The 70,913-nt window shown below is 38.8% G+C and overlaps 5 protein-coding genes across 17 annotated transcripts in view; 3 read left to right on the top strand and 2 right to left on the bottom strand.

Annotated features, from left to right (window-relative positions):
• LOC121325039 (protein FAM171A2-like) overlaps positions 1–8,272 on the top strand; it is a 20,561-nt gene extending 12,289 nt beyond the window's left edge. For 2 of the 3 annotated variants that reach the window (XM_041267344.1, XM_041267342.1), the window contains 4 exons: positions 741–920; positions 3,280–3,387; positions 4,271–4,397; positions 4,728–8,272. In XM_041267344.1, the coding sequence (XP_041123278.1) occupies positions 741–920; positions 3,280–3,387; positions 4,271–4,397; positions 4,728–6,192 (1,880 nt within the window). In that variant the 3' untranslated portion in view covers positions 6,193–8,272. Of the gene's footprint in view, positions 1–740; positions 921–3,279; positions 3,388–4,270; positions 4,471–4,727 lie in introns of all 3 variants that reach the window. The other variant, XM_041267343.1, reaches the window with a different exon arrangement.
• Positions 8,273–8,381: 109 nt separating this feature from the next.
• LOC121324925 (solute carrier family 25 member 39-like) lies at positions 8,382–14,642 on the bottom strand (the record flags this gene model as incomplete). The annotated part of the gene is made up of 8 exons (XM_041267127.1): positions 8,382–11,270; positions 11,525–11,605; positions 11,829–11,910; positions 12,380–12,486; positions 12,961–13,134; positions 13,296–13,420; positions 14,205–14,272; positions 14,553–14,642. Coding segments are annotated over 8 exons (846 nt in total), but the record flags the coding sequence as incomplete, so codon positions are not given.
• A 3,898-nt stretch (positions 14,643–18,540) lies between these two features.
• Positions 18,541–33,980, top strand: LOC121324152 (progranulin-like). 3 transcript variants are annotated; one of them, XM_041265682.1, is made up of 19 exons: positions 18,542–18,647; positions 19,668–19,802; positions 20,273–20,410; positions 21,216–21,359; positions 22,012–22,096; positions 22,535–22,647; positions 23,664–23,811; positions 24,517–24,626; positions 24,906–25,035; positions 25,262–25,359; positions 25,823–26,065; positions 26,365–26,592; positions 26,880–27,021; positions 27,161–27,258; positions 27,478–27,705; positions 28,384–28,611; positions 29,056–29,289; positions 29,783–30,031; positions 32,249–33,980. In XM_041265682.1, exons 2-19 carry the CDS (start codon positions 19,668–19,670, stop codon positions 32,387–32,389), a joined length of 2,892 nt encoding a protein of 963 aa, XP_041121616.1. In that variant the 5' UTR covers positions 18,542–18,647; the 3' UTR covers positions 32,390–33,980. The 3 variants fall into 3 exon arrangements, with proteins under 3 accessions (XP_041121618.1, XP_041121616.1, XP_041121617.1); XM_041265683.1 differs by lacking the exon at positions 20,273–20,410; XM_041265684.1 differs by lacking the exons at positions 26,880–27,021; positions 27,161–27,258; positions 27,478–27,705 and having other exon boundaries at positions 18,541–18,647.
• A 1,740-nt stretch (positions 33,981–35,720) lies between these two features.
• LOC121324210 (histone acetyltransferase KAT7-like) lies at positions 35,721–53,291 on the top strand. 9 transcript variants are annotated; one of them, XM_041265834.1, is made up of 16 exons: positions 35,721–35,876; positions 37,346–37,402; positions 37,889–38,036; positions 38,956–39,132; positions 41,547–41,786; positions 42,291–42,373; positions 43,431–43,583; positions 44,027–44,125; positions 44,235–44,345; positions 46,736–46,927; positions 47,328–47,417; positions 47,548–47,688; positions 47,950–48,043; positions 48,473–48,619; positions 50,131–50,237; positions 50,594–53,291. In XM_041265834.1, exons 1-16 carry the CDS (start codon positions 35,862–35,864, stop codon positions 50,693–50,695), a joined length of 1,956 nt encoding a protein of 651 aa, XP_041121768.1. In that variant the 5' UTR covers positions 35,721–35,861; the 3' UTR covers positions 50,696–53,291. The 9 variants fall into 9 exon arrangements, with proteins under 9 accessions (XP_041121768.1, XP_041121772.1, XP_041121771.1 ...); XM_041265835.1 differs by lacking the exon at positions 35,721–35,876 and adding an exon at positions 36,546–36,599 and having other exon boundaries at positions 43,494–43,583; XM_041265833.1 differs by lacking the exon at positions 35,721–35,876 and adding an exon at positions 36,546–36,599 and having other exon boundaries at positions 44,235–44,324.
• A 1,966-nt stretch (positions 53,292–55,257) lies between these two features.
• On the bottom strand, positions 55,258–61,611 carry LOC121324924 (protachykinin-like). The gene is made up of 7 exons (XM_041267125.1): positions 61,605–61,611; positions 59,013–59,090; positions 58,794–58,912; positions 57,672–57,768; positions 57,314–57,346; positions 56,951–57,004; positions 55,258–56,496 (listed from the first exon to the last, which is right to left on the bottom strand). Exons 1-7 carry the CDS (start codon positions 61,609–61,611, stop codon positions 56,444–56,446), a joined length of 441 nt encoding a protein of 146 aa, XP_041123059.1. The 3' UTR covers positions 55,258–56,443.
• Positions 61,612–70,913: the final 9,302 nt, after the last annotated feature.

The following is a 70,913-nucleotide window of genomic DNA, read 5'->3' as shown; positions in this document are numbered from 1 at the left end:
GCATAGCACTTAGAAATATTTGCATATCTTGTATCAAAAGAGGAGATTTCCCAGAATTTTATACCTTGGCATTTATAATTAAGTGATCCAGTAGTCCTGTGCTGATCTGTTTTCTGTGGTGTTAGACTGGCTGCTGACAGGAAGTGCTGTGTTTTTTCAGAACAATGGATACTAAGGAAAGGCAGACTCTTCACATGTTATCCTTGGAGCTCTCCGGAGTTGCTTTGAAAGACAAAAACAATAAATAAATGTCCATTGATGTCACAGTCCATTAGAGAGCTAATTTTTGAGTTGATAACAAAATAAACAAATGCCATTTTAGAATGTTACCAGGATGTATATATTTTGATGTCCTTGTATGGGAGATCTGCCCACTGGATTTTCCTAAGAGAAAGTACATTTTTATTTTTTAATGAATATCTATAGTGCATTGAACTATGGAATTATGTTGGTTTAGTATATCCTTTAGGTATATGTAATATACTTAGAAATAAGTGTGTGTTTGTCAGATGTTGTATCTTGGGCCTGATTTGCTTAGTTTACAACTTTTGTCTGAAGGAGAACCTAAGAGTTATTTATTACAGACATTTTTATAGATGTTGAGGAAAGATAACCACTCAAAACTGCAGACCTTTGCAGTGTATGAATTAAAACTAATGTTCAAAATAGCAGCTTGTTTAACCTGGCCTAGTGCAATGTAATAAGCCTGACCCATGTGGTGCTACCCTCCCTGTGTTTAGGAGTGAACAGCAGCTGGTTGGAGCTGACCCCGGTCACAGCGGTCAGTACTCATCTCTTCACTAGGAATGGGACAAGGATCCAGGTGTCCGGCCCGATTCACATCTCCATTCCCCTGCCTGGGGACACTCCTGTGAGGGCTGCAACCAGCATTCCTGCCTGGAGGTTTGACGCCAAGACTGGTGAGTTAAGCAGGAAGACTGCAAACTGTATAACTCACAGGAGAGGCCTTCCATGACTTAACTCATATTCAGCTCAGACCATGAGTGAAATGCATTGACATTAACAATTTCAAAGTACCACACAGCAATTGAGGTGTCAGTCACTGTTTAGTTAATGAAGAACATATTTATTCATAGTACTGTCAATTACACTTGACTCCATTAGTACATTAAGGACAGTCACATAACTTGTGTTTTAAAAGTTATTTTCATTTTCATTTGCTGTGAACAGAAAGTAGTTAACCTATATGGTCAAAATTGTATTAATTTGAAATAGAAATGTTTGATGTATTTTAACTTATACAAGTTGACCATCGCAAAAGCATAGCAAAGGGTAATAAAGCACAGGTAATCAATGTCAAGTCCTGAGAGGTACGTTAAAGCATATTGAAAAAAACACGAGACGGTAACTGCATAGTATAACCATGGGAAACCACTACATTGTCGTGCAGAAATACCATGGCAAACATTTCTGAGGATTTTGTTTTGAATTTCCATTTTGAAATGCATCTTCTTCAGTTTGTCTAGATCTGCAGAGTTAACCTGAGGAAATAAAGCTGCATCTTGAAGGTTTGAAGCTGTCTTACAGCACTGGGGCTTTAAATTAGACTTTTCTGACAGGAAAAACAATTTGTTCTAAAGATTTGTATTACTCTCACCATCTGTGCATCTATTTACATAAATCTGCCTAACGAAAAAAAAAACATCTGATATTACTACAATATCTAAAGTCTTTGGGCTTCATCCGAGAGGAGTACAGCAGTCTGTCTTTGCTGATGGATCCCCATTCACAAGCTCCAGCTGGTGAAAACATGACATTTATCAAAGCAGAACACCATATCATTTTGCTGGGCACATGTATTGTACCAGACATAAGATACAAACTTGCACTCTTATGTGTCAGTTTATTTGTGTACAGGAGCTTTTCTGAAACAACAATTGCAATCCACAAATCTTAGCTGAGGAAGTGGCATACTTCACACAGCCATACAAGGCATTGTGGTTTCCCCCCAATGAAACTGCTGTAGGCGTACTATCAAGTGCAGTTGATTGATTCTACTGAGCATTTCAGGTATTTAATTTGAGAGTCGCCGAGGCTGTTGAAAGACTGAACTAAATATTTTCCTCCCAGGAAATGTTGAACAGACTTTTCAGCTAGGCTTCTGTTGCCATGACTACCAGTCCTGAGAGGACTGGTGCCATTGAATTGAGAAGGAGAGGGAGGGGGAGGTGGCATGGCCTGGTTTCCCTGTGATGTGTTGCATTGCCAGCCACATGCATTCTCAAAAAAAGCATAAGTAGTTTTGCCTATATCAGCAATATGCCTTTCTTAATGCTAACTGTTTGTGACACTCTGCAGCACAGGATCAACAAGGCAAAAATAGGGGGAGAGAATGGGAAAGGAAAAAGAGGATAACCAAAGAGAAAGGGGGGAAGAAAATGTGGAGAGAGTGCAGGATTACAACACACACACACACACACACACACACACACACACACACACACACACACACACACACTGACACTGAAAAGCACGACCAGAGGGAGCTTCAAAAACAAGCTAAGGTTATGAGAAGCAACCATTGTGAAAGAAAGCGCACACCTCTGAGCAACAGCTATTGTTTCCTGTTGATAACTATTTGATAGCAATAGTAATCTGACAGCAGGAAAGAAAGAGTATGAAACTTTGTGTAAATGGATTGTCCCTCTAGGATTGATTGGCCTCTCCAACGTATGTTCTGTGATTATATGCATCTCTCTGTTTAGGTCAGGTCTGGCAATTACCTGAATATTACCTGATTGTGTTAAATTAGCAGCCAGTTTTTTTTTTTTTTTTTTTTTTTTTTTTACCGAGATTCTATTATGAAGAAAAACAAAATATGCAATTCATGTTTTGTTTCATGGTCAGTCCCTTTTTTCATCTCTATTTTAACAGTCACTCAACAGCCTGCCGCTATGCATCGAGTCTGTCACCTAGATAGCTTTTTAAAAATAAAATTATTGGAAAGAGTTCCTCTTAGCAAATGGCAACTGTAAATAATTAGACCCATGCCTGAGATACTGGAGTCTGAGGAACAACTGCAGGAAAATATCAGGCTCCAGCCAAGTGGAGGGCTTTGTGCTCTATGATTCACAGCACACTCTAGTAGAACCTTTCTTAAACATCAGGATTTCTTTAATAGACAGTTCCTGAATCACAGGTGCAACCCTTGCTAGAGCGTACTTCTTTATTTGTGTACAAGCAGTATTTTGAGGACAGTAACAGTAGGAATGCACTATGCAATATATCTCATGGATTTTGATGGCTTGTGTCTTGCAGGGGTTTGGATTAGGAATGGAACAGGCTATGTAAAGAAGGAAGGAGTTCACTTAACATGGAATTTCATCGCCCCTCAACTTGGATACTGGGTGGCGGCCATATCTTCAGGTAGAGGAGGGGAGTAGGGGGGCAGGAGGAAGGGAAAGGTAGATCAAAATTGAATGATTTGTAAACACCATACAAAGACCAGGGAAAGGTAGAACAAATAAATAATGACATTTAAAATGACTTGTTCTTCAACGTGATAGACCCTGAGTGCTAGCAGGTCACACCAAGGATGACCCACTAAATGTGAATTAGCTGATTGTGTCCCTGAAAGCTGTAGTCCTCCCATGGGGCTTCCTCCAGTCTAAGTGAATTTAAATGAAAGCTCCTGCTCTCACTATACATATTAGACACACACCAGTGAAGTTTCTTGAGCATGGCTTAGTAGAATAGAAGAGAACTACACAAATGTTGAGAATTTTTAGGAATTATAATTGTCTCATTGGGCATTTAGTGGGGAAATAAATTCACCGGACCATAGAAAATGTACAAAATGGCTAACTCTCAAATTTAACTGTCCCTTTTTTGTTTATCTCTAACTAGCTAAATATTGGTTGCAAATGGGTTGCATTGCTTTTCAATGGTTCGTCATCTGAAAATGAACAGCGTTTGATAACATGTTAGTAAGGTGTTAACCATGCAATATGTGGCAGATATTAGAACTGTTAAAGGAAGTTCTGCAAGATAAAGAATATTATTGTCCTGGTCCCAGACAGGTGTCCAAGATGATTGAATTATTTTGGTGAAATGCATAATGTCATGTCGACTTTTAAATACTTAACAAACCAAATATATTTTCCCACCTGTATGGAAAACAAAGGGCTGCCTCCTATGAATAAAACATTGATTTCTGAAAAGCTCAAAGAAATATTGATCATTATTGCCTCAAATGCTGAGCTGTTAGGCTCAGTCAAAAGCTGATGCTGAGCCTGTGCTTGATTTACAGGGATGGCATTGAACCCTTCTGGACTGCGTGACATCACCACCTATCACACTATCTTCCTGCTCACTATCCTGGGGGCTCTGGCTCTCCTTGTCCTTATTCTACTCTGCTTACTGCTTTATTATTGCAGGTACTGAAGTGATACATTTGCATGGGAGAAAAAAGATGTATATACAGAGTGTCCCATTCCTCAAGCATCATAGGTAATATTGTGGGTGTGTATATATATATATCATATATATATATATATATATCTATATATATTATATATATATATATATATATATATACATACTGTTGACTGAATCAAGGTCTGTTAAATCAGGTAGCCACACCTTATTGACTATTTGCACTACACATCATAGTGATAGAAATTACTTTCACTTCCACTCATTTCACACCTACAGAAACTCTTGCTAAAGCTGGAAATGGGTTTCTCTTCACTGTGGTTATCTTTCAGGAGGAGGTGCCTGAAACCAAGGCAACAGCAGCACCGCAAAGTACACATCTCCTCCACACTCGACAGCTCCAAGAAGGACCAAGGAACATCCACCCCCCACCTCAACCTGATCAGCAGCAGCCACATTGAATCAGCCTCTTCCAATGGAGACATGGATGCCCACGCTCCCATCCTGAAATCTGCATTCTCGTCCTCGCAGGAATTTGAAAGTTCCCGTGAAAACTTCTTCAAGCAGAACCTCTCCCATAAGATGAGACACAGTAAAGTGAATATAGATAATATCACTCGCCAGGGGGGGGCGATGGAGAGCTTCCAAATGAAAGTTGCTCGTTCCATAGACGCCTCTAACACAGTGGATCCTTCCTTGTTGGACGACTACCGAAGAAGCTACAACTGCATGATGTCCCAGCAAACCATGGAAGATAAAAGCATCGAAACCAACAGAAGACACATCATCAGTGATAAGAAGGGCTACACTCAAGATCTTCCCTCTCCCCCGTCTCTGCCACCCCCTCATGATTTTATGACGTCTCAATCTGTCGACCATTTGGGCAGACCGACGTCTTTGTCCCAGCCTGGGCAGCTGATCTTCTGCAGATCCATAGACCAAATGAAGGACAATATGTATAGAAAAGTGATGCCGACTTTGGTCATACCAGCTCATTACGTGAGGCTGACTTCTGAATACCAGGAGATGGAGCAAGCCATGGGGATGACCCTGGAGCAGCAGCAGCAGCAAGAAATTGAAGGGATCCAGATGCAGGTTCAGATGCAAGTTCAGCAGCAGGCCAACCAGCAGACTGAAGACCCAGAAGGCAGAGGGTGGGCCCCCCATCCCTCCACAGGCCCGGTCCGCATACCTGTGCTGTTTAACGACTCCACTGTGGCTCAGATGAGCGGAGAACTGCAAGCACTGACTGAGAAAAAGCTACTAGAGCTGGGGGTCAAGCCACACCCACGGGCCTGGTTTGTATCTCTAGATGGGCGGTCCAACTCCCACATCAGGCATTCATACATTGACCTCCAAGGGAACGAGAGGAGACGTAGCAATGATGCCAGTTTGGATTCAGGAGTAGACGTGAATGAATCCAAGATTCCCAGGAGAATAAAGGAGGAACGGGAAAAGCACGGCCTTGGAACCATGGCGTATTCCAAGCTGGGGTACGTGGATGACATGGAGCAGAGCAGCAGCGAAAGCAGAACGGCCGTTTGCTCTCCAGAGGATAATTCCCTGACCCCGCTGCTGGATGAAAGTTTGGAAAACCAAGGGGCTACCATTCCCAGAAGAAGACAGAGCCGAGGTAATATTTCCAGGAGCAGTGTCGGTGAAATCCAAAGGGATTGTATGACCAGCCCTGAAGATGAAATGAATGACCCGTCAGAAGGGGGGGATGATCAGGGGGACAAGAAGAGCCCATGGCAAAAACGAGAAGAACGGCCCCTGATGGTCTTTAATGTCAATTAAATGTCACGGTAGAACATAATCACTTTTAATAGGGCTGTCATTCTGATGTCACATTTCTTCACTTGATCCTAAAATGCTGTTGCTCTACCTTCAAGAGGGACCAACACAAAAAAGCACAAGTACTACCAAGACCACATAAAACAGATCACAATTTGTACCCCCTTATGTTTATACTGCTTCAGCAGGTGTTGATCTTTGCAGTACTGGCGCCACCCTGACTTGTGGTCAGTACTGAAACTTTTTTTTTTTTTGTTTAATTAGGAGAAAACACACATGAGTGTTGCACAGGAGCCAAACAGGAATACCACAAAGAAACTGGAGATGATAATCCAAAACCATACTAATGAAAATGAGAGTGAGAAGGGAATTGCGACTGCTTGAAGCCAAATGACAAACGTGTCTTTTTTTGCTTTATTTAAACCTTCCCATGAGGGGTGACTCCTAGTCCGCAACAGATATAATGGTGTTTTATTATGTCACCCCTGTTACAAAAACTATCCATGGTGAGCCATTTTATATTGACTTTGGGGACAGTCCAGCAGGCTTTATTGAACTGCGTTCTTCCTATGGGGAAAAGCATGTGAACCACTTGAGGCAGGATAGGTGGATCACTTTATATGAACATACACATTATATATGGAGAATGGAGTTACCAGTTTGGAAATGTTTAATACATTGCACTTCATTACAAGGTTTTACTTGGCAAGATCAGATGAAAAATGCTTTTGCAATCAAATTAAATTCATTAAACCAACTCTAGAGTATTTGGATGACGTCTCACAGACAAATCCCTCTTAAGATGAAATGACCAGCTCTTGCCCTTCTGAAAGACTACACTTTCTAGCATCTGCTTCTCTTCCTGTAACTCTGTTTTGGAGCCACCGGACTGACCAAAAGTTATACAATTGAGGATGTTTTCAAACTTTTTTTCAAAGGGGTGGGGGGTGGTACGACTCAAATTTGTTTTTCGTCGTGCTGCTAAATTAAGTTTGTGGGTTTATTTAATTGTTATTTTTTTAACCTGTGGACTGGATTGAAACTGTATAGAGCTTACTTATCAGCCTTTTATTTTTTAAGAAAAAACAAAACCTAAAGGTTGATTTCATCGATGGCACAACCCTGGCCAAGCTAAACATCAAATGTTGTCCTTCAGTAAGTGGTGTTGAGAAGCATTTCAATAATATGACATGATATGTAAATTAGTGTTTGTCAAGCACACTTCAGAACAGAATCAGAATCTCAATATTGCAAAAAGAACCAGCCAAGTGCCTTCTTTGCATATGAAGGTCCTACGTATGGACAGTACTTCAAACAGAGAAATTCAAAGTGGCAGTTCCTGGGTACATATGAAGGAAATATGTGCCAAATCTGCAAACTGAAAACAAACTTAGTTTGTTTTTCTGTGAATGCTGGAAAACAGTTTAAAACCCCACAAAGAAAGTGGTAAACAATTGGAAAAGAAAGTGAAGGATATGCAATTAGGACTATTGTATATAATTAATATTTTGCATGAACTCGGTAGTGTAAATTTTAAACTTTTTAAAGAACAGAATACCATTCCCTTTGTTCTTTTTTATATTTTTTTGTTCATAGAGATAGGGACAAAGAGGTAGAAAGTCCTGCTTCTTTCATGGGTGAAAGACTGCCACTGATGTTTGGGGGGAGACATTAAACTCACAGCAATGCTCCTCCTTAAATTAAGTAGTGGGTGAGGATGCCTAAGGGACTTAAGCTACTTCTGCATTAAATCTACCACTTTTCCAAACGAGCCAATCTTGCCCAAGCGAGATAAAAACCCATGTAAGCAATGGATATGTGTCAACTGTAATGGATTTCTCAGAGAACCAGCTGCTCCTTTGAGAGGCCCTTATTCTTAGTAGGCCAACAACACACCCCAAATGAATACCAGCACACTGCCTTAGAGACCAACAACAAACCCCAAATGAATACCAGCACACACTGCCTTGGAGACCAACTATAAACTACACAATGCTGCCTTAAGAAGCAGCCACAATACAAACCATTCTATTTAAATAAGGTAGCCATTTGGATGCAAAGCTTGCAGATTTATATATATATATATATATATATATTATATATATATATATAAGCGATATATCTATATATATATTATATATTATTGTTCAAAAATTAGTTCAAGGTTTCACCGTTTTACATCAATAAACGCACCATTTTCTTAATAGATGTTTGTTTTATTAGGTTTAGTATGCCTCCAAGTTGAAGCCCAGTATTTGAAATCCAAGTTGAAATGGAAATTGGTGAATTTTCACAGTAGCAACCTAAAAAAAAACATACAAAATGACCTGCTAGAGAATAATTTCAGGGGCCAATCAAATCAATTGTATGGCCTATTGGACAGCACTCTGAGAAGCAAAAGTCTTTGGCACCACCATTGCATTGTATATGCATGCATAGTCCTCAGAGGGGGAGTTTATTTTCAAAGATTCTATTTTATATCCATTTACCTTCAAGTGCTGTGATGATTACAAAGCTGATTTGGGTAAATGACTTCTGAAGTAGTAACCTTTTGTTTATTATTATTATTATTATTATTATTATTATTATTATTATTGATAGCGTCTGATGTCAAAGAGCAGACGCTAATGTATTTGGACAATTAACGCAGGCCACTTGGGCATAAGATGATCTTCGAGTTTTAAGTGGTTGTCTGGGTAATAGCTTTAGTTTTAGACCACAGACACCAAAAAGGTTCTAGTGATCCATAGAAAACATACACCGATAAAAGTTGAACAGACGCTCTCTAAAACAGTGAAGTGTAATTTCACAAGATGCCAGCATTGTGTCAGGCAGTTAACTCAAACATGTTCTGCAAGCAGCAAAACGACAAGTATCGTGCTGGACTGATTGCTTTACTGTTCTGTGAAGGCTGTTTTTATATATTTTTTTTTATATTGAATGTGTGGCAAAACCATTGTTGTATAGTGAAAGTTTGATGTTTTTCTTTCATTGGTTTACACCAGTTTTACTCTCTTCTGATCCTTTTGGTCCAATCTTTACTGCTTGTTCTTATTAATAACATTAATATGCAAAGCTAATTAAATAATTTAACAAACAGGTATATGCATTGATTATTTTTTTAACATCTCATCTTTTTATGATTAAAACCAGCAAAAGGAAAAGTCTGTAACATGTTTTTTTTTTAAATAATAATCCACAAGTTTGGAGTGCATCGGCACAGTGTCTAATGGGAAATTTGTATCAACACTTTATGCTATTAACTCATACAGTACAGTACAGTACAGTATGATGCCATAGTAAGTGGCACCGTAGTCACAAGTTACATTTTCTGCATACCACAACAATACGGCCAAATGCATGCCTTCGGGGGCCCGTCGCTATTAAAAGTGTCTCTTATCTTTTTGCAACGAACATGCTTGTGTCTGTTTAAAATAAAGACCCTTTATAAAAAAAAAATGTATAGTAATATTGTATATACTTTTACAAATACACAAATAAAGATTTACATGCATGTACTCAAAAGGGACTGATTTCAGTCATCCATTAAGATAATTTTCCATTTAGACTAAATGGAAAATTCTACACATTTTTTTACAAAACTTACTTTAAACACCCTTGTTCATTAATCACTGGTCTGGAAATACTGTATTTTTCAAATTCTGATACCACTTTTCTCAGCCCTGCAAAAATGGTTTCACCTTGAAAATGCTATAGCATTCCGCAAAGATTACATACAGCAGGGCAGTGGAATGTGTGTTGTTGACAAAGCAACATTTGGCCACTATATTGTGGAAAAGGCAGCAACACCACCTAATGAACTAGATGTGAACTTCTAGTAAGGCTTCGTTTCTTTCACTGTATTAAATTCAATGTGGATATGTTTCAGTTTTAAAATGAAGGCAGTCAGTAACAGATTTGTATTTTTCAACAGTCACCTTTTAGTTTCTTCCAGCTGGCAAAGCGGCAGCCCTTTTCATGATTCCTTCCCAGGGTTTACTGCCCTGAGGTGGCCTCTGTTTATTATCCAGCAAAATCAATGGAAAAGGCACCAGCCAGGGAAGCGCAAGCTTGCATTGATAAGCTAGCGGGTCCATACAAAGCAGGCCAGTTCAAATACAGTTTCAAGCAGACAATGTGAAAGAAATATCAGTTTCTACAACATGCCTCAGAATTGAGAAGAAAAATTTGTTTGACGGAGCACTGCATTACACACTTGTCCTCAATAGGCTAGGGAGAGCAGCTGAAGAGACAGATGAAGCAGAACCAGGTTTAAGAGAGCCAAAATCTGGATTTAACTCATCCAGATTTTCCTTTACGCAATTGGGAAACCAAGTTTAAATAATACTACTAACTAATAGCTGCATCATGACTCCAGTTGAAGTTTGTACTTAAATTTGCAGTGGTCAATAATCCAGTTAAAAACTGAATTTGCTGATCGGAGCATTTAAAAAAAAAATAACAATGCCCTTGTAATATAGTAGCACTATATTATTTGAGCTTAAAAATAGATAATTGCATTGGCAATTTTAAACAAAAACACAACTGTAGCACAACATTAGAAAAACAGCTATACAACTGAAAGTATATTTAAGTTATTAAATATATTTAAAATAATAAATTACACAGGAATGGGTGAATTCCTACAACCAAAACATTAGAAAAGAGACACTCTCCTCTCAAGTAACACCAGTTGTGACTCAATAAAAAAAAAAAAAATCTTTTGAGAAACGAAAGAAAGTCAACTTATCTTAACCCTAGCTTTTCCTGAATTACTACCTGGTAGTTCCTACATGTGGCACTCTCAATATATATTCAGCTCAATTACAGACTCCTCCAGCCAAGTAGATGCCTCCTCACAGGAGGGTGCAGAACGGCACAGCTTGCTCAGTGTAAAGCTTTTGTATTTTTACACGATGGTGGTCTGCATGTTTCGTTGTCCTTGCTGTGGATACTCTTTGCTCACAGGCTCTGCAGCTCATGCTCATGGTTCAGTTTCTGGAAGAAAGTTTTCCCAAACTCGTAGCTGCTGATCATCACTGCACAGGCCGGGGCCACTTTGATCACTCGTGGGAGGGACCCTGAGAGAGAAACACAGACAGGTTCCACAGCGCCAATCAATCATAGCCTAAAATAAAATGACTTTAGGTTTTCAACGCAGTTTGGAGTTTTGACACTGTGGTTCCTATCCAAAATACCAAGTTGCATAACCCCTTACCTCTAACCTGATCCATCCCTGTGTGTTCAGTTTACAGATTGGTTTAATAGTGCAGATGGAAATGTGAACAATAAGGTTGGTTGCCTGGGAGAGATTTTTAAATTTAGCTGAGCTTACCTGCAAAGGGCCCCTGAAATCCGGACTCTGCCCGGATCTGCTTCATTATCAGCCAAGTCGATGAAGGCCTCTTAGTTAAAACTGTCCAGAGAGGGAAAAAAAGATTCAGTCACTTCATTTAACAATCATCCAGCCAAGGGAGAGGTCTAGAGAAACAAGAGGTGCCCAATCTTAGGAGTCCTCCTGTGTCGCAGAAAGGGAATATGTCAAGGATTTAGCTTTAAAGCATTGAAAATAAAGACAGCAGGTAATCAAGAAGCGGCAGGTAATCAAAAACCAGCAAGAACACAAACTGATCCCTTACCTTTCTGTGTCTGCATGTTGCCCAGTTCAATCTGCCAGCGGGTCGTCACTACGTCGAACGGGAGGGTCATCACAGCTGCGATCTGCAAGAAAAAAGGAAATTGAGATAAGCCCAAAACCAAAACAAAATCTGATAAATGTCTGATAAGAACGCAGTATTGAGCTAATTATAACCAGGCTCTTATACAAATACTTTTCATGTATGAATCGTACAGGATATAATTACAACAAGAAGGACAATCCTAACCAGTCATGTCTTTTTTTAAATATATTTTACTCCAACAAAAAGCCTGAGCATGGACCAAAAATAAACAAATTGTATATATATATATATATATATAATATATATAATATATATATATATATATATATATATATATATATAGTGTATAATTAAGTTTTTTGGTGTTTAAGGTATTTGTTTTGTGAATATTTACTCTAAAGCGAAAAAGGGAATTATTTCTTTATTTTTTAAATCAAACAGACTTTTGCAATTCATTTGTTTTGCATGTATTTTGAGCAGATTGTTAGTTGTGTAGTAGCTGTACTCACTGTGCCTGAGATTGCACTAGCATTGAAGCTCATCATGAAGGTGGCTTCATGGACACTGTACTCACAAAGATGGGCCTTCACCAGCACATAGTTGAACCAGTAAAGGGCTGCAAAGAGGACAGTCATTGGTTCCCCTCGATCACAAAAGCAATCCTTGGTTATTTTGAAAATTACAAGGTTCATTCTCAACCTCAGCAAGTTAACCGCCATGGTGTGCCAAACTAGCATTTGTTCTTGACACAGGAAAAACTTTTTCAATGTCACTTTTACAGTGGCAACGTATAATGGAAACATGTAAAAAAAAACTAGTCATACTAAAAACTACAAGGTTAAGAATTTCAAGCAGATTATTATTAGTAGTTGCTACTACCCTTAATCTGAAGTCCAGTAATTACACAAAGACAGTAGTACCAGATGCCCTCAAGATCTTGTGACAAGGTCCATAACAAGTTTAATCACAATTGGTTGTTCTCATAAATTTACTAAAACTATATCTCCATTACTGATAATGGGAACTGATAATGTGTCCAGTAGCAACAGAATTCTATAAGGGAGATGCTGAAATACATGGAGACAGAGACCTGAGAATGGAACATCCCAGAGTATGGTTGGTCCCCAGCCCCTCCAGAGGGATAGCCAGCAGTCCTGAGCCACAGAGGACTGGATACACACCCTGAGCTCGCGGTACGAGAGCTGCCTGGACTGCATCTTAGTGCGGATCAGCTCCAGAAGGCTGATTACCGTCACAGTACCCACTGCAACAACACAGAAGCACTCAGCTTCACTCCTTCATCCTGCTGATACCCTTCCAGAGCTGTTTGAAAGTGCTGAAATGTTACATTGCCATTAATAAAGTTTAACAGTAGACTTCTTACAAATAAGACTGCAACTGCCAAATGAAATCACTGTCACTTACATCTAGCAAGGGCACCAGCGACAAGCGGTACTTGGTTACCCTGATATCCCATTCCAGAGCAAAGGAAGTCCCGCAGTTGGTCATAGCAGGTGAAGTATATTACTGTCGCAGGAACTGCCATCACACTGTAAGAGAATAAATATTATTCAAGTGAACTGGTTAGGTTACTTCTATACATTTATAAGGGGGGGGTTATAATTTCAGTAATGTGTTACTTATTTTTATAGAAAAAAAAATTCTGCTTCATAACATGCAGCATTAAATCCCAGGGAAACAAATGTATTTTCTTTAATAAGAAAGGTTTATATAGTCAAGGACAAAGATCCTCGCAAAGACAACGCCAGGAAGTAAGGGTGGCTATATTTCATTCCTGTGACTAGTTTTATTGAAAGGCTTTCTATAGCAAACTACATTGCAAACAATGCCATTTATTCCAACCTAAATGGCTATTTAAACCATAAATAAATCTGTGTTATTCTTTTCCTTGGTTTCTGTATTTCTATAAAAAGGGACTCTGTGTCATTCCAACCAGGTATAAATGAATGGTAAAGTCCTTATTCAAAAGGAACCAAAAACAAACATACACACTGTTCAAAAATAAATCAGTTATGTACGACCAATAGTCAAACCTTTAGAGAAACAATACTATTTGAATACCAGATGAGCTGGACTGTCACATGAACTACAAGAAGCCAGAGCACCAAAGTTTTATACAAAGCAGTGGTTGGCAGAAATATTTAATAAGGATTGACTCATGCTTTGATGTGTTGAAAACTGATCTAAAATGCACTGGGTAAGCGACCACTGATCGAAACAGTACCACACAGTAACACAACATGCAGTACTGAGGAGCCAGCTATAACACACTGTGAGAATGTGGTACAAATCACAGAAGACTGACTAACTCACAGTGTCGGTGGAAGCCCACTCCAAAGAGACTGGACTTCTTCATAGCGAGTAATCTTTACAAAGGCATCCTAGAAAACAAGTCAGTAATCTCTATTAGTTATACTGTCACATGTAATATATATATTATATATATATATATATATATATATATATATATATCATATATATATATATCTAATACGAACGTCTTGTAGGATTATCGTCTTGTAACAAACACCCATGCAAAGTTTAATCAAATTCAGGCAAAAGCTTTAGAATAGTCCTAATAATTACCTATTTATTCTAAAGCTAGTTTTCTCTGGTGTGGATAACAGCATCCAGAAGTACTCACCACAGTACCTAACTCACCAAACAATCTGTCACCAAAGAGGGAGGTGACGAGAACCCTGCTGCCAGAAGCCAGCATCTGCTGCATTGGAGTGGTCCCGTTGGAGGGGTTCAGAACCTGCGTATCCCCCATCCTGTCCACCTGCAGGAGCAAGCACAGCCAATGCATCAGCACTAACAGCAAAACATGCTGCCTGTCCCTCAAAACCAAGACAGGAGCTTTAATGAAGCTCTCCTTCAGAACACTGTAGTTGGGAGACTTATTGAAGAGACTGGACTGCTTGCGATTCAGCTTGAATGGAGGGGAGGGGAGGGGAGGAGAGGGGAGGTGCTCACCATGAACACACTGTCTATATCTGCTTCCATGGTATGAACGGCTGCCTTATATGCAAAGTATAAACTACACTAGTATGGTATTGAATGTTAGGTTGCAGCAGCAGAATGACCAAAGTACAGTATTTTGAAAGATTAGTGACATGACAAACTGGACACAGTAACACACTGCTGTGTATTTCCTTTTGATGTGGCTTAAAAACAGAATGCTGTAGTGTGTTAAGTCATTCATGGTTGAAATTACATGTGAAAAGTCCTATTACCACATACCGTCTAGTACTGTACAATGGTACTACCCGTCATCTTGCGAGACCCCCTTCCCCAGACCACAATACAATACGTTCAGAACAATCGAGCAAATCCATGGTTCAGCCACTGGCAATTGCGTGATGCAGGCTCATAGGGGTCTGGTATTTGACAGAGAGGTAAGCTCTGTTTGAAACTTTGACAAAGCGATATGTAGTGTGCGACAGTCTCTACTTGGGCACCTACGCCCTTGAACACCTGAAATCCGTTACAGATACAGCTGCGTGGCCGCTGGGAGATAGCGTGTTGCAAAAAAGTAGTCTATTCGGGGGAAAAAAAAAAAAAAAAAATGTTTACAGCAGGGCTGGGCATCCACTCAAGCCAAGAACCAAGTTGTCAACCGTCTTAGTTAACCGATGACTAACTTAGCTTATCTCCAACGTGTAATATCACTGTCCATGAAAAAAAAGTCCATGAAATGTGTAGTACGTTTATGGTGTGCTTCATGTATGCAAGCAACATTGGAAATTACGCAGTTGGCTGTTCATCGTAAGACTTGGTCAGGCACAGCCGAGTACAATACATGTATTGTATTCTTTCTCAGATACTCAATTAACTATACAGTAAATAAAGTAGTTATACCGCATTTATAAAACGGCGGGTTTCCGGTCCCTGGCATTTTAAACTTATTTTAAAACGAAATGAATATCACATTGGAAACATATTTATCATGTGCCGCGTCCTTATACTTACTAACTCATTAAAAGACTAATTGTTTGTCAGTTTAAAAATATAGATTAAAAGGCATAATTAGCAGACACAAATGTCTAATATTGAGATGATGTGTTATAGAAATTGCAGTTAAGATTTTCTTTTTTTTTTTTTTTTTTTTTTTCAGAAACCAAACACTTCAGCAGCCAAAGCACGACGTGTTACATTACGTTACCAACACATGGCAAACTTAAAAATAAATAAATAAATAAAAATGATATTTCTTTATTTAAAATGATACATCTACATTCTCCACTTCCATATAGTTGTGTAGGTTGTAACTGTTAGGGAATAAACATATTGTGAAATATCTTGATTTACGACCCCACATAGCATAACTAAACCAGCGTACCCAAACAAAAATCTAACTGCAAATAACGTATTTGTGCGATCTATCTCCTTACCTTTCTTGGGCCAGTCTAAGCGGAGATGGTTGCTGTTTTGTAATTCTCACCCTTCATATTCTAAAAACGTAATGTCTTTGCTCCCGGATCCCAATGCTTGCTCCCCATGCTCCAAAATAGGTACCCTCTCTAACTGACTGCTGCAGTGACAGAACATGACGCGCGATCAAAGCCTTAACCAGGGTTTTATGTAAGGTAAACGCTAAGGCCCTGCTCTGGACTGGTTTATAAAACATCACATTCTGTGGCCACCTGGTGGGAGTAATGTGAAGCGCATTGCTGATCATACAAACCCAGGGACCCTTTATTTATTTTCCCTGAATTTTACTGGCATATGCGCGTTTTGACAACCATGGGTGTACCTTTACAAAGAGTAATGTGCTGTAGTAATATCTCTGAATCTTCAATGCAATAATTCTGCCGTTGTACTGTAGGGTAGTGTATTGTACGTTAGAAAGTACAGATTTCAGCTTTTGCCGACATGATGAACTCTATTATAGCACTATTATAACACCCCTTCTGTATTTTAAATATATGACGTTTTCCGTACAGTTGAAAAGCTCGACATTCTCTTTTAGAGAAATTGTGGTTGTACTACAACATGCCACAATTCTCCAATAATCACACAAGCCCTGGGTCCTGCCCACAAGCACAATGTGGTTATCTAAATCTTGTTACCAGGCAAACAGCGGGTTGGGGTTAAGCTCCACCTCCCAGACTGAGTCTGCTGAAATGACCTGCTTGTTAAGCGTTTATTATTAGAATTGGTTTCATATACTTTCATTTTTAATGTAGCTCACATGGTTTTATTAAACAATAATAAAACTGTTCCTATGAGATCACGGCCCACTTAGGAGATGTTGGGGTTAGGGACAGGAATTATAAACATGGAAAATAATACGCAGCAAAGATAACAGTCAGCCAGAGGGTTAGGAGATTCTGACATTTCAGTGGCGACAACGTTTCAAGCAAAATGGTAATCTTTCATTCGTTTTAACAAACCAAGGACTTTAAAAAAAACTAGATTTGTTCCAAAATGTAGTCCCCAAACAAAAACGTGTAACTTTTACAAGATATAACAGGAATAGATACATCGTTGAGCCACACTTCATTTACCCAGTCTTGAGTTTTAACGTAAGTTGCCACCGCTGAAAATATTAACGTGGCACAACAGACAGGTCGCGATCGCTTAAACTAACGTTGGCCTTCTTCATTGTTTTGAGTTTAACACGACTAGTCTTGTTCTGGTTGGCTCATGAATATTCATGAGACACAATTAAGCGTGGCCTGTGTTTGTCACGAATCTTGGTTATATTTTTATAGTGTGTGATTAAATTATTACAGTTACGTTTAACCGTATATATTTTTGGATATAGTTTAGATCAATGTTAAAGAGAACTCCAGTTCAAACGGGTCGAAGCTCTTCTTTCAGGCAGGTTCCGGTTTAATTCGTTGTTTTGTTTTCTGTGGTTATTTCAAAACTACCTGTTTTAAAATTTGACCAATAGTAAAACAAGTCTTCACTAGAAACACTAAAATATAATATCTTTAAAATACCGATGTGGACACAAGGACACTACAACATTATTTATTAAAAATAAAATACATTTTTAAACAGATCAGCACGATGAACAGCCATAGGGTCTAGGCAAATTAGGTATCGCGTTTCTATTTTTGATTCGCTGTGTTCCCCAATCAGGAGTCATGTACTTTCTGTAACTTGTTTAATCCAATCAGATTGTACAATTAATTTCCTCGCCACACGATGGCAGCATCTATATTCACTAAATTGCATAGTCTCAGAGTGTATGTATATTTAAATAATACAGTACGTTATTTTTAATTTTGACAGAGATCTTGTAGATTGGTTGTGAATTGGAAATGAAACAAAAAGAAAGACAGAAAATGAGTGTTATCTTGACTTCTGTTCATTGCTATATGAAAGTGGTCTATATATATATATATATATATATATATATATATATATATATATATATATATATATATATATATATATATATATATATATATATATATATATATATATATATAGATAGATAGATAGATAGATAGATATAGTGTGTGTATGTGTGCTGCAGTTGGTATTGGAATACTATTGGCCATTATGGGATCTATTCCACCCGCCCCGCTCTTCAGCGTGATTTACCATGCGAAATAAATGAGTTTACTGCAATCGTGTGATAACTTGATTGACAATCGGGTAGACCACTCAGAAAGTCAAAGTGAGCCTGAAAAATACGGAGGGCGGTGCTTCTGATAAACAGTTGTATGGAGTGGTGCAGCTGGTTGAATTACACAGCGTTTTGCAGTTCGGGATCGGAAGAAGGAGCGGATATTCGAGGTACGTGCTGTCCACAGTAATGTTATGAATGTTTATGTCTTTTATTTATTGAAGCGTCACATTCGTCAGCTTCTACACTTGTTACAGACTGTGCTGTTGATTCAACGGCAAATGTGTGATATTGTGTTCAAGTAATGCATACCCAGCACTACGACTGCCGTATGCGCTGTATACATTGTATGTCACCCGAGTTTGAGTTCTTCCCGTGCCAGTGCAGATAAACGCAGAAAGAAATATTTTATTAATACTACCTTGCATTGCAAATACAAGTAATAAACGATTGGTTCACGCGTCGGGAATGTTTTGTTGCCATGTTGCTTTCAGTTTATATATATATATATATATATATAGGAGAGAGAGAGAGATTCAAGGGTAAAGGACATTCAGAGTTCGCCAAGGCCCGGACAATGTGTGTTTTATTTGATGTCGCGCATATTTTATTTTGTCTTGTCATTAGTCAACAAAAAGGCCTGTGTATCTTGAGACTAACCCGCTGCATTTAGAATGGGAACACAGCAGCAGCGAATTCACGAATCATGTGTACAGTTACGCATGTGATACAATCTACTGAACCCGTGTAGGAGGGAGCAATGTCAGAGACTACTGTAGGCCGTGGCTTTTTAAAATAGAGGCAATTTCGACAAAAGGTTAACAGCAAATCTTGCTCCCTCTAGGAGCACTTAATGTTCTCCCTGTCTATCAAAGCTGGCCTTAGCTGTCTGCTCAAATGGCAAAGGTAAATGGTCCCAAACTCGCTTGCAATTGCTATTAGCGCCCCGAAGACATATTCAGAGCCTCACAACTCATACATTGCATCACTGGCACATGCATGCTTTCAGTTGTAATGTGGAGGCACTGCTGGAGTTTTATCTTGTATAATAGTTGGATTTGAAGTCTGTTGTGAAGATTCTGGTTTCTCATTTGTTCTCAAGCATCACATTTATTAGCTGTTTGATTAGGGAAATTCATGAGTGCAGCTGTAGCTGTTTACCTCTGTCTGTCTGTTTGTCTGTGCTCAAGATGTTGAAGGTTCTCTGTCTGTCTGTCCTGGCTCTGGCCTCCGCACTTCAATGCCCTGATGGAGGGATGTGCGCTGATGACAGTACCTGCTGCAAGACCCTGAGTGGAGGACACGGCTGCTGCCCTCTCCCGAGTGTAAGCAGAGCTCATGTATTTAATTTGTAGTTGTGTTGCTCTCATATGAACATGATTGTGTTAAATACAGTTTGTAGTAAATAGCTTTGAGAATCTAGCACAGTGGCTCACCTATTTGCTGGCTAATGTTTAATATGCTCAGGACTTTATGTGCTGTTTATACACCAACCAATATGCACAATAAACCACAACAATAAATAAGCTCACGCTGGAAACACATTTAACCGATATCTCTGCTCCTAACCTATATCTCTCTGTTCCTTTTTTTTTTTTTTTTCAAACTGATAATCTGTGGTGCTTCTAGTGTTTATTTGGTGTCGAAATAATTGCAAGTTTTTTGAGACCTCTCTGTTTGGGCGTGGATCCAGACTCTGAAGAATACATAAATATGTTTAAATAAACTTTGGTGGCTAGGCTATAGTGTCAGGTAAGATAACCTGTGTGTGTTGAGGTCCTCATTTTTATTCCAGGCTGTGTGCTGTTCAGACCACTTGCACTGCTGTTTTGAAGGCATGATCTGTGACCTTGTCCATTCAGAATGCCTCAATAGAACCGCTGTTCTACCCTGGCTGGAAAAAGTTCCTGTGCCCAGGCCAGAGTTCACCCAGGTGCAACTTATTGTACACCATTTTGCAACCTCTCTTACAGTGCATGTGTATAAAGCTTGTTTCTGTTATAATGCAGTGCATTGAAGGGCATTGCTAGTATTGCTGTATTCCTTCAAATTTGATGCGCTTTTGAGAATTTTTTGCTTCTCAAATAGCCTGTGTCTTAAATTCGAGTACAGTATAGTGATGCGTGCATTAAAATCTGCAGCAAAAGATGTGACTGAGTATACAAACAGCAATGTGACTGAATGACTGCACTGAAAAGACAATCAAGGTGTCTGCCCGAATACACAAGCAGCAACGTGACACTGCCGACAAAAAAACATTCTTCCTGAAGAATACCAAGAGAAAAGTTTACAGTTTCAGCAATTCTAACAAACAGCCCCAGCTTGGACTGATTGGAAATGCTGATCAGACCCCCATATTTTTCGACATGCCAAGCAATATTCAGTGCTGTTGTGGTTGCTGGGTTACATGTTGTCTGATGCTGCGGAGTGTCGTGCTTGCTGTTGCCAGGATGTGTGATGGCGTGAGTGACAGAGACAAAATCTTAAGTATTATACAGTGCAATAAGTGCGCTCCATGGTTAATCTACAACACTGTTTTGTGTCAGTTTTGTACGATACAACAGTGTAATTGAGTTTGTGTCTTTGTAAATGCATATTTATTTGATTTATTTTTTCCTCAAATTAAGGGTGGTAAATTTGGGCTGTGTCTTAAATTTGAAGGAATACAGTATTATTATTATCGGTATGTGTTTTCATATAAACCAATGTAGGTGAATGAAATTGAATTTGTTTTGCAGGGTATTCGTTCTTTCCCCATGGTTCAGACAGGCTCCCTGGATGGCATTTCTGAGACTGTGTGCCCAGACAACTCTCCATGCCCCTCTGAATACACCTGTCTACTCACCCCCACTGGAGTGTATGGCTGTTGCCCCCTTCCTCGGGTAAACCTCTCTAGAAGCATCCTTTTATTGGAGGTGCAGCCCAAGCTGAACTTAAACTGTTAAATACCTTGGTCAAAATTGTGCTTCTGTTGACTATTGTAGGTTACACGGTCAAAACATGCTAGCAGCGTAAAAGTCTGTGCAGTGTTTCTGTCTGGTTATGTAAGTTCTGCATGGGTGTTAACCCAATAACTAGTTGCGTAAGTGTGTGGCTTTTAAAAAAACCAAAAAAAAACAAAGGAAACAAGGTTGCTCTGGTTGTGCTTATTGCAGTTGCTCAAATGTTACAGCAAGACACCTACAAGTCACCTCTTATTTCCTTCCTGATAAATGTGTAACACAGGCTAGATCAGCCAAAGAGTGATCTGTCACTTTAAATCAAATGTCTGTGGTGTGTGGATTTTTTTTTTGTTTAGTTTTAGATTTGTTTAAAGTTAACCCTGTAAGGACACCGGCTGATCTCGCCTGCAAAACTATGGTGTGCAGCTATAGAGCGACACCTGAACTAAAAGGCTTATCAAAAAATAAAACAATGTTTGAGTAATGACATTAACTAAGACTCGATTGCATACATCTTCAAAAAGATACAGGAAGAGTAGAAAATAAAACCTTTGTTTGATGCCGTGTGGCTCGCCACTCCTGTCTTTCTCAGGGGCTGTCGTGTGCTGATGGGAAACGCTGTTGTCCAGAAGGTTATGAATGTAGCGGTGATGGAAGCTCCTGCACTCGACATGCAGGTCTGACAATATAAACATCTTCATTCTGTGCTAATGTAGGTCATTGGTTATGTGGTTTTGACAACATTGCATGATTTATGTGCTGAATGCAAGAGGGTAACAATCATAACAAATTCAACACCAACAACGACTGTACAAACCCTTAAAGGGATAATAATCCATGTGTGGGGACGTGTTCCTGTTTTCCAGAAGTACATGCTCATATCGCATAATGCAATGCAAAAATTACAAAATACATGCTTTTGCTTTTTTCTTTTTAGGCTGCTTAATTTTCCTTGCATTGCAGGTTGTCTTTAACTCAGTACTGTCCCATTTATTTATACTGCCTTAGTCTCCAGTTGCATGCAAGTGCTGCCTATCAGTCCCCTAGACCCAGATTGCTCTGTGTCCGTTCGCTGAGGTCTTGGTTCCTCAGTGTTGCTCTGTGTTCATTCGCAGAGGTCTCTGTTGTTGGTGCTGTGATTTGTCCGGATGAGGAATCGGAATGTCCTGATGAGACGACCTGCTGTGAGCTGCCAGGTGGGTCCTGGGGCTGCTGTCCAATGGTGAAGGTATGTGCTGAGTTCTTTCTTTCTTGATTTTGATATTATTGGATCAAAGCCCTGTGATCAATTGGCTACATAAGAACATAAGAAAGTTTACAAATGAGAGGAGGCCATTCGGCCCATCTTGCTCGTTTGGTTGTTAGTAGCTTATTGATCCCAAAATCTCATCAAGCAGCTTCTTGAAGGATCCCAGGCTGTCAGCTTCAACAACATTACTGGGGAGTTGATTCCAGACCCTCACAATTCTCTGTGTAAAAAAGTGCCTCCTATTTTCTGTTCTGAATGCCCCTTTGTCTAATCTCCATTTGTGACCCCTGGTCCTTGTTTCTTTTTTCAGGCTGAAAAAGTCCCTTGGGTCGACACTGTCAATACCTTTTAGAATTTTGAATGCTTGAATTAGGTCGCCATGTAGTCGTCTTTGTTCAAGACTGAACAGATTCAATTCTTTAAGCCTGTCTGCATATGACATGCCTTTTAAGCCCGGAATAATTCTGGTCGCTCTTCTTTGCACTCTTTCTAGAGCAGCAATATCTTTTTTATAGCGAGGTGACCAGAACTGCACACAATATTCAAGATGAGGTCTTACTAGTGCATTGTACAGTTTTAACATTACTTCTCAAAACCACGGCAGTAAAAACTTATAAAATGAACACAGAGCATTCTGACTTCAGATTTCTTTCTGTAGTATCCTGTTTGCTGTATTTTTCTGCAGATTGAGGCATTTATTTATTTTTTCCCGCTAGAAACCCATTTCCTGTTTTTGCTCATTATTGTAGAATTGATTTTAAAGCTCTTTTGTAGTCTTTGGGGTCGGGCAGGGTCAATTCCTATCCCACTGTCTACAGGAAGAAGAGTCCTTGCCAAGCAATATTTACTGAGCATACTGCGTGTTAGTCTTTACCTTTCTTTTAACGCCAGACATTAATGGGACAACAACAGAGTTGAATGGCAGTGTGCTTTGAGAGAGAAGGAAAGCTGATCTGTAAATGCAGGTTCCGTTTCAATCTATCGTCTGTCTTCAGGCTGTGTGTTGTGATGATAAATTGCACTGCTGTCCTGAGGGCACCAGATGTGACATTGCCCACTCCAAGTGTGTGGCGCACGAACGAGAGACCCCCATGTGGGGCAAACTGCCTGCGAGGAAGAGGGCGAACTGGGAGAACAATAAAGGTAAGGTAGTCCGAAAGAGCCAGGGAGGGGAGGGGAGGGGAGGTGGGGGGAGGGGGGGGGTTCAAGCAGTATTCTGAAAGGTGTGAGTGCGTGCATGTCAGGCAGGTGCCATGCTACAAGGACAGTCATGTTTGTAGACATTTCGAAGATGTTGTTCTTCAGAGTATCGCCAATGGCAAAACCAAAAAAGTGCTTGCCAAGTGAGACAGACAGTGATGGAAAAAGACATTTGAGAGGCTGATATATTAATAACTGTATGGATCTCCCAAGACGCCTTCCAGCATCTTCTGGAGTCTGTGATCAGGACCAATGCTGGTAGAGTAGGTACAGGTCGTATTAAAGTATTCAGGCAGTGTGTGTCTTGCACTGGGGATCCCCAGGTATTTAGGCCTCCCTCTCCCATTCTTGTGGGGTGTTAAATTCTCTCACCAGTTAAGTTCTGGCTTTCTTTGACCCTTTATTTGCCTTGTCAGATGGTCATCCTCTCCCCCTCTTAAATTATACTTCAAATATCATTCTATAAAAATAGATTTATTGCAGTTTAGTACCCTGCAGTATACTCTTGTCAAATGTGAATACTAAGCTGCACTGGATACTGAAAGTGGAAAGTTGACAAGGAAATCCTAACGTAATAACTTTGTTAAATGATGTGCTGTAACTTGGCCTGTTTGCCATCCTACATCCTATGTCTTGTTCTGTTCTCAGTGACGAAGGTAGAATCTGTTGCTTGTCCAGATGGAAAGAGCCAGTGCCCAGATGGCACCACCTGCTGTCGCATGCCAAGTGGCCAGTATGGCTGCTGCCCAATACCTAATGTGAGTGGGCTTGTAGCTAACAGAATCAGTGCAAAAATCTCCCTGCTGTGTACTTTTCATTCACTATATAGGCATGCAGTTTTGAAATAAATCCATGTTGCAGTAAGTGTTTTTTTTTTTTTTTTTTTTTTTTTTTAAACTTGATATCTGGTACTGAGCTAATGCCCCGTTTCCACTGCCTGTCATGACATTTATCTTTTTTGTTTTTCAACACGATCCTGATTGTTTTGTATGGGTACTGTTCCTCATTTTCTATGTTTTATTTATTTTTTCCCCTAGGCTGTATGCTGTACAGACCATGAACACTGCTGTCCTGCCGCCAGCACATGTGACCTGAAACGCGACACGTGTACATCTGCAAACGGAAAAACCCCGATGCTTAAAAAGTTTCCGGCAATCGTGAGAGATGGTAAATTTTCCCTTTGTGCTTTCAATAAATGGATTCAAGTTGACACCAGTTAAGTTTGTCTCTGACATATTGCATGTCTGAATGATATATTTCTTACTCCATTACTTCGATGTTAGACTTTATTCTGAGAGGATTCTGTGACAAACCAGGAAATTAGTGAATCTAATTGATGCAATGACTGAGGAGGATGTTTTGTAAGTAATTGCCACCGTGTTTTGTTTCATAGCCAGTGGTGTGCAGTGTGATGACACAAGTGCGTGTGCTGATGGCTCTACTTGCTGCATGACGCATGCCGGAGGCTGGGCTTGTTGTCCTTTACCGAAGGTAGAACACATTCACTGTGGACGGGTCTCTTGAATAGAGAGCTTTCTAATACTGATAACATCAGTAAGCCTATAGAATTGGAGATGTCATCTTGTGAAGTTTGGGCAGAGGTCCACAGAGCAAAGCCTAAACTTTGCAAAATGATACCTCTTGTAATAAGCAACACCTTGGATGCAGATTACCTTACTATAAATTGTATAGAGCAATTGCTATTGCAGTCAATGGTATTTTTAAGTCTGACTGCTCAAACAAGCAGATTCTAGATCTGCAGCAGTCTTTGAGTTATTCATAATTCAATGTTGGAGTGCTCGGAACAGGACTGTAAGCCACAAGGAAAGATGAAAGCTACTTCCCTTTTAACAGCGCCACACAAGGACATTTCTCACATTTTTTAGATATGTTTATGTAGGAATGTGTCTGTAAATAACCTGATCCCCTTCTTGGTTATCTGCTGCCCCTGCAGGCTGAGTGCTGCAATGACTCTATGCACTGCTGCCCCAATGGCTACACCTGTAACGTACCAGCAGCTTCTTGTCAGAAGGGGGAGCTATCTTTTTCCTGGGTCTCGAAGATTCCAGTAATGGAGAAGAAGGCTAGCAGAACAGGAGAGGGAGACGTCAAGTGTGATGACATCGCATCCTGTACAGACGGCACTACCTGCTGCAGGAACGAGGACTTGGGCTGGGGGTGCTGCCCCTACCCCAAGGCATGTGTTTAAATGCATTGGTGTGAAGTGAAATATTGTGTTTATCCTTCAGGTTTCCCCTTTTACTGCTCTTGTGTAATTATCACCTGCTGGGAGACGGACACACCTACAAGCTGTATGATTCGCACTGTGTAGTCTCACATATAAGAATTGCTTATCTAATTTTGATAAGACCGAAGCATTTTTTAGCACATGTTATTGAGTATCAGAATCTGGGGATATATGGATGTCTTTGTTGCATTTTCTCATAAACATAAAAATAGATGTGGGTCTGTTTTCACCCCCTCCCCACTCCCCAGGCTGTTTGCTGTGGTGACCACGAGCATTGCTGTCCAGAGGGCACCGTCTGTGACCTTGCCGCTGGCACCTGTAACCAGGGTGGATTCTCTGTGCCCTGGCTGGAGAAGATTCCTGTCCGCACAAGCGAGCCCAACGAAGAGAAGTGCGACGATCAGGCCAGCTGCCCTGGTGGGAGCACCTGCTGTAAACTGAGCACTGGAGACTGGGCCTGCTGTCCACTGCCACGGGTAAATACATGGCAGTACAAATCTATCGGAGGCGTCTATGTATGGGGTACTTTATTTTTAAAGATGATACTTCAAGTTCTTGAAACTAGTTCATGGTTTTGTTCTTTAAATGCAAGGTCTGGTATTTGATAGATTAGGCTGTTTTGATAAAACTGAAATCTGCTGCTTTAACTATTCAATTGTGCTATCTGAAATTGCTTGGCTGAGTTTTGATGAGACTACATATGGTGCGTTGTCATGGGATTCTATTGCTCTATGCCTTAAATGTTCTGTTTACTGTTCCACAGGCTGTGTGCTGTACAGACCACGAGCACTGCTGCCCCGAGGGAACCATGTGTGATACCGAACACAAGAAGTGTGTGTCTGCAGAGGGTGAAACAACGATGAGCAAGAAGTTTCCAGCTATGAAGAAAAACTCCAACACTAAAGGTAACAATCTGTTCTAGAAATTGAGGGTAGCATCCTGGGCAGTGGCATAACCAGTGTTTGTTCTCATCTAGATAAAACCGTTCTCGAAATGTGAATGTGTCGATTCTGTTGGCTAAGTTTGTTTAATTTTGTCTTTCAGCGGGCGATGTGGAGTGCGACAACACAACCGCGTGTCCTGATGGGACTACCTGCTGCAAGACCGCCAATGGAAGCTGGGCCTGCTGTCCTTTACTTAAGGTAGAGAACACAATAAGAATATATCTTGCATATGCTTCTGAAAAACTGCCTGATTTCTGTCGGTAAGAAACTGGTGGCTTTGGATGACCTGCGTCTTTACCTATAATTTGTTCTAATAGGCATATGGGGGAGTGCCCACGTGCAGTGTTTTAGTACTTGCTCTGTAATTCAAATAGATAAAGAAACCCCTGTTCTGTTGATTTTACCTCTTCTCCCCAGGCCGTTTGCTGTGGTGACCATGAGCATTGCTGTCCAGAGGGCACCGTCTGTGACCTTGCTGCTGGCACCTGTGACCAGGGTGGATTCTCTGTGCCCTGGCTGGAGAAGATTCCTGTCCGCACAAACAAGCCCAACGAAGAGAAGTGCGACGATCAGACCAGCTGCCCTGATGGGAGCACCTGCTGTAAACTGAGCACTGGAGACTGGGCCTGCTGTCCACTGCCACGGGTAAGTGAAGCCAGCATGTAAATACTGAGCAGCATATCCCTTTCATGTGCCCACAAGCAGGTAGCATGCCCAAATCCCAGGAATGCCAACTGAACATGACTCCCCAGCAAGGAAGGCAAGGGTGCTGGCCACCATTGTTAGCAGACTAACGTGGGGTGTTGTACCATGCACAGACTTTGAGGGCATCAAAATGTAATGTTAATGTGTTTTAAACTGCACAATAAGTGGAGCGCTTATTAGCTTTACTAACATTATCTGCCCGCTGCCTTTGTGCTGAGATTCTTTTCATTTCTTCGCTTGAGGGTTTTTTTTTTTTCCCCTACTAGTTCAGGATGTGGAAATATTTCAAATGGAATGCAAAACTGCTGCATCCTGCTTCCTTTGTGGGTCACATGGTCTCATTTTGCAGCTTACCATTGGCACAAGTTGGAATTACAAGACAAAGTGATTTTGGTACCAGGAATCAGCAGCAACATCTATTGCTTTGTATTTGAAATATCCATACTACTAGTGCTTGCAAGAGGAAAGAAACAGATTTATCATTAGAACTAATTTGCAGAAAGTGATACAAAGTGTGTGTGTGGAATGAGAGAGAGATTCTATCTATCTTGAGAGAGAGCTGTGGGTGGGGTCTCATTTAGTCTGGTATTTTAACCAATGAAATGGTTTGCTTGACAGGCTGTATGCTGCGATGATCACGAACACTGTTGTCCTAAAGGCTACGAGTGTGATGTTGAGCAGCAGACCTGCGTCAAGCAAGGCCTGAGCATCCCCTGGGTGACAAAGAGACCCCCCATGAAGCTGCTGTCTGCAGACGAGAACGTGTGCGACGAGCACACCTGCCCTAAGGAAATGACATGCTGCGAGATGGGAACAGGGAGGTGGGGCTGCTGCCCTCTACCACACGTAAGTGGCATTACACTAAGCCAGTTTCGTCACAGCCCTTCAGGTGTTTGGTTCAAACAGGTAACTAAACGCAGAGTGCAACCTGTACCCAGCTAGAACTGTACAGTACCGTGGAGTCCCCCAGGATTCCAACAACCTTTTCGTCAACTAGACAAATGTTTTTGCTTGGATCTCAAACATTGTGTAGCCAAACCTTGACATGTGAAAGTTTGTCCACCTTTTAAAAATTAATTAAATATCAACAAGATGAGACCAGTTTGAACTGTTGAATTATTGGCCTAAAAACAATTATTATAATTAATGGCTCCACACCTCTATCTGAAAAGCGAGTTCCCATAAATGCCCAATTCCATCCTTGCTGTTCAGTTTCAACCGTAGAGGTAAGAGTTAATGGCGAGTTTGTTGTAAAAGCAATGTTCCCTAATGGGTTGGTTTCTGTTTCAGGCGGTGTGTTGCCAGGACGGTTCTCACTGCTGCCCCTCTGGCTACACCTGTGACGTCTCACAAAGATACTGTCAGAAAGGGGGCCACACGGTGCCTTGGTTCAGTAAGGTAGCTGCTTCTCAGAACCCCCGGTCTCTCTTGGATGTGAAGTGTGACCCACAGATGAGCTGCGCTGCTGGATCAACTTGCTGCAAACTGCCCACTGGCAAGTGGGGCTGCTGCCCGCTGATCAAGGTGAGCTAGCACATTGACCCCAACCCTGCAAGACCAGTGCCAGCACTCAAGCTGGGCAGATTGAGAAATAATGAACCCTATCAGAGCAACAAAACCACTTGGATTGAGTGCAAACGCCATCAGTAGCAAGGGAAATGTGAAAGAATTACTCTTTAATTCTGCCACGTGACTGGTTGCTCATATGAAGAAATCACACTGTTGGCTTTAGACTTCTCATTCAGATACTGAATCATGAAATGTAAATCTAAGCAGAGGAGAGAGATTGGAAGTGTCCTTATGACAAGCTGATATACAGTGCAGTAGCTTTACAGTATTATTTTATTTATTTTTTTTTTTACCCTGGTATTGCGATCACAGATGAAAGAACTTGCCAAAACATTTGTCTAATTTGCATGCAAATCTGTCTGCCTGGCTGTGAGCTTGTTGGAATAATGGATCAGTGTCTGTTTTCTTTGTGCTGGCTGATTTCTTTTTTTCTTCTCCTCTGTTCCAGGCGGTGTGCTGTGAAGACCAAGAGCACTGCTGTCCCCAGGGTTACCAGTGCAACATGAAGACCAGCACCTGTGAAAGACAAAGCCTGGTCCTCCCCTGGGTCTTTCAGAAAGATCCTCTCTACAGCCTCTCTGCTGCCTCTCCTGACTCCAGGGGTAATGACAAGTGTGACGATCAGCACTACTGCTCAGGCCAGCAAACCTGCTGCAAGACTGCTGCTGGGACCTGGGGCTGCTGCCCCTACAGCCAGGTAACAAGGGGCCCTATAAAACACTGAGAGGTGTCTCTGACTGGGCCTGAACAGATCTCGGGCTGGAAGATACAGCTGCTCTTACTCTAAATAAAGCCGGGCTTACACTGCCTGATTGCAAAAACCGTGAGACGCAGTGCCTCTCAAACTTGCCGATTTTGAATTACGATTTCTCGCTGTAGATCAGGGATTGCAAGGTACCCACGCTACATGAGATACCTTGTCGTGGAATGCGCCTATTTTCTTGCAGAATCGTAGACATCATTCGGGAGAATCGTGGACTCAAGCAAGGAGGCGATCACTGTTGTCTGTGCATTGTTTTGCACAGAAAAAAAGAAGAAAACGCTCAAAACGCTTGAGATTAAGTGTACTTGACTTATATTGCACACATACACACGCAGTACAGTACCAGTCAAAAGTTTGAATACACTTGCTGGAAACTAGGTTTTTTCATAATTGACAATGTTTTACGTGGTATGTGTTTCTGTAAATACTTAAATGAAAACACATGTTGCAATATACAAAACATAAGGAGTATCAAAGCAATGTTCAAGAAAATTGAAAATTGTCTAAATCTTGGATTCCTCAAAATAGCCACCTTTTGCCTTAACAGCATCACAAACACGAGGCATTCGGTTAACAAGTTTCAGCAGGAAATCGCCCGACATGTCTTCCCAGCTCTTCTGCAGCAATTCCCAGAGATGTAGGGCACTTGTGGGTAGCTTCGCTTTGACTCTTCTGTCCAGTTCGTCCCATACAAGTTCTATGGGATTGAGGTCTGGAGACAGGTCAGGTCATTAGCTTGAGTTGTCTTTCACTTTTCTTCTTCGCCAGATAGTTCTTGCACAACTTTGAGGTGTGTTTCGGGTCATTATCTTGCTGAAGAATGAAGGACTGCCCAACTAGCCGTAATCCTGATGGAATGGCATGCCTCTGAAGTATGCTATGATAGCCATGCTGGTTGAGCTTGCCATGGACTTGGTAAAGATCACCAACTCTGTCACCAGCAAAGCAACCCCAGACCATGACACTGCCTCCTCCATGCTTTTCAGTGGGAACCATACATGCAGAACTCATGCGCTCACCCTCTCTGTCTTACAAATACTCTGCGGTTGGACCCAAACTTTTAAATTTTGACTCCTCTGTCCATAAGACCGACTTCCACTCCTCAAACGTCTAGTTTCTGTGTTTTTTGGCCCAGGCAAGTCGCTTCCTCTTTATTCTGCATGCTTAACAATGGTTTCTTTGCAGCAATTCTTCCAGTTAGGCCAGCTGAACAGTTGATGTTGAAATATCTGTACTTCTAGTAGCATTTAGTTGAGCTTGTATTTCAGGGGCAGTTAATCTCCAGTTTTGCAGACTCGAATGAACTTGTTCTCTGATTCTGAGGTCACCCGCGGCCTGTCAAACCTTCTTCGGTCCTCATGAGTGCCAGTTTCTTCAAATTGTTTGGTCTTGGCCACAGCAGTTACAGACACTTGCAAAGTTCTTGCGATTTGTCTTAAAGATTGACCATCATTTCTTAATTACAGACTTTTCTTTGCTTAACTGAGCATATTTTCCCATTTTCTGCTCCCTTACGTTCAGAAATGATAAACTTGTGCCTATGCTACCTATATTTATAGTAATCATGGACCCTCACCTGTTAACAATAATTGACAAAAGGTTAATTAGGTAACATGGTAGTTAACTTGGAGAACATCTAACAAAGACACTTTTATACTTAGGTCAGTATTCTAACACTTATACACATTTCAGACTTTTAACTGACTTGGGCTTCAGACTGAAATCCCTTTGCTTTGGGTGACCATGTCATTGAAATTGACAAGATTTACGTTTTCATTTAAATACATTTTTGAATGCAATTCACTTATGATAATCAGCTTATATGTACACGTATCATAACGAAATGTTAAGTGTTTTTTCAGTTAAAAGCACAGATAATCATGAAAAACCTGGTTTCAAGCAGATGTACTCAAACTTTTGACTGGTGCTGTATATATTGAGAATATATTTGAACTACCACTGTACTTGAGACTCCTTGCTCTGCAGTCTTCTGTATCAATCTGAAGGGGAGATGGTGCTCTCTTTAGGGATGCAGTAAGTAATGCCTGTATGTCGGTGCACAAGCAGGTCGCAGCGCTTGTCCGTACGAGATTAAAACCGGGCTACAGTTTGGTTTATTTATTTAATTATTTATTTATTTATTTTCTCCAGGGTGTCTGCTGTGATGATCTCCAGCACTGCTGTCCTGATCGCTACACCTGTGATGGGTCTGGTGGAAAGTGTGTTCAGGGCAATGGCCCGAGCTGGGATGTGTTGTTCTCTCACAAAAGGAGGCTGTTTAACACCTTGTAATATAGCTGTGAGCCACACGCTCCACATCCCTCCGAATTAGCAGCTGATAGAAAGAAACACTAAATTACAATTGGATTTCTAGTGTGAAAATTCACGAGTGGGGTATGTTCTTTACTGCTGTGAGTGCATTGGGAAGATTGGAACCGGTCTTTTCATGGTTAGTTTTTTGTTTTTTAACAAAGCTTTGGTGATAGTGTATTTGTAAAGTCAACTCTGTTCCAATTACATTGCAGTTGTTCTACTTTTTAATTGGATCAATTAATTCTATTTGTCTATCACAGTACAGCTGTACCATTTGAAGTACAGCCCTATTCACAAAACTTTAACTCCATTAGTTATTTAAAGAATGCTCTATTTTAATTATGCTTTGTGAATACTAGGATTTTAGTGAACTTGACTTTCAATGGTACAGCTGTTTCAGATATACAGATACTTTGAATTGCTCTCGCTATAATGGCATTGTTTTGTGTTTGATTTCAGGGGAATTCCTGTGTTCTGTTCAGTGCCTAAGCGTTTACTCATAAAAAAATGCAATTTATTAGATTAAACAAAAATGATAAAGGAGCTGACCAACCTGATTGAATTGAAATAAAGAATTTTATCAAGCTTGAAATGTTTTTAATATTAAATATATACATGCTGCAGTACAGTACTTCAGTTAGGCCAGTATTTACCTTGCTAATTCTACAAAAAGAAAGAAAAAAAATGAAATTTTCTGCTGATGGGTTAAAGTAAGACGCAATTAACTATTCTGTCAAGACTTTTCAGAATTACTTGCATGCTGTGATCTGCATTCCACCAGGGTAAGACACAGATGGATATTTACAGGAGCATTTTGCTGTTTCTGGTTGTCCATGGATTACCCCTAATAAATAAATAAATAAGTGAATTTCCTGGTACAGCAAAATACTATCCCAAAACAAAAATCTGTGACACTGTGTGGTGTAGATGAACATTTCAACAGGTACTCTTCTGAAATTCAGCACCACGTTGGCAGGGTATTACAGGTCACTATACTAATACTGGCAAAAGAAAAGCTGATGATGAAGAATATAGACTTCTTAAAAGGGTCATGTGTTTGAATAGAAAGTTAATCCTATATCCTCTTATACATGTTAGCAATTATATAGGTTGCTCAACTCAATCCATGTGTAAAATTTTCGATGACCTACTCTTGATCTGAGTTATGTTTATAACTAGTCAGATGTATTAAATTCATTTCAAGCAGCAGTTCATTTATATTGAATCCTAGGAGTTATCAGTAAGTGCTGCTTCTTGTAAGTTATCACCATATAAGAAAGGAATGTTTTGCGAATTGAGGTTTTACTTTAAGTGAACTGGATGCAGATTTTCAAAAGGAAGTGAGATATTTTATAGTGTGTTTGGTTTTATATTAATACACAGTGGTACTAATACCCCAGTAAAGCATAGTAAAACATGTTCATGTTTTCAGGCTGGGCAGGTGAGCTCATTGTAAAGCAATGCCTTTCCAAAAAGAGAAAAGGATTGCATTCAATTACTGTGGGTTGTTCTCTATTATCACGATATACCAGTGCAATTTGAAATAGAAATAAAACACATTTATACAATGGCTGATGAACCTTCATTTCACATGTTGTGTGTCTGTCGTTTTCACTACAATTTAAATCCATGTGTCTTGTACTGAGTTGCTATTTCTTAGGTGATCAAGCACGTGATGAATGCAACATACTGGTGCTGTTGACCAACAAATAGCTAGGAGAGTGGCAGTGTGATATCAACACATTTTTGGTATATACTATATATGAATAGTTTGAAAAAAAAATGAAATAAACGTTGCACTGTAAAGTAGACCCTATAAATACTGTTGCAGAAGTGTAATAATGAATTAAAAGTTTTGTGTAAGAATTTAAGTTTTCTTAACCCCTTTTCCCCCCACGTGACATTGTCAGTGTACTGGCCAGCAGTGCTCTGGAATAAAATATACAGTCTTGTAGGCCAAGTCATTTAAATGACTAAAGTACTAAACCAAGCATAACTAATAAATGTATGTACCTGTTCACTATTAGTCTGTATTAAATCGACGGTTTTTAAAATGTATTTATTGCTAGTATGTTAATACAGGTACAGACATCAGTTTTGCTTTAGTATTGCTGGGCACTGAATCCACTTTGCTCTTTGCGAAACCTTGGATGTTTTTTACAACAAAAGGCAAATCGGGGGGATCTGACCAATATAACGCTCAACAGATTTGTACGCCCTTAACTTTAGAGGCGGCGGCGGGTGACAGTTTGAAAAGAAACAGTTAACGGTAATGTGAACAGATCAAAGCGCAGTCAAGCGGATCAATGCAAAGGTATGTCATGTAGATTAAAAAACATTAATAATAATAATAATAATAATAATAATAAAAAAACTAGTGCCGGATCATGCACGCTGGTCACAGCAGATATTCACGATTTGCCTTCCATTATAACTATTTCATTGTTCTCACTATATAAATATTGCTGTTTGAAAGTTAAAACGGTAATATTGGGGGAAGTAATGTTAAAACTGTACAATGCACTAGTAAGACCTCATCTTGAATATTGTGTGCAGTTCTGGTCACCTCGCTATAAAAAAGATATTGCTGCTCTAGAAAGAGTGCAAAGAAGAGCGACCAGAATTATTCCGGGCTTAAAAGGCATGTCATATGCAGACAGGCTAAAAAAATTGAATCTGTTCAGTCTTGAACAAAGAAGACTACGTGGCGACCTAATTCAAGCATTCAAAATTCTAAAAGGTATTGACAGTGTCAACCCAAGGGACTTTTTCAGCCTGAAAAAAGAAACAAGGACCAGGGGTCACAAATGGAGTTTAGAAAAAGGGGCATTCAGAACAGAAAATAGGAGACACTTTTTTACACAGAGAATTGTGAGGGTCTGGAATCAACTCCCCAGTAATGTTGTTGAAGCTGACAGCCTGGGATCCTTCAAGAAGCTGCTTGATGAGATTTTGGGATCAATAAGCTACTAACAACCAAACGAGCAAGATGGGCCGAATGGCCTCCTCTCGTTTGTAAACTTTCTTATGTTCTTATGTTCTTATGTACAGTTTTGTGTGCATAGCCAACTTTAACCCTAGCTGGGCTGGTTTTAAACGTTTTGCGTACAAGCAAGCAAGACAATCGCCGTCCGTGATCACCTTACTTGAGTCGTCAGCGTATTAATTTGGGTGGTAATGCAATTATATTTATTGGATTCAAGGATAGAAAAGGACATTTAAAATCGCACTGGCTTGTTGTGACTCTGATCACGTGAAAACACACCCCCCCCCCCCCCCCCCCCCCCCCAGAATACTTCATTCACCGGAAGTGCGGACAGGGACAGAGTAGCCTCCTGTGTGGATACTTCGGGATTTTAAAGCTCCAGAAAGTCGCCACTATAAACAGTAAATGCATTTGCTTATTTAAATTAGTGTAAAGATAGGTATCACTCGCCCTCTTCGATACAGCATGCCTCGGAGGAAGGTAAGTAGGGAGATTGGTTATTTTTGTCTTTATTATTTTTGAAAACCGCAAATACTGTAAACATTTTTTTTTCGTTTAGGATGGTTGCAATTCTCAGCTGCATTGGAAATAGGGTGTATGTGCTCTTATTTCAAATGCTGCATTTCAGTATTTATTATATAACATTTTTGTTGGTTATTTATTCCACTCACGCCTATCGGCGGCTTTTGTCTTGGTTCTTAAGGCTTGACCTGGGTCAGCGTACCTCGGCTTCAGAAAATAATTAGAAACCGAGGCTGATGCCACGGCCTGGTTAAAAGTCGGTCCCAGTCCAGCGGTTGTGGGATTGGCTGGCTTGTGGGCGTAGACGGTGTTCATTGGTTTGAGAAGCTTTCTCTCTGGCGGTGACTCCGCCTTGTGCTTGTTCGGTCAGGTGTTAAGACCTCTGATTGGTGGCTTGTGAGTTAAAGTATTGTTCTGATTGGATAGTAGTGACGCAAACTATTCTGTCGATAAAGCACTATAGCGAAACTATTGCTGCGTCATGATTGGGTAATTCTGTTGTCATTAACGGGGCAGCTATATATGATTGGAGGTACTAACAGTCCCTTTATGTGCTGATTGGCTGGTAATAGTGTAGTACTGCGTTATGGACGTGTTTGCGAAGCAGCACCTAGTGTGGTGCGTCACTCGCAAACTGGGTTAATGCGGGCTTGTTGTTCACGAACTATTTGCCTCGATCAGGTGCTGTTTTGTTTGTTTTTCTGTGTATTTGCTTCAAGGCTGGAGTCGGATGATAACATTTTACAGTGGTGTCTTCAGGCCCAGGTTGTAGTTGTGGTCCACAGCCGGATTGTCTGAGCACGGGATGGTTGTGGTTGTTATCATTATAATTTATGCTACAAGGTTGCCCTGGAAAACAATCACTTATGAGTCCTTGGTTGTAGTATTTGGCAGTTCTGTTGTGGTAATCACAATAGGGCTCTTTTCTTTGCTTTTTTTTGCTGAAAGTTGTAGCAGGATCTGCAAGGATCGTTCTCCCTGTTTGGCACTGCACACTTATTTTTATTTTTAAAACCATCTCTAAAAAATCTTATCACTGTCCAGTATAAAACTGGCGCTGCAGGTCCTATCTGCAATGTTTCTATAGGCATACAGGCAATCTTGTTTGAAAGATCGCCTGTATGCCTATAGAAACCAGTTTTATGTAACTGCCATTTAATTGAATTCTTCTGCCTACACGTTTTAGTTCTCTTTGGTTTGCGTTGTAAATAATTTTAGTCCTTTTCACTGCTGTTCCAAATCAACTACATTACAAAGGCTGTAACAGCCTACCTGACCACTAATGTTGTTGTTCTGGCTTGAATTAATATTTGTAGATTGTGATTTGCTGGCTAACCCCTGGACCAGACTTGGGAATGTACCAGTCGTTTTGAGACAAAAACTGAAACTTTTTTTCCCACCCAACAACAATTGTTTTTGTTTCCCAGACCCTACCTGATCCATTCATTCATGTTCCAGTCGTTTCTGATCCGATGATGTCAAGTGTAAGTCTCTTTGTAATCAATCTGCTGTGCCATGTTCAGAGTTTCTGTTCCAAATTCTTTCGACAGGCCAAATCTCAGATTCATTCAAGTTAAGATAGAGCATGGCTTGAAATATGACTCCCATTGCCGTTTCAGCAATAAGACCCTATAGGGTTTTCAAATGAGATTAGAGACATCTGAGTTTTTGTAGCTGATGTGGCCAAAAAGGAGCCAGGATTTTGACAGTTGCTGCTGAGAGTTTCTTAAAATGTGCTAAACGTGCACAGACCCACTGACAGACATCTAAACTTGCAAGGTGTACTCCTAAGGGAATTATTTATTGCAAGGTGTACTCCTAAGGGAATTATTTATTGTTCCACTTGGTCAAAGCAGTGTAGGCCGTTACACACTGGGTCAGTTCTGTCATTCACCTTTCTCTTACAATGGACCGGATGGAAGTGGTTTTGAATGTTTTTCCATTTTTCCTATGATTCCTTATTTTTCTAGCGAAATGCTGGCAGCAGCTCTGATGGCACTGAAGACTCTGATTTCTCTGTTGACCTGGAGCACACTGACAGCTCGGAGTGCGATGGGACCACACGTGGAAACACTCGTCTCACACGGGCCTCGCTTCGCCTCAGCCAGAGTTCTCAAGGTAACTTGGTTTAGAAAGTTCTTTCCATTTGAGCCACTACATTCTGAAATATGTTGAATAATTTGGATTTGATTAAGATCAATAGGGGGAGGTAAATTTATAAGGCAGTTTTCGCTACCTCTAACATCTGTCCAAAACTAAAAACAAAAAAAAGAAATTGGACTCCCTTTTAATGAATTATAGACAAGGAGAGTTCTTTTTTTTCTCTTCACATGGTACTGTATCTAGGAGTTTAGGTTAAGACTATGGATTGTGTCAAATTCACATTTAACATTCAGAAACTGTACTTAAGCTCTGCGTTGCTGAAACTGTGCTCCACACTTAGAGATATACAGAATGCTCAAAACTGAGCAAGTAACACATCAATAAATAAACTGTCTGGTTGAATTTAGTGGAAATCTCTGAATGTAGTTTACAAGTTTATTGAATAACTGAGTGTTGACGAGTACTAAAGTGCAGCGTAGATCCGTTTCAACTTATCACCTTGTTGGCTCCTTGTCAGTGTGATCAGAACATTGCTTAGCTTTGGTTTGGTTTATTGTTTTTGTGCAGTCGCTCGTATTTGCAGCCATACTTTACAAAATGTTGGCTCTTCTATGCTTTAAGCCATTTGTTTATTGCTTTTAATATGATTTAAAGTATATAGCAGATGAGTGCATTTTGAAATATTAGCATGTGATGTGCATGCTATGTAACCGTAAAGATCAGTGATGTACATGTGTAACAGCGAATTCTTTAAATTATGTAGTTTGTCTACCATTTTTTAATTAAAATATTTATAACTAAATGATAACATTCCGTTTTTCTTTTTTTTTTCTTTTCCTAGATCAAACAGTTATGTCTTTGTTAGTCTTGGCAGTGTCGTTGCTGAAAAATTCAAATGAATCGTATGTATAAAATGTAAAGGCTTTCTTTCTAGATTCCAGTCCAGTTCGGAACTTGGAGTCCCTGGGTTTGGATGACGCCGCCTATTCCACAAGGCGTGTGACCCGTAGCCAGCAACAGGGGGCGCCAGTCACCCCAAAGAAATACCCCCTGCGTCAGACCCGTTCCTCCGGATCGGAAACGGAGCAAGCCATCGACTTCTCCGACAGGGGTAGGAGGCAGGGCTTCAGTGTGCACTTAGGGAGGCAGCATTGCAGCTTACTGGCACCCCAGTTCTGTCCTCTCCATACTGAAATTCTTAGCTCTGTGATCCCAGAACTCGGTTCTTCAAAATCAAATTGTCCCACTTGTCCTTTTTAAGGAAATGCCAATGTGAAATTGGCTTGCTGTCAGATCTCAGAACCTCATTGCTTGTAATAACGAAAGTTGCGTATTGCCTTCTCTAAGATTCCATTTCTGGGATCTTTTATTTTTTGCGTGTTAGAATATATATTTTTTTGGCTTGTTTTTTTAAATGTACAAAGCATTGCATTGGTTGCTTATACCCTCACTCGCAAGGCATTTTTCATGATTAAGTACATTGCTTCAAAGTAAAGTAGTGTATGGCCGTCTATTCCACTTTTCTTTCATCTAGTTTGTTTTATTTTTTTATGTGTAAAACGGTGTTTGAGAAACAAAGTCCATAATGGGCTTGAGGATCCTGCAACTTCTGCTTGGCTGTTTTTCACCCCCTAGCCCATTACCATCTAATCAAATTTATTTATTTATTTTAAGAGAACGAGAATAACATTTGATAAACTAAAAACCATTAGTTGTACGATTCCATTTTTTTAATTGAAATTGTGCTTTAACCAGCGGATTGCTAGTTTAATGTTTTTTTGTTAAGTGGTTTTTCAATATTGACAACCTCCCAGTTTTCTGTATTTAAGTTTGTTAGCTTTTTTAACATCCCAGATCTGAGCTCTTGATTTGCTTTTGCTGTCTCTAAAGATCCTAGTTGTAGTGCATAGTCTGTGCTGATTCTGCTGGCTTTAAGATTGTGGAACAGTTACTGCTTGAGATTTAGATCACATTATGCTTGTTGTGCCTATGTGTGTGTCTGTGTGTGCTTGTGGGGTGGTGGTTGTTATAGTTCACTTGTGCTTTTAAAAAACAAAAAAATGAAGGCAGTTGTCAGACTTAAGTACTTTTTAGACTAGTTGGTAAAGTCAGGTAAGTTAGTTTAATATGTTTAAGCTGTAGTAAGAGCTAACGTGAAAAATCCACATTTGAACCCCTTTCTTTTCGCTTTTGTAAGCATTGTCTAGTGTATCACTCCACTCCTTTAGTGGGCTGTAGGAATTTCAGTCACCTAAGGTAATCTGTGATCGAACAGATTATGCCTGTCCAAGGATATGTTTTTGGTAACGTAGGACAGTGTAGCATGTATTAGAGCTCTAACTGGAAGAAAGAACAGAGAACTTTTTTAAAATGTGCGGACCAGAATGGAAGAGTGAGCTGCACTGCATTGTTGCACCTACCTTCAGATATTGAAAAGGACTTGGATATGTGAAAATTGAGTTATTTAAGTGATGGTCTGAAGGCGATTCAAGTACACAAGTCATGCAAAGTGATGCTTTGTAGCCAGAGCCTGAGAAGTTAATCAAAATGTGTCTTGAACGCCCTCCAGATGAGTGTTACTATTATTTCTTCATTTCCTTGATACAGGTTACAGTGAGTGATTTTAATGTTTTGTTTTAAACAACTCTCTTTAGCTCAAGAAAAGGTTATGAGCTACAGTATGAAGAATGTAATCCGACTGCACAGTCATTTTTTAAAGAATGACTGTCCTTGCATGTAGTTGACTTCCCTGTCTGGTTAAGTAAAAAAAAAATTGAAAAATATGTTTCCCTGTGTCTTCTGTCTCTAAAATACATCAGCTGAAAATTCTGATCAATACTCTTCAGTATGCATACATTTTCTATCATGCTTACCTAAATTCTTATTTTTATAATTCCTTGTTCTCACACCTGTTTTTTAGGCATAACATTCTAGTTTTGTATTTGAAGCATTCATAGTGATGCCATGTTTTGCTTTTATGCAAACCAGAAATTCTGTATCCCTGGCAACCCATTATAAAGCATAAAACCTTGGTGTTTTTTGGGGCGAGTGTAAATGTAACATTACTCATTAAAGCCTTTCCTATCATTCCTGGTTACTTTAAAGCTTTTGTCACTTTTTTTTCTTGTTCTGTTTATTTAAGCTGAGGTTAAGTCACTGAAGTTACTTGCAAAATAATAATCACTTATTCACATTCGGTCGTACACTGATGTGCTGAGTAACAAAAAAAAAAAAAAAATGGCTAAATGCTAATAATAAATTTAGCAAGTTTTGCTGTGAATGCTGTGCTATCCTTAAACCCGACCTTCATATCCTATATAAATTGTGGAAGAGTTATACTCGTGTGAGCTTTAGACAGCTCTAAAGTTACAATTTCTCTCTGTATCCTTTCAGTTATTTTGCCGTGATGGATTTAGTACCTGTTGGTCCATGTAAGAGCACGGTTTAGTCTGATGTAGATACCGCTGGGTACTGATGTCTGGGCTTTGCCTCCGCTCTCTAACACAGCGTTTGCTTTTACTGTAGATCTGAAGCATGCCGTGGACCATGACGAGTCTCCTCCACGCACCCCCACTGGGAACGCGCCCACCTCGGAGTCTGACATCGACATCTCCAGTCCCAATGCCTCCCACGACGAGAGCCTAGCCAAGGACCTGTCCCTGAAGGACTCGGGCAGCGACCTTTCCCACCGGCCCAAGCGCCGCCGCTTCCACGAGAGCTACAACTTCAACATGAAGTGCCCCACGCCCGGCTGCAACTCCCTGGGTAACATTCTGAAAATATGCTTGGAGTCTTAAAAGCACAACCTCTTACTCAATGGGAATGTACTGTTTTTATGCATTGATTTTTCATCAGATATCATGGTGCATTGTAAACTGTATTCTATATGTGAAATCAATGTCAAATTTGACACTGTCTCACTAAAATCAAGTGTTATAGTTTTTAAATGGGTAACAACCATTCGCACAAAAGTTGAATCTATTAAACGTAAATGTACACCCCTACTTTTAAAATATATACATTTCTACAGCATTCCTCCTTGTATTAGTCTTGTGTGCCGTGCTTTCATTACCAGACCTCATTACCAGTTTGTCCACTATTACTCAATGGTACTTTTCACAGCAGGGACACCAGTTCCTCTGTGCCTTGTTTGGTGTTACACCACTCTGTGGGCTAAGTAAGGAAAGGAATAAATGACCTCTTCCAGCTTTTATCTCATTCGTGCTTTTGTTGCATTACAAATGTATTTGTGTTTGTTTTTCTACATAGGCCATCTTACTGGGAAGCATGAAAGGCATTTCTCCATATCAGGTTGCCCCCTCTACCATAACCTTTCAGCAGATGAGTGCAAGGTAAAAAAAAAAAAAAATCAAAATTGTTTCATCCTGTGTTGGATTTGTACTTATAGAATTCATTCTTATTCTGTAATTTCCATTTTTATAAGTATGATTTTATTCAAATTGATATATAACACATAGTACAACTAAATGTATGGTAAACAGTAATTCAACAAAATATATTCTACCATGACATATCTCAATGTTTTAACTGTAATCTGATAATTAAGATTAAATAACTATCGGTATGCCAAAAATTAATAGACGATCATCACTCAGTGCAAGGTTAGGGTTAAGGTTAGGTAACCCTAACCCTAACCAACAAATAAACATATTAGTTTACAAGTTGATAGCCTCATACAGAAGGAAAGTAATGATGCAGCCTGATCGACATCCCTGCAAATTAGAAAGCAGCTTTTGGTTGGAAGGAATGCGATGAACTAATCTCTACTTCTGACTTGTATAGGCTCTGTCTCAGCTTGCTGTAATGCTGGTGGGTGTGGATGCTTTTTGGGTGTGGTTACCTTCAGGGACTGACATTCCAGTTTCTTTCCACACAGCCTTTCTGGCTTCTCTGACCGAATTCCCTCCCCCCCAAGTGTAAACACATTCTCAACACACATGACCCCAATCAAACTGCTTATACAAAGCATAGGTTTTACAAATGTAATAATTATAACAATGTGTTTTCAAATGCATACACATACGTTATGCAAAGAAGTATTGCAACACACCCACAGATTATACAAAGTAAATGTTATTCAAGTATAGGAAATGAAGCTTATTCTTTTCTTATTCTAACACCTGGTTAACCAGTTAATTTCAAATGTTGGTATTTTTTGTTGCTTTTTTTTAATAAATGCCCAGTTCCTCTTTCCGCCTCTAATGGGCGCTATTGCAGTATGAAGTGGACTTGATGTTTTTCAGTATAGGTTGATTCACCAAACAGATGGCTGTTTTTCTTTTCATTCAACTGGATTTGCTACAAATCAATTGAGAGTGGCTGGTTGGTGGACTTTTTTTTTTCTTTCTCCTGTAAACGGTAAATGATCAGCAGTTTCTGTATATCCAGATGACCAGTGAAAAAGCGGAAAAGACAAAAGGAATGACGGGGTGCCCTAATCTGTGTCTGCAGGTGAGAGCTAACAATCGGGACAAGCAAGTGGAAGAGCGAACACTGTCACACAGACAGGACGAGAACAACAGACACGCCACGCGCCACCAGGTACGAGCAGGCTGTAAAATAGAGATAATGTATTAATAGTAGCGTAGTGCCAGATTACACCACCATAGGGCAGACATTCTCTTGGTATTGGGGCTGCAGTGTTTTCACATTCAAGTCACACCAACTTGTTTACTGCTCATCCAATTGATAACATTTAACCACAAGTTCTTTTCACACTCTGGGTCATGGGGACTTTGTGAAAAAGTTTTGAGCACAGATTAGTTGTATGAATTAAGGCTATATTTACAGAGAAGACTTCTGATAAAACTGTGTTACAATTTATTTGTTTGCTTTTATGTTTTACTTGTGGTACTGGCATTATCTTTGTAACCTATCAGATTCTATTCAGTGTGCTGTGGATATAAGTTATGATCTGGATTTTATACTTGGTGTTATTTGCACTGCATGCATTGTTTGTTTACTTGTTCTATGTGCACTGCTAGGCCCCGACTGAGAGGCAGATGAGGTATAAAGAAAAGGTGACAGAGCTGAGGAAGAAGAGGAATGCTGGACTGCTGAAAGAGCAGAAAGAGAAATACATGGTACATGCTGTGATTCTTCATCCAGGCTTGCTCCAGAGCTTCACTAGAAGACACTTACCTGGTCCTTTGCAAATCCCATGTAACTTGTTTCTCTCTTGTTTATTTCCAGGAGCACAGACAGACCCACGGCAACACAAGGGAGCCTCTCTTGGAAAACATCACAAGTGATTACGACCTGGAGCTGTTTCGAAAAGCCCAGGCACGTGCATCGGATGATCTTGTAAGGGAGACAGTCCACGCCCTTCAATTTATTTCAGTTTTTTAGCTGTTAAGAGGTGGCTGGGTGAGCTGAATAAGCCAAGGTGTGTTTCCTACAGAGATTGCATCCTAAATGCACATCTTGTAGGAGGGGGCAAACAGAGATCCAGCAAGCAATCGCTGATTGCTGCGCTGGCATTTCTTGCAACAGATAGGAATGGCTTTATTCAAAACAATCTTTGTTGTTTTTGTTTCAGACAAAGATGTGCTGTCTGGCATCACCAAAACGGGTGGCAGTCAGCTAATGCATTTTAATTTTGTTGTACAAAGACAAGGACTATTTGATCTACAGTGTTTTCATGAACAAGTGTTTCGTACACTACCGGTCAAAAGTTTTAGAACACCCCCATTTTTCCAGTTTTTATTGAAATGTAAGCAGTCCAGTGAATAACCTGAAATGGTACAAAGGTAAGCGGTAAACTGCCAGAGGTTAAAAAAAAGTTTAGGTTACCAAAAACTGAAAAATTGTGTACATTTCAGAGTTATACAAAAAGGTATTTTTCAGGGAACAAGTAATGGGTTAACAACTTACAGTTGTTCTGCAGCAATGGAAGTAAATTAAGCCTTGAAAGTTGATGCTAACAATTCCTACAGGTGTCCCAACTTTTGTTGATTACTTACAAACTCTTTGTCTGTATAAAAGCAGTGTTGGAACAGACTGTTACTACACCCTCTTAAGCATTATTTGGACAGTATTGTACTGCAGGAATTGGTATATTGCTATCATAATGGTGAAAAAAAAGGCAATTAACAAAGGAAGACAGACAGACCATTATAACCCTTAAAAGTGTAGGTCTTTCCTTTAGGGAAATTGCAAAGAAAGCCAAGGTGTCGGTGAGTACTTTTTCCTACACCATCTAAAAGCACTTAGAAACTGGAGGAAACTCTGACAGGAATAGGTCTGGCAGACCCAAAGCCACAACAGAATCGGAAGACAAGTTTCTGAGAGTCAACAGCTTGCGTGATAGGCGGCTCACAGGACAACAGCTTCAAGCACAGCTTAACACTAGTCGAAGTAAGCAAGTCTCAGTTTCAACTGTGAAGAGAAGATTTCGAGCTGCAGGTTTGACAGGTCGAGTGGCAGTAAGAAAGCCATTGCTAAGATGGCAAAATAAGAAAAAGAGGCTTGCCTGGGCCATGAAGCACCGCCAGTGGACTACTGAAGACTGGAAGAAGGTCTTATGGACCGATGAATCAAAATTTGAAATTCAGTTCATCACGCAGGGTTTTTGTACGCCGTCAAGTAGGCGAAAGGATGGTTCCTCGGTGTGTGACGCCAACTGTCAAACATGGAGGAGGAAGTGTGATGGTCTGGGGCTCTTGCTGGATCCAGAGTCGTCGACTTGCACAGAGTGAGTGGCACCCTGAACCAAAACTGCCACAGCATTTTGCAGCGCCATGCAATACCATCTGGTATACGCCTAGTTGGTCAGCGGTTCATCCTACAGCAAGATAATGACCCAAAACATACCTGCAGGCAATGTCAGAACTACCTTAAAGAACAAGACGGTAGGCTTCAAATCATGGAATGGCCAGCACAGTCTCCAGACTTAAACCCCATCGAGCTGATGTGGGATGAGCTGGACAGAAGGGTGAAAGCAAAGCAACCTACAAGTGCAACACATTTGTGGAAACTTCTGCAACAGTGTTGGGAAGAACTTTCCGAACAATATTTGATTTCCATTGTTGAAAGAATGCCACGAGTGTGTTCGGCTGTTATATCTGCAAAAGGTGGCTACTTTGAGTCAAAAATTTAGATTAAATTTTGTTAAACAAAACGATTCCATGATTTCTTTATCTCCAATTGTTTATTTGTTCTATGCTTTAATTTCAAAGTACATTGAGACATTAAACTGCATAAATTTCAATAAAAAATTGGAAAAATTGAGGTGTTCTAAAACTTTTGACCGGTAGTGTAGCTGCTAACTATTTGCATATTAAAACTGTGTCACGTGCAGCTGCGGTGAGGACTTAAAAGTAAATGGTCCAGTGTTACTAGATTCCTAGGTGGAATTTAATAAATTTACTTCAAGTGCTTGTTTGTACCCATATTTCGTACACAATTTTTTTTTTTTACTTCGTCAGTCACTCTTGTCTCCAAGGCACCTTCTAAGTAGAGGTGGTGCCAAGTTGACGTTCATGCTGCTGTAATTGAAACACAAATTTGACAAGTATTGAAATGAACTTTCCTTTTGAAAAATTTCAGAAATCTTGAGAGAGAACCACTTGGCTCCCCATCTATTCCAAAAACTGTTAGATCTATTATATATTTTTTTTCAAACATTTTCAAATGTTACCCCAGATGAGTACTGAATCTCATCCCTTGTTGTTTTATTCTCCCACCTTGCACAGGAGAAGTTGAGGCTACATGGTCAGATCACAGAAGGCAGCAACATGATCAAGACTATCCTCTTCGGTCGCTACGAGCTGGATACCTGGTACCACTCTCCCTACCCCGAGGAGTATGCGCGTCTTGGGCGCCTCTACATGTGTGAATTCTGCCTCAAGTACATGAAGAGCCAGACCATCCTTCGCAGACACATGGTGAGTGAGCTACGGGACAGGAATGCAGCAATGCAAAATGAGACCTGGTTTAAAAATAATACAGAAAATAATTCATGCTTTAGTATTTAATGCAAATATGCTATTCAACGCTAGATCCTTCCACGTTCTTTCAGCAAGAAATGCATTGGGAGCTGTGGTATAATGAAGGTATAGCCATGATGTGAAACGAATCGGGTATTATCATTTTGAAATCCATGTAAGCACCTTTCGGTTAACCCTTGCTATTACCCATAATAAGAGTGTTAACTATGGTTAGAATTTTCCACTAGAAATAATTGCTGTGTAGTGCAGTGTACCATAAGAGGTGTGCAAGTTGAAAGTGCTGATAAAGCTAATTTTAATATTTTATTATTGATTTGGTTGTTTTTTTCTTCAAAAGGCAAAGTGTGTATGGAAACATCCTCCTGGGGACGAGATTTATAGAAAGGGAGCCATGTCTGTGTTTGAAGTGGATGGCAAGAAAAATAAGGTAGAGCAAGAGTACATACTGACTTGCAGTTCCAACCTTGGAGACACTGTGTATGCAGAACATTCTTTGGAGACAAGATGGCAGTAAAATAATGGAAATTTAAAATAAACCATCTTTCCTTTCTCTTTAGATTTATTGCCAGAATCTATGCCTATTAGCAAAGCTGTTTTTGGACCACAAGACACTTTACTATGACGTTGAGCCCTTCCTGTTCTATGTCATGACTGAAGCCGACAACACGGGGTGCCATCTTGTGGGTTACTTCTCTAAGGTACAGAGGAGAGCAGAAAGCTTTAGTGTGGGGTTCAGCCATCGCTGCCATTCCTTCTAGGTTCAGCATTTCTAAAACTTGTCTGCATATGCAATTCTTTTTCAAAGAGACCAATTTCCTTGTCTGTTTTAAAGTAGACCCATGATTTATATAGTACGCAGTATTTATTTATTTTTTTTAAATCTTAATTTGCTATAATGCCGTTTAATTAAATGCATTCCATGTCAAACTTTTTTTGTTTAATTAGTTGTCTTTCACCAGGAGAAGAATTCTTTCCTGAACTACAATGTGTCCTGCATCTTGACAATGCCACAGTACATGAGACAGGGATATGGAAAAATGCTCATTGACTTCAGTAAGTTCTCATTTAGTTCACTGTATAAACTGTCTGACTTGTTCGCCATTAAGTACTATTAACCCTTGGATAGACCTGTCTTTTGAAATAAACTAATAGAAATATACATTAAATTAATACGTTTCTTAAAAAAAATATAAAACAGACCTAGGCAGTGGAATTATTTACTTGCATAATATAATATACATTTATGTTACCTTAACACTACCCACATATTCAAAAGCTTCTAGTTTGGTGAATGCCTTCTAGTCTTGTGTGTCTCCTCTGATTTTACATCTTTAACTCACTAGTTTGTATTTTTCTAATTGAAAACCAAGTCGAGGAAACGGTCACTGTTTAAACTGATTTGTTTAAAACAATGAGTCGTCTTCAGTTCAATAATGAATACGTGTTTGTTTGTCTGCACTTTTTTATTAAATCTCTGTTTAGGTTACTTGCTGTCAAAGGTAGAAGAAAAGGTTGGCTCCCCAGAGCGCCCCCTCTCTGATTTGGGTCTAATCAGCTATCGTAGTTACTGGAAGGAGGTGTTGCTCCGCTACCTGCACAACTTTCAAGGCAAAGAGATCTCCGTCAAAGGTTCGAACTGCCTTTAAACTGTACCCTCAGAAGTGAACTGTCACCATGTGGACTATCAAACCTGTCAAAGCAGTGCATGAGGGACCATAACTGGGGTCAGTTCTAATTCTAATGGTACAATTTGCAATTAATAGCAATTGCAATATAATTGTAGCTGAACCTTGGCACACCTGCGGAATTGTAGTTATACTATGTAGTTGATCGATTCCAGTTCAATTACACATTTTTTCTCATTCGATCGCTATTCTTGTAATTTCATCCACTTTTGGTGGCCTAATTTGTTTGAAATAGTTACTATATATGGTATTTATTTATTTATTTTTTTACCAGGGAAATACACAGAGCTGTCTGTTGATTTGAAGCATTTTTAATTGGCTCAATGATTGACAAATACTGTGTGCTGAAAGCAGCAGGCACCTCTGTTCCCACTATATTGAACATCATTTCTCCATTCATTCTCTTTAGCTGTTTAATTAAAATAATTTTATAATTAACATTTGTAAAAATATGTGAAGACCTATTAAAAACAAAATGTACATTAAGTGTTTATTTCCACTAGCAAAAAGCTGTAAATAGATTCTTCGGACTGGAGAGGGCATTGTTTTCGTCCCTGGTTCTGTGTCTGTTTTGTGTGTTTTGGTTTAAGCCTGAATTAGAAATTTGTTGGAGCCAGGGATTTATTCAAGTGTGTGTATGTGTATATATGTATATTAGTAAACTATGCAAATTGCAGATAATATTGCGTATCTGACGCTGCACAGTATATTTAAAAAGCCTTTTGTAGCATTTTGGATTTCTGAGTGAATATGTCATGTCGGGGGTGTGCAATTTTTGAAAAAAAATTGTTTAAAGGACAAAGTGGTAGAAAAATCTACTTGTCTTAACTTAAAGTAGAGTAGAACTTAAAGTTCTACTCGCCTCCTCCCCGTCGCACAAAATACAGACAAAAAAGCAGACTATAACCTTGAAGTATTTTGATTTTATTAAACAGTGATTTTAGTCATTTCTGCTTCATGAAATCAAATAGAGAAAAAGCAGTTCAGTCCAAACTTACTTGCCAAAATCTGATTTGTGCATGAGATATAGCAAAACAAAAATAACAATTAAACTGAAAAGATTCTAAAGAAATTATTTTATTTTTTATTTTGATTTGTATTTGTGAGACTTCAGCAGTTTAGGGTTTTCGGGACAGTGCGTGACTCCCTAGAAATCTATGGGAGTGTTTCTAGAAACGGAATGTTTTTATTGTTATACATATTACAATTCAAGATCAAACTGTAATCAAAATAAAGCTAACGGTGTTAAATATTGTTTGTACGAGTTCAGCTTTAGCACCCTACATTCCTCAGAGGTGCTTCAATGCTGCCGCTATCATAATGGAATGCTATGTGCTAAATAAAAGCTTAATACAATGTGTTGGTGAATATCAGCTTATAAGGTTAATAGTGCTGTGGTTGTTTGTTTTATTTATTTATTTATTTATTTATTTATTTATTTATTTCTCTCTGTAGAGATAAGTCAGGAGACTGCAGTGAACCCTGTGGATATCGTCAGCACGCTGCAGTCTCTCCAGATGCTCAAGTACTGGAAGGGAAAGCATCTGGTCTTAAAGAGACAGGTGAGGACTGCTCCAGAGAGGAGGTATGGTAAAGATGGTTGAGTGTTACAGGATTTATTATTCTTCTGTTGTAAGAATCGGGCATTGTCACAAATTGCCAGTGTTGACATCAGTATATATTTTTGGACGTATTGTCGTGGAACTGGTTCTTGTTGCTTTCTCATTAAATCTGCAGAATTTGCTGAAAACCATCTATTTATCTTGCATGGAAACTAGTGTCCTGCAAAAAACTTATTTTACTACATTGGGATCGGGATGTAATTGTCAAACCCTGTATGTCACACTTAACATTTTTTTACATGTATCTTTTTTGGTGATGCTCATACTTTTCCCGTTTGTTTATTTTCTAATTCCAGGATCTTATAGATGAGTGGCTGGTTAAGGAAGCGAAGCGAGGCAGCAGCAACAAAATCATCGACCCCAGCTGTTTGAAATGGACACCCCCAAAAGGCACATAGAATCCCTGAAACTGCAAATCTCCTTCTCAATAAATCACTGTATCACAGTTGGCAAACCTGTCCATAGATGTAGAGAACCCTTGTTGCTCGAATGCTGAGGCTAAGGGAATAAGGGCTGGTCTGGTGCCAGCTGGCCCAGGCAGGGTACTGAGGGAATAGCTTGTTTGTTTTTTTGTTTTGCAGGCGGTTGGCAGTGTCGCACCACAAACAGTCTTTGAAAATCACCACACAATGGTTACTTTAAAAGCAGGGGATATTCCTGCCATTTTATTTTATTTGCATTCATTTTTAATTTTTTTTTTCTTTTTTTTGATGAAATTTTGAAAACCAAAAAATGTTGGCTGTTCCAGTATTGTTCTGGCCTACGTGTGTGTGTGTGTGTCAGTGGAAACATGCATTATTCTTTACCTCGTAGGGTCATGTTTATTAAAATAGATCAGCCAATTAGTGTTGATTTTGGCATTTGCCTGAGGAATACAACTGTTGAATGTGGCGTTGCTAACAGCGACTTTAAATAATTAAAAAAACAAAACAAAAATATAAGTAAGTGAAGTACATAGACATGCAGAATTCCAGAAGTTCAGAGAATATGACATGTATGCCTGTGTGTGTGCTTGTTAAATGTAACTAGAACCAAGAGATAAACAGAACAGATTAATTCAGAATTACCAACATGGGCGAGGCTGACAGTCTACTCATAAAAATGAAGATCTTGCTGCTTAACTGTGTAATAATGTCCGTCTTACTGCAACTGTCAGTAATACTCTATACAAATATGTAGTATTCTGTAAAGCAATCTTTCACAGTCCACTCCCATACCCTGTTCAGGCTTACTGAGCTCTTTCACAATGTGGTTCAATTCACCTTTAATAGTGTGTGTTTGTGCGTGCTTGAACATGGCAGAGGGAAAATTAATAGATCATTTACAAAAGAAAAAAAAAATGACCACATTGGGGGGGGAGGAGAATATCACTGACATGTTTTAAATGTAACTCATAAAAATAGAGAGGAATTGTTATGCTGACAACACAGTCTCTTTAAAGCAGTGGTGTACCTGGGTGAACACAGCCAGTGACACTAGATTCACTGTTACATAATTAAGTGGCCAGAAAGTTGAGGGTGCTTAACTGTTCATCTGTTACATTAGTGGATATCATCTCTTATTTTGGCCCCTGAATGGTATGTTGTTTTCTTTTAATGTTGTGTTAATTTGCCTGTGTGGATTAACCACTACATTAAAAAAAAAAACATTGTGTTTTAGGATCCTGTTGCCACACAACAGTTTAAAAAAAAAAAAAGCAAAGAAACGCAAAATCTTAATTTTGTACCCGACAATCAATTGAACTGAACCAAATAAGGATGTTTTTATTTATTTAAGTGTTTTGTGGGGGGTGGGGGGCACACCAGGTAGATTATTAAACACATGGTAACCATGGAGATGCTAGTTGTGGGAGGTGGGGTCATTTTTGTATCTGCAATTTGGCCAGTTTAAGCATGCAATGGTCATTTAACTCAACACACATGCACACTTAAAGTGTACCATTCACATTTTTGGTTGAGTAATTTGATATGAAGTCTGACACAAGAACATGCACATGCACTGTATTTATATATAAGAAGTAGTACAGGAAAATATGTGAAGGCAAAGGTAAAATAATAAAGGTAACTCAACAGCTGGAAGTATCAGACATATTAGTGTGTACCTGCCAGTCTAATTCAAATCCTTATTTTAAATAATGGCTCTGGTGAAATGCGGAAGCCCGTGTGGGATGGACTGTGATTCTTTGGTTTGGAGTACAATAAGCAAACCCAATTCACTGGAGCAAAGCCAGCAGTTCACTTGTGCTTGAGTGTAATTCTGAATAAAATGACAGATTTAGGCAGTGTGGTATGTTAAAGATTAGAATGCCTGTATATTCCATTTCAAACATTTAGATTTCATTCCATTTCAAACTCTTATGATTCTTCCCCTGAATCTTGATTTATTACTCCTGCCTCCCATTTATCAACATATTTTAAGTCATTTTATATCCTAATTGACTGCATGCCGAAGCAAGCATTTCTTTTTTTTTTGTTTTTGTTTTGTGCAGCAAAGAATACTTTTATTAGAAAAAGTACTGATTGCCGATCCTTTGATAAGTAGATAGAAAAGTTGACAATGCAGCATAATAAATAAATAAATGCCTACATGTGTGTAAAACTATCTTGACATGTCAAATCTGCTATTCAAAACAATTGACCTAAAATCAGTGGCATCAGTCACAAATGTCAGATGTTGGCCTTGGCTTCTATATCTATCTCTATCTATCTATCTATCTATCTATCTATCTATCTATCTATCTCTCTCTCTCTCTCTCTCTCTATATATATATATATATATATATATATATGAGAGGAGAGAGCGTCTTTTTTTGAGGTGGAGATTTCTATTTTAACTTTGAAGTTGGAGAGTTGATGGGTTTGGGGCTGAAGCCTTATATTCACACTGAAGACAAGCAAGGAAGTCCATGGTACTATTGTGTATTGGTAATGTTCAGGTGATATATCAACATCTGTACCAGCTTTTGCAGAAATAAAAACAAGTGTTGTACAGTGACTTTATTTGGCCTGTCTTTCACTCCTATTGCATGGATAATTATTCCTGGTACTGTGTGTTTTTTTTATTTATTTTTTTAAATTATGTCCACTTTTGCTGCTGCTGTAGAAGGAAACCAAACCACCAACTCTTACACAGCAGCGGTGGAAAGAGTCTGTGAGATTTCTTTAACCAAAATGTGTTTTTATTTCAAACCAATCCATTTAGAGTATTGAAGGTCAAAAAGCTAATTTAGTAAATTTTAGTCTGAATAAGTGTTTTTTTTTTTGTTTGTTTTGTTTTTTGTCTTCTATGTGCTTATGAAGCCTTAGTTGAGAACTATGGAGAGAACATCATACCATGTAATTTAATGTACAGCAGCTTTCAGGAAGAACTGTCATGTGAATTGTCCTGTGATCATGTGCCTGCATGACTTCATGGCTACTGTAATCCTGGGAAAATTGATGTTGGAGAGTGCTAATACTAATCACTGCTCAAGATTTACAAAATTGGTTAGAATTTTTATGATGTTCAGAGTGTTATGAAATGGTCTATTTCCTCTGAGGGGGAAAAAATATGCTCCTAGAATGTGATAAGTAATCATCTGGTAAATCCACATGAAAGCATGCAGTCTCATGCAGTAGGCTCCTAACACATGGCTGTGTTCTTCATTTATGTTTCTCACAAAAATCGACTCACTCCTGAACACTCAGGTCTGGCTCTAGACCTAATTGACTTAAATTGAAAACAAACACAAATAACCAGAGACAGCTCTTTAAAAATACAATACTATATTCTGCTTGTTTTTTAAAACAAAACCAGTTCTGTCATTAGTTTAAAAAAAAAAAAAAAGTTGCATTATCATCTACATAAATATAGCTAGATTGCATGTAACCTGCTGTATTTATTTTTTTTAAAGCAATCAAACAAAACACAAATTTGTTCTCACTAAAAATAGTAATACCAAAATACTAAAGCAAATTAAAAAATAGTCATTCCCTGGGTTAGAATCTAATAAGCAAAATACATCCAGGTCTCAATTGTCCCATCTCTGTATTTAAAATATCAAACAACAGGCCCCAAATAAGGCTGCTAGATTTTCTGAGAACTTCCTTAAAGTGTTCGATGGTCTCTTCAAGGAGCATTTTATGCCAAAGAGAAACAGTAGGTTGAACTTGGATTATGTACAAAAATGCACTTCCCAGCAGAATGTACCTGAAGAGTCTAATATCCTGTTTTTCATTTTTGTAAAATGACAACTTTGAAAGCTTTTGCGCCTTGGTTTCTAAATTGCATCCATGGCATTTCATTGTCTGCTTTGAGTGATTTGAAATAGATGCTGCTTTTCCCATCACAGTTCTTTTCGGCTATCAGTCAGTCCTTTCACTGGGGTTCTGGTATAAAGGACTCTTCAGTTCCACTTCTGAGTGTTTCACTCTGTGTCTGTCTGTCTGTCATAGTTTGAATTTTGCTGGTTACGCTAACAAGTGTTCCTGGTGAACATGCAAAATTCAGAAAAAAAGCTTATCCTTGTGCCTCCAGATTAAAAGCTTGCAGTGTGCAATCTAAAGGCGGCGAGATACATGGAATTAAAATAAAGGAAGAGACGTGGCAGTCATAGCTATCTAATCATATGCAATGTTTGAGTTACCATATAGAAAAAAACTCGGGTTTGAGAAATTGTGATAACGAAACAATGACACCCAAGAGACTTCATTAGCTATTTTTCAACACCCCAACAGCAAGTAGGACTAATAAGCTAATCAGACTTATAACTATCAGTGAGTGTAACTTTAATTATTTGCATCAGATTGGAGCTTAAAACTTTCTCTGGTATACTTAAAACTTACTCTGGTATACTTAAAACTTACTGTGGTATACGTATTACTGTTTTCACTCTTTCCTCTTATTTGTTTTATACTAAGACTGAGACAATCTTAGAAAATAAAAATGAAAAGACTTCATGTAAGTTGTACAAGACACTTTATTGTATTTCACATGTATTTTATTACAACCATATATTTTTAATTCAAAGCAACATCTACTTACAAGTATGTGTTATAGACTAATTCATGTAGTTACAAAAACACAGAAACACTACACTGTCATGGAATTTAAGTTTGGTTGTTTTCCAACCGTCTGGATCCTGTAAAAACGGGATGCCTGAATAAGACGATTGGAAAAGGGTAGTGCAAATACAGGCAACATGATCAAGACACAAGAAACACCCTTGACCCTTACTGAAATATGTGGTGTAAAATCCTGATATGCGTTTTTAAAGACAAGTGTGTTTATCGTAGTCCAAGCTATTCTCGCTCACCTTAGTCACTGTATATTCATTTTGCATTCGAACTGAGGGGAGAATTGAATCCACTGTATACAAACCAATGGGCAACAAAATCCTTCTATTTTACAGACCCCTGCCCTGTCTAGTACTCTATGTGGCCATTCCCAATTTAAAATTGAAATGATTTAAAAACAAAATAAATTCAGAATACTAGGATTTTCTTTTTTTTTTTTTTTACATACGAAAAGGCATTAGCTTAAATGGATGTTTATTTAAATAATTTAAAATACAAATTCACTTGAAAGCAAACAAGACATACTCCTCTGCCTCAATGCTGGTTGTATATTCAGAAATGACAAAATGCTGCAAAAATAATATATTATGAATGCAGAACCACGATTTAGATTTGGTGCATAATAATTTATGTTTTACTTGTCAGAAAACAATGTAGACTTCATCAATGTATTGATTAAAACAGTATTATATGAGTTAGGAAAGAGTGGCTTGTGCCATTCACATGCCCTTAAATTTAAATGGAGATGTAGTTGGATTATTTTAGTTCATCATAGGTATTATTACGTCTCAACTCATATTCTTGCTTTTACAGAAGAAAAGCAGCAGGGTTCAAACCAAAGAGCATGCATTCAAAGCCGGGTCACCCTGTATTTCCTAACCTAATTCTGGATGTCCAGTGAAGTAAGTGAGTGAGTAAATGTCCAGTTAGTGTGGCTTTATTTCTCTGAGTTTGTGTTTCAGTAAAGGTGTGTTGATGTTTCATCAGATTTTGAAGTTTACTCGAGTTTATGCTTTATAATGATTGGTCTACTGGCTATGAAGAACAAAGGGGGAAGGGGGGAATAGGGAGTGTTTAAATGATGTTTCGAATTTATTTACGTCTGCTGGCATAATACTGAGGTCTGTCCAATTCTTCTGATAATTCTAAAGACAAAAAGCAAAATAAACCAACAAGTTACACAAAATATATATTGCAACCACCTGTCTTTGTATCATTTACAATTGATTTTGTTATCTCAGTTATAAACCATACACTTTTTTTTGTAGCCTAGAATATATTCAAACTGAGACAACACAAATTATTGGTACTAGTCTTGACCTAAAGCATGAAGAATTAAATTTGAACAATGCCACCACTCTGATACTAGGGACTAGGTTTTTTTTTTTTTTTTTTTTTTTTTTTTTTTTTTTTGCTGCCATCAAGCATTACTCCTCAGTAAAGAAATATGATTTAAAAAAAAAAAAAAAAAAAAAAAAAAACTTATATCAGTAATTTGTATCCTCACACTTTCCAAGTTATAGTGCTGCCCTCTGCAAAGCACTTGATTTTAATTGTATTTTTTTAATGGAGTACTCATAAGTCAATACACAGACATACCTCCACTGGAGGATCTCCTGCCCATCAGACCTACGAACATCTCTCCTTTATGTCCTGGTAGAAAACGAACAGATCATGTCACTTAAATCTATGAAAAGTTCAGAACCACTTTGACAATATCAAAAGAAGTTGCGCTGACACAGGCAGAAAATATTTCTTACAAAGTTCACAGTGCACAGTGGGCACAGAAATAACAATATATCAACCAGCAGGTGTGACTATATGCTGTGTTAAAATTAAAAGTCAACTACGACTTTTTAGCCAAAACACATGTATGAAATATAAATGAATGATGCCCCCCCCAACCCAACCCAACCCAAACCCTATTCTATTCATTCCAAAATGTAAGACTAAATTACTTACTTTTGTAACCCATTGGCACAGCCCGTGGAGCCCCTAAAAAGGTTAGAAGTATGAAAAGCTTTTATTTTATAACTTACAGGTAATGTCTTTTAATAGCCTTGCTTTAATGACTAAACATATGCCTAGCTTAGTATAGAGAGTCCGGTGTCTGTGACATCGAACTATCCCACTCAGAGCACATATCACTTTCCAACCGTCTCCACCCTAGAGACATCTTTTAACAAACAAGGTAAACCGGCAGACCAAAACTAAATGTACAGGCAGGCGGAGATTTGTAAAACTATGAAGTAGCCCGGTATTAGTAACCATATTTGCTAGTAGATGCTTGCTAATGGACAGATGGAGTGTTGTGCAGTACCTGAACGTCTCCCCATAAGCCCGTAGAACTGATGAGATTTTGACCTCTTAATGAGTTCTGCAACTTGACGTGCAAGGTTGTTTTCCGAGGATTCCTTCTGAAACCATACAAACAATAAAACGCATTTAAATACATGGATTTAGTGTATTTCTGTCAGATTATCTACCAGGCTGAATGTTATATTTCCAACAGAGCTGTGAACGTCGCACACAGCAAATTGAGCAACATTTAACACAAACTATTTTCCATAAAATTTCGACTGTTTCCACTTTAGTCCTCTAACTACAGAGTGCTGGCCAGTAATGTGTCATTGAACCGGTAACAAGTAATGGCAGAATATTTCAACTGAACCCAAATGTGTTGTTTTTCTTTTCTACTCTGAGAAATATTGTCTACTTTTAGGCATGGTAAACCACAAGAAGATTTTAGTGCATTTTAGCGCTGGGCTGAATCACTTCATTCCCTCATTATTGCTAAACTGCAAGTGCTTGAAGCAATCGACATTGATTCCCTGGTGCTGTAGAAATGTGGCTGCGGTTTAGGCCTGGTATAGGTTAATCCAAACACTCTCTTTTAGTTTGCATTAATAATTCATGAGAGTTAAAGTGGATGAGTTTATTTTTCAGCCGTTATATCGCTATACGTATTACGGTGCAACAGTGTTTAGTTAAATATATTGCTTTGCTTTTAGATGTTGCTGTAAAGTACTTCATGACTTGTACTGTAAACACATACATATCTCTAAGCGCTGTCCACGGTTTTGAAATGCTGTCTTGCCTTGAGAATCTGAAGCATATCTTTCTCGTTGCGTCTATTGGCTGAACGTGCTTTAACAACATGTATTAAATTCAACCACTTTGGCTATTTCATAATTATAACGTGTTTAGTTCTCAGTATAATGTCTTTTTAACCAGTAAAAACAGTTACTTCAGTTCAGTTAAAAACACTGTTCCAGGCTGCGTCACCAAAATACTTCAACACAAACGTTTCCATCTGACAAGCATCACTGTGAAGTGGATACCTTGAATGTTACAACCCTTATTCAAACCTATACTTGAGCTGTAGGGTAATTAGACCGACAAGAAGGGATAAAACAAAATAATGATCATAAAAATAGTTTACCTGCCAGTTGGTTGCTGGCCAATTTTCTTGCTCCCGACTCAATGACGTTTCTTCAGCGCAGTAAACTTGTGCAAAAAGCATCACCACCACTAAGATCAAAAGTTTCAAACTTTCCATTTCTAGTTAGAGAAGAACAAAATATGCTAAGAATCCTAGAGTTTTAGAAAAGAAGTCTACAGAAATGTTTATAGAAAAGTGAAACAGATAGATGCTCTGTACCTTCCCCCGGCGCCAGCTTTCCAAGGTACTTGTGAGAGTAACTCTGGGGTTTAATCTGATCATTTACAGGATCTCCTTCTATTTATACCCGAAAGATCCGTAGGGAATTTTCAAAGGCTACTCCCCCCTCCCCGTAATCCCCCGCCCCTTGCAGTGCATACACAGTTTAAACACCGTGTGATTGACTCACCGTCCCCTTTTCGCTTTCATTTCTGTAATGTATTATTCAGTGACTGATTGAGAATTAAGACGCCATCTGATCATTTTCCCAGAGAGGTCTGAATTGTAGCTGATGGTGGTCTGTTTCAGTGAATCCCGGACTTGACTCAAAAGATTAGATGTTCTTCCCCATTCTTACGTGATACATTATTTGAAATTGAAGCATCATTTGTCTTCCTTGTTACGGCTGCCAACATCCTCTGACGTAATAACTTCGTTTTATGTACAATTCTGTCGCTTTCTTTACTTAGATGGATTGGTTTAAACCACAATCCAAATTACAATTAGTTTACATCCGTCTGGGAACTGTTTGTATAACACATTGGATGGGTATGTTGCAAAAACTGTTTACTATGCTGAACATATGGCGCAATGTGAACACGGCATCTGTTATACAATCTATATAAGGCACCTATTATACAATCTATATAACATTCACATATATCAAAATATATGTCACATTTGTCTTTTATATTGGGGAACTCGGTGGCTGATATAATAACTATTATAGGCATACGGGTATATGCAGGATATTTCTGAAAAGGACACTTTAGTAGTAACTGCTGTCTTAATTAATTTCTTCATATGTAGCAATTTTATGAACAATGGTGTTCAGACTAATTGAAAACGTGACCCCAATCATCCCCTTAATGCAGATGGAATGTCCATTCATCTGAGGGATAGACGAAGTGAGATTTGGAACCATTAAAACCATTAAAAGATTTAGTTATTCAAAAGCGTAAAAATTAACTAAATAATATTTAGATACCAAAGGCAAGCATTGAAGTTACACAATATCAATAATTAAATAGGATTAAAACCAATGTAATGTTTAATTAACGATTTTGCAAAATCAGATATAAATAAATGATACTGCCTTTTACAATATAGCAGTATCCGCTATATATATATATATATATATTATATATATATATATTTGAAATTTATTTATAAGTTAAATAATATAAGTTAAAATATGAAACAATGTGCACGTATATATGCATATATATATATTATATATATTAGATATATATATATATATATATATATAATATATATATATATATATATATATATTATTGTGTGTGTGTGTGTGTGTGTGTGTGTGTGTGTGTGTGTTTGTCACAGTTTATTTCTAACATGCTTTACCCCACAATGATTATCTATGAGTTACCTTGTATTCAATATCCTTTATTGCACTTTGCTATGCTTTTATTATGGGAAATATTTATAAAGGCGATGACAACTCTTCTATTGTTTTCAGCACAATGCTTAAAAAAATACCAATGCTGGGACCTAAAAATACAGTTCTGCTTGCAAACAGGGAACATATAAATACGCCAGGACGAGGCTTGCTTCCAGTACGGAGTGACATGCAACATTTAGGTTTGCACACTTACATTTTCTGCCCTTTTAAATTAACAACAGAAAGAAAAACAATAAAAACAGATTGTGAAACAAAACCGAAAAGCACGATCTCGTTATTTTGAAAAAGAGAGCAATTTAGACTAAAGAAGAGAAAAGTTTCACCTGCACTTTTTAAAATTATTTATTTAGCCGATATCTGCCACTCAGCCTTTCTTCATCTTGTCAAACCACTGCTCTTTCCAATCGCTGGTTGTCGATTCATATGGCTTTAATAACTTAGATGCTGTCAGAATGCACTTGGCATATCTATCACACGATGACATTTTAAATGTGTAAATGTTTTTCAACCGATAAAGTTCACGCCGATCAATAAATACTGAAACGATCTCCCATCGACAGTGGCTTAAAAATCGTAGAATCACCACAAAGCGAATAAAAATAACCCCAAATTTGTTTTGTTAAGCGTTTAATAAATCAGGTTAACGTTTAAACTTAGCACTTAACACACTTGTCAAGGAAACGCGTATTTACAAGATAATTAACTTAATTCTGGGTTTCAAATATGAATACAAAAGGATGCAGCCTCTGCTGTCTCTATTTCAAATCATATGGTTTCATGGTAAAGCTTTTTTTTCAGCTTACTAAAAATGTTCTTCCGGATCACATGCAAATTAATCATATTGTGCAAAGAAAGTCGGCTATGATTTTAGAACCCCCCCCCCCCCCCCCCCCCCCCCCCATTCCTACCCACAGCTCTTTATGTTCTTTGTGGCATTTTTTACTCTTTTAAACAGCACTGAATGTGGAACACTTTTAAAAACCCGACTCCACCATGTTGCCACCAACCCCCCATGGTGTGTAACTGGAAAAGGGACTCCAGCTAAATAAACACAATGGCGTCTATAGGTGCAGACCTAGCGAACCGGTCATTTGTACCTTCTAAGACAAGCTGTAACAGATACTGTAAGTAGGTTGAATCCCTTTTATTTTCTTGCATTCGCTTACCTGTCATGTTGCATTATAAGTCATTAGATATAGCCCCTCACTGTTTCAATCTCTGGCTGTCACTAGATTTCTATTTTTAGGAAACTGGGGCAGATTCTAAACAGCTGGCTTGTTCAAGGTCAGACTGGGCTGATGCCAGACAAGGTGTCTCATGGACATCAAACCAACTGAACCTTCTCAGTCCGCCAGAAATGTTGGGGGCACTTTGTGGTCTGTGGTACTAGTATATCGGGTCCTTACCAGAGTAATTTAAGTGTTTTCCCTGATCAAGAAAAGTACCAATAGACAACTTCTTATTAATAGAATAACAGTTATACTGCAGTAGCACTACTGGATAATTCACCCACACTCTGACAGTAACACACGTGTACTGGGTTGCAAGACTGAGCGATACTACGCACACTCCAAGCTTTCCTGCGTTTCAAGCACCATGCTTTCAGTTTTGACAAGTTTATTCTCACTCTGGGTTGTACATTAGTTGACCAATCGCAACCCTCTCATTTTCCGGAACACCATACAAAACAGCATCGAGCAGGTACTTTCCGAATCTTATTTATACAATGAAATTTTTGTATTCAACAAAGGCATTCTGCAGACAGCAAATACATGATTTTCTGACTGCGATAGGATCCATTCAGTTTCATTAAGAAGTAAACAGCTGAAACCTTAGCCCTGTAGCACAGTAAACTAGGTTGAGGGGTTACTGCTGTTCAATGGTTTTGAAGCATCCAGCAGAATGGAACTGGAGAAAACAAACTGTATAGCAGTTAACCACCAGTCAGACTTAGGAACACACATCAGTCCCTGGTTCCAAATTATGAAATATTAAGCAGCAAGCCAAATCACGCATAACTTAGTTTCCAGTCACTTTGTTCGTTTTATAATATTAGATGTCCCATCATGGCTGCAATTGACTTAAACAGAACGATGCAGCTTGTATTTATTGTAAACTACATGTCAGTGGTTTCATAACACAATTGGGAAGGGTGGCACATGTTTTTTACTGACTCAGTCATTAACAATTACATTTCTCCTTGAGAAAGACTAGATCATTATTTTCTTAATAGAGCATTTTTAGACTGAGGGAGGGATGGAGAGAAAGAAAGTGTAATAGGGACAACTGCTTTACCTGGACTGCATATATGTGGCTTGTCATTCTTACAGACAGACTGATTGTTTTTCTATCTTGGTTAAGGTAGAGCTCTAAAGACAGCTCATGCATTTACCTTTACCTTTAAGATCTTTTCTGCAATGACCACATCCGGCCACTGGGTGGTGCTGTATGCTATAAAGAAAAACTTATTAAACTGGAGGACTGGGGCTGGGGCTGACCTAATCATTAGAGAATGACATGTATATTCTGGGATAGCGCAGTGTATATTAATTGCAGTTTGTCATGGTAATGACATTGTTGACTTGATGTATTTAAGAAAAAGGTACCTCGGCTGCAAATAACCAGCTAAACATTAATTTCTGAAGTCTGACCAGACATGTTATTGTATGAGGTGTAAGTAAAATGCCATTTGGATTCTGCTGTTTTAAATTAAATTAATAAGGTTTCCAGGATCATTCTGCTGAGTGAAAGAGCTCTAGTATTTTTAAGACACATATGTTTCAGAGACATAATGCAGAATCTTTACATATTGTGGAAAAATGTTGATATATTTGCTAATTGATCCTTTAAACTAGTAAACGTATTGATAAAGAAAGCTGGATAGATGTGTACAATATTGTTGCATAGTAACTGTAGCCCTAACTGGCAAAACTACAACAAAACAGCCTTTGCATAATCAGTCTGTTCTGCACTGATTATTCCTCTGAGAGGTCTCTGATGATGGCGGTCAATTTGTGTTGATGAGTAGCTTGTGCAGAAAAAGCAGGAACAACTTAATTAATACCGTAACAATTTTTATTGAAGTCTAATTGCACCTGCTTAGAAGCATTAGAGAGGAAGCTAATGTGTTTTTTCACATTAAGCTAAAAGTAAAGAAGGGATGTATAGGCAGTGCACGCTTAGTGGGCAGACTCTACTCTATTTAGGACTACAAAAAAAGTGACACTAGACCTTCTTTCTAAAGGACCCGTGGAGAGCTGCATGAACAGATTATTCTGACTGAGCTCTCTGCAGGTGAGGGGCATTGGAGTTGATCAGGCTAATTTACAATTCCAAGTTAAATAGCTGCTTGAATTCGTGTTGATTGCTGTTCTCTACAGTAAAAAAAAAATCATCTAAATATCCAAGCAGCTGTTTATATTCACTTGTTTCTCTTTGAATGGCAAATTCAGTGAACAACCATGACACTGTGGAGACCTAGCTCTTTCCACACCCTTGTATGTTAACACTGAAGCATTGTTTCTGAATTTGGCTCAGATGTTTCTAAAACAGCAGTACCCAAGATAGTGTCAGGAGGGGTGCAGTGCATACAGATATACTCTCTTTCAAATGACACTGACACCTGTCAATGCAATGCTCTGCTGTGAGCTCTATTGTACGTTTTGATCTTCAATTTCCAACATTACACATTTCCCTTTTGTATGCATTCACCAGGTGCCTGGTGTCATAGGGGCATTGAACCAAGGAAGTTTATTATCATCTTTCCTAAGGAAAAGTGATTATTATGTGACCAATTCTTCAAACTTCACTGCAGATTTCCACCCCCACCTTCCACAAAAGAATGGTCTGGCTGCCCGTGCTTTCCCTGCACACAGTGAACAGTGTTGTGGCAGTTGCTTTTCATTTTTAGTCCATCCCTTGTATGTATAGTATTTCATCAGTGCCGATGATGACACCGGTTTTAGGCGAGCTTAATAGTAATGGAATAAAGGTTTAAATAAGACACAGAGCGTTGTTTTTTTTTCCTGCATTTTTGTTATCTTTTGTTGACTAGGGCTCTCTCGCCAATTAAAATGCATTGTGGTCTATTTTGAAGACCAGAGACATGAAAAAGTGTCTGTGCAGTGTTGTTTTAATCAGTGGAAAAGAAATACAAGCAGAAAATTGTTGATTGCACAAGCAGGGCCAGGCCTTTGGAAAATTGAATTGCTGCGTTTGCTGGGTTTCTAGACGGATAAATAAGATTAATCCGCGGTGAGCCATAGTTATTGTAGTGTGTTTTTGTGAATGCAGGTGCCTGTCTTTTATCAGCTTTGACTTGCAGCTAGCAGTTTGAATACAGTTATTGTGGACTTCATAATTAGTCTATAAAGATATCCAATTTGAGTAACAGAGATGACTGCCAAAACTCTAGTAATTTATTTACTCACCTAAACCCCCACCGCACACACGCATTGAATGATTCGCATGCTGATCTTCCACTAATCTCTTTAGACAACTGACCATCCAAATGACAGATGCTTAGATTCGCTCATTGTGTGACTGGGAGTCACCTAGTAATAGCTGACTAGTAAAAACAGTGAGGTCATTTACACATGCTGTATGTTGATACAGGGCATGCACTTCAGTTAATTGAGGCATAATTAATATTTTTATCTATCTATCTATATATATATATATATATATATATATATATATATATATATATATATATATATATATATATATATATATATCTTACATTATGGTTTCAAGTTTCAAAATTTTATCGCAAAAGTCAGTTTAAGTATGTGGACGTAAAACATTATTCAACAGGTTTCATTTGACTTAATGAAGCAAAATTAGTTCTAAAGGGTGATGCTAAACTTTTGTCCAGAGCTGTAGTTTTGATGATACGGTTGCCCCCATTTCACTATTTTAAATGACATCCAGGTTGTACAGATTGAATTAGCTGCTTCATGTCAGAGTCTTAAGCGCTTAACTCTACAGCCAGGAATCAATGGCATTCTTTGGTTATTACATTGCTTTAATCAGTCTGCATCCATGTTCTCATCGGTTCTTTTAGCCTGATCTGTAACTATGTAATATGAGGGGATCTGGATCCCTTGTGCATAACCCATAATTTTCTCAATTGTTTCTCAACAATTAGTCAAGAGTAAAACTGCAAGTAAAGGAGGATTGATTATTGTTTTTTTGTATCCTTTGTTATTTCACATAGAGATTACTACAGCTACAATGTTACAAGCATGCATCATCAATCTGAATAATCAGAATTAGTATTGTGCCAAAACAGTGAGCCTTACAATGACAGCATGTTTAAAATAATTCACACCCGTTTGGGTTTTCAAAAGCAATTATTTCCCATTATAGACAGTGGAATTGACAGCCTCGCTATAGGATTTAGTGCATAATTGCTATATCATATGATAATCCCAGCATGATAAAGACTTTTTAAACCTCAGCATGAGCTTCTTAGCTTCTGAATGACTTGTACTCTCAAAGGACCTGTCTGTCATATCAATGAAACTGATACACACATGCTCTTCCAATAAGAGCTGTGTATATCATTTAATAATATTAATGATAATCATAATAATAATGCCTGATCGTGTACTGATATTATACAGGCATTTCTGACTTGATAGTCATCTGTGTTTGTTCGACAAATTACTTTGGCTAAATTTTGTTGAAATGCACAATTTATGCATCTTCTTCTTTACTGTACTGGTCTCGGGTCCCATGTTTTAAAACAAAGAAACCACAGAGCTTTAACCAACTCAGGGCTGGTAAAAGGTATGTTGAAAACAAATGTCGCCTAATTGCTGCGCTTGTCAGAAAGAAAAGGTAATTGGTATCAATGAATAGCCCTCGAAAAGGTCTTGGATGTTTAATCACTCATGGGTTGAGTTTATTTCCTTGTTCACTTAACCAGTTTAAGAAGAAACCGACTAGCCAGTCAAGTACAGAATTGGCTGCTGTCAAGAACCTTGCTGGTGGGCATTAATAAACCTTCCTATCTCTGCTTCCGAGAGCATGTCAACACTGACTTGAACCTGCCTTTCAGTACTGGACTGAATTGAGAGCTGGTGAGCTGCTGTCCACTGGCAGCTATCTCATTCATCTCACTTGCGACCTGAGCTCCATCTGAACCCTGGTCTCCAGAGATGAATGGCATCAAAGGTTCTAACTATTTTCTCAGTGTTTTTGTCTGGATTTAATATGAGGATGCTTTTCACAGAAATCAGAATAATTGAGCAGTCTTTAAAGTAGCACTTCTCCTTCCCTTATTACATAGCAGATAGAACCATCTAAAAAGTTTTTGTCAGTTTAGTAGGCTTTTATTTTTTCTAACTTTTCTTAAGATCTTTGACAGTAGTAGACAACTAGTACACACTTCTGCCAGTAATAAAACACATTGCCCAAGAAAAGGTGAGTGTGGCAACACTGATCACGGGTTGTAATTTTCACAGGGGCGAAAGTGTAATGGAAAGCATCAGCCAACATCGTCATCGAAATGAAAAAGCCAGCGGTTCTTGCCCTTCTCTGTGGCCTTCTCCCCAACTCTAATGTGTTGCCATTTGGAGTCTGGCACTAAGCCTGTAGCCTATCCCTCCAGGGACCCAGCAATCAGCAAGGCTGCTTCATTCTTTTTCATTACTTCGCTGTCGCAGAGCTGAATAAAAAGGGGCCACGTCCTGCCCTATAAACCACTCAGTTTTGAATGCAGATAGCTTGATTTGTGTTCTGGTGTATTTTTTTATTATTATTATTTGTCTTTTTATTAAAGTCAGCCAGCTTCTGTAAGATTTCGATATCTTGTTCAACATTAATCACGATTGTTATGATTTTATTTTTATTTCCGAGGGGTCGTATTTTCAGCAACCTGTAACCTTTGTTTTTGTGTAATATCAAAATCCTCTGGTGTTCTATATCTGAACAAAGCTCCCCACTGCAGTAAATAAAGTTGGATTTCATGTCTGTGATTGAACAGCAGTGGTGGTAGTGAAAGGGGGGCATTTTATTTGAAAACATTGAAACCGATTGTTTTCATGCAACTCAAACTGGCTTCATCCTTATTTCCCAGCTGAAATTCATATTTGACCTGGATTTGAACTGACTTTTAGCTAGTCTGGAGAATACCAAGCCATTTATAAAATGACTGTAGAGTAAGCTCAGGCTGGAGACGGATCTATACAATCATGTATAAACCACGCCCATCCTGACTGTCTGAATTCTGAGGGTTTTACTTCCCCTGTCCTACCTCTATGAATGGTTGCAACGGATGTTGAGCTGCTTCAGTCCTGTATTCATATCTTCAAACCAACAGGCTACTATTGCAATTGCAAATTAGAAAATGTGATACACTGATGGGAGTCCCCCTGTGTTGTGAAGTACACAGTTAAACATCCAGGAAAAGCTGTGGAATTCACTGTTGCCTTTGCTATAGAAGAGCAAAATGGACTGTAAAAGTTGACCTTTAAATATTTGAATATTGGAAACCTTAACCTGCACTTGCAAAGTGTGAAGACAAAAGAAAACCTACAACCCCCTGTGGCAGAGCACAGCTCTGCCCTTTAGAAACTGGCAGGGATGGGGTTAAATTCTCCTACCTGCATGGGTTCATTGTGTTCAGGTGGCTGGGGTTGATTAGATGATTAGTTTAATTAATGATCAATCAGCACCCAGCCACCTGACATAAAAGGAGGCCTCTGCTTCTCATTTGGGAGCAGGGAGTTAAGGAAGCAGGTTGGTGTTTTGTTTTGTTTTGTTTTGTTTTGTTTTGTTTTGTTTTGTTTTGTTTTGGTTTGGTTTGGTTTGGTTTGGTTTGGTTTGGTTTGGTTTGGATCCAGTGAAGGCATTGTCCAGCCTGGAAACCTTTTTTTTTTTTTGTAAGTTTTGTTGTTTTTCTATTTGTGTTTAAAGATTTTTTGTTTTGCCCTTGTGCACCTTTATTTTTGTTTATTTATAATAAAATTAGTATTTTTTTGAACTGCAGACTGTCTCTGGGCCTTTATCCACTCACCAGCCTGCCACACCCCCATACTACATATTTGTAGAAGGCTGAAGTTAGTAAATCTCGTGTATCAAAGTATAAAAAGCATATTATTTCCTGATGGGAGAGCTGCCTCAAACTGTACTAAAACCAAACACAAATTACATTCCCTGCATTTCCTAGCTCGTAACTAGCAAAGGGAATAGGCAAACAGAGACTGATGCTGAAGCAGTTTCTCTCAAACAGTGATGTATATTCCCATAGCCCTCACTACACTCCGGAAATTGCAGAGCTACTCTGTTAAACTGCTCTGTTGAAAGATTGCTTTAATAGCTAGATCTCAAGGGTGAGAAATACATCTATATCCTAGGTTTAATGTTTTACCATATAACTGTCAGGATAAAATACAGAAAACAAGGACAAAATGCAAAAGGATTCTTTACATCACAGGTGTCAAACACAAGGCCTGAGGACCTAATCAAGCCCCCAGGGTAAATTTAAAAGGGCCTACTGCTACTACTGCTGGGGCTTCAATAGGATTTGTTGTCATAGGAGATCAAATTATCAAAAGTAAATATTTTAACATAGTACATGTTGCATTTAGTGTGTGTTTATTTATTTATGTATCTAAAGTTATTACACTAAAGAAAATCTATGTCAAGTAGACAAGTAAATATTCCAGTAATACAGGACTATTGTCCTTTCACAGAAAGCAGGAAACTCAAAGTTCAAGGGTGAAGATATTGTCTTTGTTGACAAGGGTTTTTAGTTATTATTGTAATTGTAAAATACAGGTTATATTTTTGAATGCATTCCACTCATATGCCTGGTTTATGGTGGACTGGAAATACCGATAAATGAATCACATGGACGATGTGAGAATAAAGTTCAGTACATGAGCTTAAAATTGTGATGTAAATGAAGTAATCAACTGCTTGACATTTTACAATATCATGGGTCGGATATAGCCTTTCATTCATATTCAGTTCCTTTTGTGTCTGTTATTGTCTTCCCGTTGTGTTGAGATTACAATATGTTTGGATAAACAAAAGACTTTACATAATCAAAAAATAAATTGCAGATTTCCTTTCTGTAAAACATTAGTATAATTTGTGTCTGAGAATACATCCCATCCTACTTGCGAACACGTCTAAAAAAAAACAAAAAACCATGATTGATCATTGTAAAGAGCGATCGTACCACAATGTTTGTGGTTTACACGAGAAGCATCTGTTTTTCAGCAAAGCCATTAACGGTACACTTTGTGGCTTGCTCTGATTGCTTGTATTCCCACATGGTCCCTGTGTATTCACTGGCTAACCCCACTCTCTGTGAGGCAGCACAATAGAATGGGAAGTGTTGTATTTGCATGAGAAGCAACTTCATAAAAAGGGGTCTGTTCTGACAACTTTCTTTGAGTATCGAGGCTCTTCAGCCTTAATTAACCCAGGGGGTTTAGTGGGTGCAGTATCATGCCTTGGATGAGCATGTTTTAGATGGTTTCAGAATTAATTAGGTTAATTAATCAGCTGCATTATTTTGCTAACTCAAAATGTAGTTCCATTTTGTAAAGCAATGTGGACAGACCAAGTATCCTCAGACATTATCAGACAGTTGCCTTAAATTAAAATTTAATATTCACAGTGCTTCTTCGAGGAATAAGATAGATACTTAAATAGGGTTATCAGTCTGAGGGTTCAATGGATGGAAATCCAAAAATGTGAATTTCTGCTAACTGTGTGTGTGTGTGTGTGTGTCTATATATATATATATATATATATATATATATATATATATATATATATATATATATAGACACACACACACACACACACAAATGTATTAAATTACATTAAATTGGTTTGCCTCTTACTGGTAGAGATTCTGTCACATTTTGTTCAAAGGTTAACCCTTTTAAGCACGAAAAATCACAATGGGGTTTATTCAAATGATTTTCAGAATAGTGGGTCTAATTACTATTGCTGTTTTATATATACAGGGGGATTAGAAAGTAAGTTTACCACATCAACATACCATATATCATATGGTAAACCTACTTTCTAGTCACCCTGTTAACCTACTTCAACCAAAAAAAAAAAAAAAAAAAACAACCCAGAACACAACGTGACAGAATCTCTACCAGTAAGATGCAAACCAATTTATTGTAATTTTGTAATTTAACAAATCTTTGGGTAATTGCTTGCCTCCTGGTGTGCTTAATGCATCAGAAGAGAGGCGTGCATTAAAATCACATTGCCTTTTGCTTAAACATTAAATTGGATGCACACTCTTGCTGGAGTTATTAAGATTATAACTGAGATAAGTGCTGGCTCCAATTTGCATTAAATGTATACCGTCATTGGCTTAATTGTGCAATATTTTAATTTGGCGTCTTTGCTTTATAAGTCGTTGAAATGGATTAAAAGTATGATGTCTGTCATTGGTTAGTCTGTAACATTGTTTTTTTTAATTATTATTAATA

Source organism: Polyodon spathula, chromosome 12 (genome assembly GCF_017654505.1).
Source record: "Polyodon spathula isolate WHYD16114869_AA chromosome 12, ASM1765450v1, whole genome shotgun sequence".
In the NCBI taxonomy this organism is placed as follows: domain Eukaryota; kingdom Metazoa; phylum Chordata; class Actinopteri; order Acipenseriformes; family Polyodontidae; genus Polyodon; species Polyodon spathula.
This window is presented reverse-complemented; position numbering and strand designations above follow the sequence as displayed.

What these genes read in the sequence shown, in the direction of transcription:
- LOC121324924 (XM_041267125.1), bottom strand. An exon ending in GCTTATGGGGAGACGTTCAG is followed by an intron (nt 57,347 to 57,671) that starts GTACTGCACAAC and finishes TAACCTTTTTAG; the next exon opens with GGGCTCCACGGGCTGTGCCA. An exon ending in TGTGCCAATGGGTTACAAAA is followed by an intron (nt 57,005 to 57,313) that starts GTAAGTAATTTA and finishes GTTTTCTACCAG; the next exon opens with GACATAAAGGAGAGATGTTC.
- LOC121324210 (XM_041265832.1), top strand. Translation starts at nt 36,561, where the DNA reads ATGCGGGCTTGTTGTTCACGAACTATTTGCCTCGATCAG. An exon ending in GCCCGGCTGCAACTCCCTGG is followed by an intron (nt 41,787 to 42,290) that starts GTAACATTCTGA and finishes TTTTCTACATAG; the next exon opens with GCCATCTTACTGGGAAGCAT. An exon ending in CCATCCTTCGCAGACACATG is followed by an intron (nt 46,928 to 47,327) that starts GTGAGTGAGCTA and finishes TTTCTTCAAAAG; the next exon opens with GCAAAGTGTGTATGGAAACA.
- LOC121324152 (XM_041265682.1), top strand. Translation starts at nt 19,668, where the DNA reads ATGTTGAAGGTTCTCTGTCTGTCTGTCCTGGCTCTGGCCTCCGCACTT. An exon ending in GCTGTTGCCCCCTTCCTCGG is followed by an intron (nt 21,360 to 22,011) that starts GTAAACCTCTCT and finishes TGTCTTTCTCAG; the next exon opens with GGGCTGTCGTGTGCTGATGG. An exon ending in GCTGCTGCCCGCTGATCAAG is followed by an intron (nt 29,290 to 29,782) that starts GTGAGCTAGCAC and finishes CCTCTGTTCCAG; the next exon opens with GCGGTGTGCTGTGAAGACCA.